Source organism: Lolium rigidum, chromosome 6, assembly GCF_022539505.1.
Source record: "Lolium rigidum isolate FL_2022 chromosome 6, APGP_CSIRO_Lrig_0.1, whole genome shotgun sequence".
Lineage (NCBI taxonomy): Eukaryota > Viridiplantae > Streptophyta > Magnoliopsida > Poales > Poaceae > Lolium > Lolium rigidum.
The window spans coordinates 237,813,275-237,885,363 of NC_061513.1; the positions used below are offsets into that span (position 1 = coordinate 237,813,275).

At 45.5% G+C, this 72,089-nt stretch overlaps 2 protein-coding genes and 1 pseudogene across 3 annotated transcripts; all 3 read right to left on the reverse strand.

Annotated features, from left to right (window-relative positions):
- Positions 1-11,644: 11,644 nt before the first annotated feature.
- Positions 11,645-16,187, reverse strand: LOC124666050. Its single transcript, XM_047203397.1, has 7 exons — positions 16,096-16,187; positions 15,873-15,965; positions 15,596-15,695; positions 15,436-15,489; positions 15,140-15,227; positions 14,953-15,045; positions 11,645-14,504 (listed from the first exon to the last, which is right to left on the reverse strand). Exons 2-7 carry the CDS (start codon positions 15,937-15,939, stop codon positions 14,493-14,495), a joined length of 414 nt encoding a protein of 137 aa, XP_047059353.1. The 5' UTR covers positions 15,940-15,965; positions 16,096-16,187; the 3' UTR covers positions 11,645-14,492.
- A 16,765-nt stretch (positions 16,188-32,952) lies between these two features.
- LOC124665848 lies at positions 32,953-36,228 on the reverse strand (annotated as a pseudogene).
- A 6,404-nt stretch (positions 36,229-42,632) lies between these two features.
- LOC124660777 lies at positions 42,633-57,814 on the reverse strand. Of its 2 annotated transcripts, XM_047198606.1 has the most exons (20): positions 57,676-57,814; positions 57,496-57,588; positions 57,197-57,294; positions 57,021-57,072; positions 56,730-56,872; positions 55,761-55,939; positions 55,517-55,662; positions 54,137-54,412; positions 53,548-53,688; positions 53,025-53,279; positions 52,700-52,837; positions 52,326-52,622; positions 52,028-52,201; positions 50,207-51,179; positions 50,041-50,129; positions 49,270-49,374; positions 48,063-49,193; positions 45,559-46,863; positions 45,259-45,457; positions 42,633-43,266 (listed from the first exon to the last, which is right to left on the reverse strand). In XM_047198606.1, the coding sequence occupies exons 2-20, from the start codon at positions 57,586-57,588 to the stop codon at positions 42,821-42,823; spliced, it is 6,240 nt and encodes a 2,079-aa protein (XP_047054562.1). In that variant the 5' UTR covers positions 57,676-57,814; the 3' UTR covers positions 42,633-42,820. The 2 variants fall into 2 exon arrangements, with proteins under 2 accessions (XP_047054562.1, XP_047054563.1); XM_047198607.1 differs by lacking the exons at positions 42,633-43,266; positions 54,137-54,412; positions 55,517-55,662; ... (4 more) ...; positions 57,496-57,588; positions 57,676-57,814 and adding an exon at positions 43,992-44,827 and having other exon boundaries at positions 53,025-53,128; positions 53,548-53,657.
- Between the last annotated feature and the right edge of the window lie 14,275 nt (positions 57,815-72,089).

Below are 72,089 nucleotides of genomic sequence, written 5' to 3' on the forward strand. Positions count from 1 at the left end.
AGTGCCCCGGAAGGCTTCTCCATCGACACCGCTGCCATCTCCACCGCCATCTTCATCACCGCTGCTGCTCCCATGAGGAGGGAGTAGTTCTCCATCGAGGCTCGGGGCTGTACCGGTAGCTATGTGGTTAATCTCTCTCCTATGTGCTTCAATACAATAATCTCATGAGCTGCCTTACATGATTGAGATTCATATGATGATGCTTGTAATCTAGATGTCATTATGCTAGTCAAGAGAGTTTTACTTATGTGATCTCCGGAGACTCCTTGTCCCACGTGTGTAAAGGTGACGAGTGTGTGCACCGTGTGGGTCTCTTAGGCTATATTTCACAGAATACTTACTCACTCGTTATGAATGGCGTAGTGAAGTGCTTATTTATATCTCTTTATGATTGCAATGTATTTTGTATCACAATTTATCTATGTGCTACTCTAGCAATGTTATTAAAGTAGTTTTATTCCTCCCGCACGGTGTAATGGTGACAGTGTGTGCATCCGTGTTAGTACTTGGTTTATGCTATGATTATGATCTCTTGTAGATTATGAAGTTAACTATTGCTATGATAGTATTGATGTGTATTATTCCTCCTACATAGCATGAAGGTGACGAGTGTGCATGCTATGTTAGTACTTGGTTTAGTCGAATTGATCTTTCTTGCACTCTAAGGTTATTTAAATATGAACATTGAATTGTGGAGCTTGTTAACTCCGGCATTGAGGGTTCGTGTAATCCTACGCAATGTGTTCATCATCCAACAAGAGTGTAGAGTATGCATTTATCTATTCTGTTATGTGATCAACGTTGAGAGTGTCCACTAGTGAAAGTCTAATCCTAGGCCTTGTTCCTAAATACTGCTATCGCTGCTTGTTTACTGTTTCTATCGCGTTACTACTGCTGTGTTACTACTGCTTGTTTACCGTCCCGGGCGAAGCACTTTTCTCGGTGCCGTTGCTACTACTTATTCATACCACCTGTATTTCACTATCTCTTCGCCGAACTGTTGCACCTATTAGGTGTGTTGGGGACACAAGAGACTTCTTGCTTTGTGGTTGCAGGGTTGCATGAGAGGGATATCTTTGACCTCTTCCTCCCTGAGATCGATAAACCTTGGGTGATCCACTTAAGGGAAACTTGCTGCTGTTCTACAAACCTCTGCTCTTGGAGGCCCAACACTGTCTACAAGAATAGAAGCACCCGTAGACATCAGTAGCCTCCAAACCTTCACAATCTTGTCAGCAGCAAATCCACAACCCGGATGCTTCCAGACTTATTTTGCCCACCTAGGGTTTCCAAGGAACCCTAGAGAGCAAGTATCTCGATGAATACAAGGGGGGACAAGATTTGGCTCGGTAGAACTGTAGATCAAGGCCTCCTCTATCTTTTCCCTGGAGGGATTTGAGTTTGGGTGGAGGAGGAGGGAGATCTGAGGCTTTTGGTGTTTATATCAATGGAGTATGAGAGAGAGAGCTCAAGAACAGTTTGTAATGTAGTGCCTAACTGTTCAGAGGTAGGAGAAGAGGTATTTATAGTGTCACTTCAAATATGGCCGCTGCAACTCGTCCACCTCAGCATTTCTTCGAGAAACCCGATCGACCGGGCCTGGGGCCGGGCCACCCGGCGCAGGCCACAGGCCGGACCATCCGGTCCAGGCACCGGGCCGTGACCGGGGCTGGAAATCTCGCGCAGTACTTGGCATGCGGATGTCACCGGAGCAGGAGCCGGTTGGCGCCGGGGCGTCCGGTCCACAGCCCGGTCGGACCGGGCGACAGACCGGACCAGTCCGGTCCAAACCGGGCGCCTGGTCGGACCACCGCCGGGTGAAGGGGAAAAGTTCCCTGGATCGTGCACGGTGTGCACCGGTCCAGGGGCCGGTCGGCGCCGGGCCAGCCGGTGCCACGGCCGGTCTGACCGGGCCAAAGACCGGCCAGTTGCTGAGCAGCCCTTCTTCATTTCTATCGAAGTGAGGGGTCTCCCTTTACCTTCTTGTTCCATTGATACACCATTATGCTTATTTGGCTAATACCTGGGAATAATCTCATAGACATGTATTAGACCAAATACTCTAGCAACGGTGTCATTGTTACCAAAATAATGAATAAATGTAAAATACCCTTATACAGCTGCTAACTGCTGCCTCTAGGTTAGCCACTCTTCCTCTTCTACAAGTACTTTATTGACCAGCAACAACGTTTATGGGGTGCTTGAGACTGACTTTTCAGGTGTTTGTTTCAGTGGCTAGAGATGAGGCATGTCGTTTATATGTACCAAGTTTGACAACCTGTGGTGGTAAGATTAAAATTGATGTGCCCTTTGTGTTCCAGGAAATAATTTGGACTTGTTCTGGCCTCGGAAATCTGTTGGCTGTTGCGGGATCGTCATATAAGGTGGCTTATAAAAGCTTTATATGTGGCGAGATGGCTGTTGTCTAGCACTGCCACTGCCTCAGAATACCCATTTATCTTATTTTTAGTGTTGATGGATGTTTTCTGGCAGACCGTCCCTGCTATGCTTATCAGGGCTGGACATTCCCATGGCATTCTTCAGTGCTGGGCATCAGCTTCCAGCTTCATGTCTTTCCCATGATTAGATTTAGATGTGCGCCTTGGCGCACGATCCCGTGGAACTCGTGCCGATGTTTAGTTTGCATAATGGTGATGAAAATTAAATTTTAATATGATAATATATTTTATAGGCTTTACAAAGTAACTTCTATGAACTATAGTATCTTATAGTAATTTGATGCGTCCTTAAAATAAAAACATGCACCAAGTCGATGGGGCACCGAGGAGTTTGTCATTTCAACCAAAGTCCCTTCTGGAGGGAAGGAATAATATCTCCAACATATAAGCAAAAGGCCAAAATCATTGGTCAAGTTTACTTGGTTTCAAGCTGAATAAAAAAATCACGTGTCTTTGCAATATCAAATAAAGAACCCTACTAAACATAGTTCTCCTGTTACACGGGAGATTATATTAGAGAATAATACATTTTTCTCTTCTAATCAATTTCAACACAATCAATGAATGGAAAATTGACCACATAGTATATCAAGCACTAACACCTATAGATAACCTAAGAAATAAATAATCAAACACTTTAAAGAACAATTATTAGCTTTACCGTTAATTGGTCACATCGAGAAGAAAACGTAACTTAATTCTTATCTACTACCTTCAGGCTTCCATGGCGGAGGAACATTGGGCATGTATATCTACCAAGCAACTGTAACAGCACACTAGGCAGCTAAAAGGAGAGGAGACGAGCAGGGTGTGGGACACCAGCAAGCATATGCGACGGCAACAGGGGAGCAGGCAAGCTGCTACAGCGCCTCCTCTCTAAAGTATTGAAGTTATACCTCAGTCTGCAATGTCTCTGCTAGAGAATCAGGTGCGAATGAGCATATCATCGTAAATTCTGATGTAAAGCCGTGGTATTTGACATGGTCGTGTGAATTGGCTGCTGTAATTTGTGAATGTCCATGAGACAAAAAAAAATTGAATACATGGCATGTTTGCTGAGTACATCGTCTCGCCTCTGAATTTGGCAAGCTCTTTTCCTGTATTAAAAGTGAGAGCAATAGAGCATGATTGCTTCAGTATTTTACATATTTGCTTTCAGAAACTGGTACGATGCATGGTACAAAACAGAGTTGACATATTGATAGACACTGTTTTGGGCTTTATGCATCTTGCAAAGACATTGTTCTGGGCTTCAGGCATCTTGCAAAAACCTGGAACAAAACAAAATGCATATCTTACTTAATTGTTTGGCAAGAGAGACGTGTCAGTGTAAATTATTTACTGAAATTTTAAAGAATTGTAAAAGAATGCCAATTGTTCACTGCCGACTGAGCCGTCCATAATTTGGAATGGAGGATATGGGAAGGCCTTGGGAAAGAAATGTCCATGCTGGATCTGGAACAATGGCAACCAAATTGCCATCACAAAGTTCACCACAACATTCGTTGGTTGCTTGTATAGACTGGTATCGCACAAGGAACATTATACCTAGATTGAGATAAATGCTCATGCGAGAAAAAAATGGAAAAGGGAATGTACATTCATAGACCATAGATGAGAGACATGCCTAGGTCCTACCGAGGACAACCCCAACAGAAGCAAATGTTCTGAGAGCTCAAGAGGAAAAAATGAAGAAATCTTCTCCTAGCCTAAATTACGCACCAACAACAATGGCATGTATATGAGTGTATTTCATGATTTGACAGTAGCACCACCATACCTGATGCTCAAATACACAATGCTAAGCTATTTGAGTATCCAGAAGATACAAAAGAAATCATCACTCTGATTGTTAGTATGATTTAATTGTCAGACTTGAGAAATATTGACTGAACACACATTGCTTGATCACCTTTGATCTGAACCACCATCCTTTGATCCTGGTATTGGGAAATTCTCTTCAGAAGCCACTAATGCACAAACCAAAAGCAGATACTACTACAGTACACATAATTATAGCTGATCTGAAATAAAACAATTTATAACTAATATAACTTGTAAGACGCTCTTTGGGTCTAAATATAATTTACAACTAATATAGATTAAGGATTGCTTCGAATCACCAAACTGGGCATAAGTATTCTCTACTCTTGATTCTTTTTTTTCTTATCTTAGGAAATAATCTTGCTTCCTCTTTGAGAGGTACATATACCAACAATAAACTTACAAGGAATAAAGCAAGTATGCATGAATTCATTTTCGTGTACAGAAATATCAATAGGATGATTTGTCAGAAACAATGTTCAGGTCCAAATATCCAGTTACAACACCATCAATAATTGCATTTTAAAATAAGGTAGTCCTCATGAATCGGAAATTCCTAATATGATGAATACTTACATTCTGAAATAATCAAAATAATTGTGTGCAACATCTAATGTAAGCTAGTCTTCATGAATCGGAAATTCCTAATATGATGAATCAATACAGTAGGTACTAACCATTTCTGGTGTAATATTCAATATATTAAATGAACACTGCATAACTGAAACAATTTGACTTGTAACATCATATTTCAAAGTGCAAGCACTGTACACATGGTCTAATTATTAGCACTTTGTTGCAGCTTGAGAAAACGGGAAAAGGACTAGGCAAAATAATTTCTCAACCTTCCTATAGCCATCTGTCTTCCATCAATATGTTCATATTATTCCAATATATGCACTTACAAAACCAAACTCCGTCAATGAGAACTTCAACAACACAATAATTTTCATAGATCTAATTCTACAAAAGCTAGCGAAGTAGCATAGCACAATAATTCATACCACTTCATTTTGGCTAGAAAATTGTTTTACACACAAGAACATGATAAATTGATTTATATTTGCTAATACTTGCATCAATGATAGAGCTTGGCCCTTAAAAATCATGGAGACTTTGAACATCAATGTAGTGATAAAATATATGAACATTAGGTCATACCTTCTACGAATTGCATGATATCAAACATCAGGCTAGCAAGCCTGTGTACAGGCATGATTGTGTACGACGTTTCATTAGTGATGCGGCCTAAGGCCACGTGGGTTGCCCGATCTCACGAATTGACCGAGGGAAAGGCGGGGGAGAGGAAGAACACGAAGAACACGGCGATGAACACGATGAACACACGCAAACACACACCAACCCGATACAATTCGGTTTACTCCCGATAGCCCGAACCACTATCCCGATAGAATCTCTCAAGAGAGAGACACGCGGTAGAATCCCCGAGAGGAAGATCGGTATACGATCGGTAGAATCACACGAGTGAGAGGCCGGTGGTTGAATCACAAGTGTGAGAGACTAATCATATAAGGAGTGCCTTGTACAATAGATTTGGGTAAATCTAAGGAGGGGGTTTCCCAAATCCCAAAGGGATGGTGGAGGCATAAGCCAAGTTCTCACTCAAGTTATGTCTTACCTAATGAAGGGGGAGGTGGGAGCCTATATATAGGGAGCCACCAAAGGAGGGGTAGTTTAGGCATACAAAGGGATAAAGGGTTCAGATTTGATGCTCTTTGCAGTGGGGCGTCAGGGCCAGCACAGGTAGGGCGATAGGGCCGGCGCAGGTAGGGCGGCAGTGCCGTCGTCCTCATGCATAGTGGCGGTGCGGCAGTGCCGGTCTTCCTGGCGCGTCTCCTTATCCTCGACGTTCTCTTCCATGCTTCCATGACCTCGTCCTTGAGTCCTCGAGCCTCCATGGTGTCGTCCACTTCCTTCGTACTTGGCGATGTGTTCCTATCATGGTCATATGAAGGAGGATGAAGTAGCATACCATTCATGAGAGACAATTGCAGGCACGCATAAAGGAGAAGATTCACCTTTGCGTGACGTGTCGGCGTTGACGCACATGATGCGGTGGAGACCGAAGGTCGCCCCGTATCATCTCCCCCCACTTGAAAAAGAGTCGTCCTCGACGATAGCTCTTCATGAACGTGTATAGGAGGTAGATGACAACCACGCTTGAATGTCGCTTCACTTGTCAAGAGCCCTATCAATAGCACAAGAAAAGCCAAGCAACACTCAAAGCATAGCCAATGTTCCACGGGTTTAGCAAAAGAGCGCAAGTAGAAGGAGGTCACCTTAGCAAGATGTCGATGTGCTCTCATGGAGAGATCTTGTGTAGTCGAAGTGTGGGGTTGAACCCATTCGTTGACGCTCATCCACAAGTCACTTGTACCTTCACACAACAAAGACCAAGCAAAGTATGTTTGTGTGTGATATTGGAGCACATCATCGATGACATGTCCTTTCATGTTCACAACACCGTTAGCACAACACAAATTTATCAAGAATAATGCATGTGCAAGGTCAATGTGTAAGAACTCCATTTCAACATCTTCCAAATACGGAAACGCAAAAACTCCAAATTGTGAGACGACTATGATGTCCATCTCATGTAGAAACTCATGTGCATTATTGCATTCAAGGCATCGGAAAGAGAAATTGTTCAACATCCTTGAAGCACTAAGTGGAGAAGTTGGCAAAAACACATACGGAAGAGTGTCCAAAATATCATCAACATGTGTGCACACAAACCATTGGAAAGAGAAATTGGTCCTCATATTTGTTGCAACACACAACATATCATCCAAAAAGTTCATCAAGTAAAAATTTGCACAACCATGCGTGCCAACAAACCAAATGAAAGAGAAATTGGTCAACTTGTTTGAGGCAACACCAACGGTAAGAATCACATCATCATGCTTGCAAAAGAACCATAAGAAAGAGAAATTGTTTGGCATGTTCAATGCAAAGCATGGGAAAGGTATTAGAGCCGGGTTCGATCTTGTACTTACTTGTATTATGCTCTCAAGAGCTCTCTTTGTCAACTCGTGCTCAATCGAGGTTGACATTGGCATTCTTGTACCTACACACACAATAGGCAAAGCAAAGAACGTGTGTGCATGGTATATGAACACATCATCCATCATGATGGTCCATTTCTTTTGCACATCACCATTAGCGTTAAGCAAAGCATCATAGTAGATATGGTGAATATGCGGGGTAAACACATGAACATGCTCATCATGGACATAGGAAAAGTCTCCAAAATTTGAGAGAGCTATGGGGGCAATCTCATTTACAAGCATATTAACATCATTGCAAACCAAGCATTGGAAAGAGAAAGTATTCAACATTTTTGTTGCATTAATGGGAGAGTATTGTAAGCATTTGGCACAAAACATGTTCAAGGTTTGATCATTATTGTTGACAAACTTATGGAAAGAGCAATTGTTCATCAAAGTTGTCACAACACAAGCATTATCATCATCATTGCAAGCAACACATGGGAAAGAGAAATTGTTCGACATATTGCAAGCAATAGGATAGAAATCGAAACACTCATAGCATGGCATGGTCAATGTGTCACAAGCAACTACTTCCACATGATCAAGAATGGCACAACTATCGCAAGGGAAAGTGAAAGAAGCATATGACATAGCAATAGGATCATCCAACTCATGCAAGCACTCACAAATCATCATGTCCACTAGTGGGATCATGGCATCATCAACACCCATATGTGTACCTTTGTAGTCCCGCTCATATGAGGTAGGTGTTGTGGAAGAGGTAGGCTCGATGTGGCCTCCAAGTTCATCTTCAATCAAGCATGGTGTGATAGCATCATCTTCATGCACCATGTACATCTTCTCCATGATCGGCGTCTCGTGATCCATGGGACCTAATGAGACACAAGGAAACACACTAGAAGTAGAGGGTAACTTGTTAGAGTTTGAAATGGCCTCACATGACCTATCAACTACCACTCTCATCTCACTTGGTGTATCACTCATGCTCTCGAAGTGGAGGCACTCATCAAGCTCACATATAGTGGAGTCGCTCATCTCACATATAGTGGAGTCGCTCATCTCACATATAGTGGAGTCCCTCATCTCCATGGCAATGGCGTCGTCGATGTCCGAGCAACCTAGCAAAGAGGAAGACAACACAAGCGGAGTAGAGGTTAAGTTGTTAGAAATCGAAACATCCTCACTCGACTCGTGGGGTGTATTACTCTTGCTCTCAAGGTGTTTGAAGTAGGATTTGCACTCGGCTTTGTCTTGGAGGGTCATTTTGGCCTCTCGAGCATCTAGCTCGGCGAAGTATGCTCTCATCTCGGCTTGCTCTTGTGGGGTCATCATGTGTATATCTCACTAGGAAGGTGTATATGTATGTGGTGGAAGGAAAGCTACACAAGTATCTCACCTATCAAGAAAGTATCGGAAAAATGGTTCAAGTCAAGAGCAAAGTCGAAATGTATCGGGGTTACTCACACACACACTCAAAGCACACGCAAAAGGCTAAGAAACACTATATGTGGTGGGTAAGGGGTGGATAGCAAACGAAAAGATCAACGGAAAAGTCTATTGTCAAATGTGGGTAAGATCCAAAGTCAAATGTCAAAAGTGGTGATCTATGTCAAGGAAACACGGAAACACACACAAGAAGAACAATGGGGTTAGCGCGACCAAAGAAGTGAGCAAGTAACAAGGATGGTCCTAACGAAGACTATAAGCTCGGTGTCACGCCAACACAAGAGAGACCGTAGCTTGGTTGCACAAGAAAGAAGCAACAAGATTTGCACAAATGCCACTCTTCTCTTATCTCTCTTAGTGCTCACAAGCTTTGCACTTCTCGGTATCGGTGGACACACACTCTTTTCTATTTCTTTTTTTTTCTCTTTTTTTCACTTTTTTTTCTATGCTTAGAAGCTTTCTTTTTCTCTATGTATATGTCACACTTTTTCTTCTTTTGTGTATCTTTCTCACCGAGCTTGCTTCGGAGCTTTGCTCAACACAACGCACACACACCCTCTCACGGTCGTGACACTTGTGCAATGCTTCGCAACGCTCGGAAAGCCACTCTCAATGGGATAGGTACGCAAAGGAAGAAAAGGCTACAAGGGGTAGGGGAGGCAAGTTATACCTATTGACGTTAGGCGGTGTCAAGCACACGAACTTGCGATGGCGAAGTGGTGGTGTCGAAGTGGCGAAGATGCGCCGGAATCCGGGGTGCCGATGCCGTTGTCGCGGTGTTGATGTAGGCGCGGAAGCGGTTCTCACGGACCAAAGGCACTCCAAAACGGAAACCGGGCAAATTAAGTCAATGCCCGAAAAGTTGGGTCGAAACGAGCGGTCAAAAAATATGTTCCAAAAATCGTCAAAAATTGAGGGTAGACTATGTGGAGTATTTGGGGGATGCTGTTAAAATTTGGAGTCAAACGGGCTCCGAAAAGTTGTCAAAATTTGGGGCAAAAAGTGGAGTCAAAATTGGACGAAACTGGTCCAGAACCCGGTCAACCGGATTCCTGGCCGGACCATCCGGTTGCCGCCCGGTTTCGCTCCGGTCCGAGCAGTTTTTTCCGGTTGCTACCCGGTCTGGCTCCGGTTGGTGATTTTTCTTGCGATTCTTGGGAGATGTGAGCAGCCAGGTGACTGTATTGAGGAGCAGCGAGGTGAATGGATTGAGGAGTGCGTGGAGTGCTGCTGCTGCGTGCGCGGATGGAGCTGCTGTGCTGGTGATGCGGCCGAGCGGGGCCAGCGGCGGTGGCTTGGCTGGGGAGCTGCGCTGCGGCTCTGCGCGTGCGGGCTGCAGGCGAGCAAGCAGCTGCACTGATGCGGTGGAGCAGGCGGCGTAGCGTGGCGGGTGGTCAGGAGGAATCAAGGGGCGGCGCTGGTACTGGTGGTGGCCAGCCGGTCGAGCGGGGATGAGCAAGGGCGGGAGCGGCGGCCGGCGGGAAGGTGAGGCCAGCGGCGGCGCGACGGCTGATTGGAGGCGCACGCGGGCGAATGCTGCTGGGCGGGCGCGCGTGGGGTGGAGCTCGAGCTTGGGCAGCGCCCGCTTGATGGCCTGCTGGCGGCGCTTGGAGCGAGAAGTGGTGGGGTGCGGGGCGGATCGAGCGGAGCCAGGGGGCCTTGGCCAGGCGAGCGGCGTGGTAGCTGGTGGCGCGTGCGAGCGCTAGCAGCGAGCGGGAGATGGGCACGGCGGCGGCGGGGTGGGCCCCAGGGGCGGTGGAGTTAAGCTGCTCGGGAGGATGATGAACTTCTCCTCCTGTTCTTCACGAAACCCACACGGAAATTGCTCAAATTCGAGCTAGACTTGATGGAATCGAAGGGGAAAAGTAGGGGAAACAATAGATCAACACAAATAACATCAAAACAGTGGATCAAAACCACAAGAAACGCAACAAATTCGCAGATCCAATTTCGAGCTATTTTTTGGGGCAAAATTTTTTGGGGAAATTTTTTGGGCGAAATTGGTGAAATTGGAGGGTCAAATTCGTGGCAACCTTTGCTCTGATACCATATGATGCGACCTAAGGCCACGTGGGTTGCCCGATCTCACGAATTGACCGAGGGAAAGGCGGGGGAGAGGAAGAACACGAAGAACACGGCGATGAACACGATGAACACACGCAATCACACACCAACCCGATACAATTCGGTTTACTCCCGATAGACCACTATCCCGATAGAATCTCTCAAGAGAGAGACACGCGGTAGAATCCCCGAGAGGAAGATCGGTATACGATCGGTAGAATCACACGAGTGAGAGACCGGTGGTTGAATCACGAGTGTGAGAGACTAATCATATAAGGAGTGCCTTGTACAATAGATTTGGGTAAATCTAAGGAGGGGGTTTCCCAAATCCCAAAGGGATGGTGGAGGCATAAGTCAAGTTCTCACTCAAGTTATGTCTTACCTAATGAAGGGGAGGTGGGAGCCTATATATAGGGAGCCACCAAAGGAGGGGTAGTTTAGGCATACAAAGGGATAAAGGGTTCAGATTTGATGCTCTTTGCAGTGGGGCGTCAGGGCCAGCACAGGTAGGGCGATAGGGTCGGCGCAGGTAGGGCGGCAGTGCCGTCGTCCTCATGCATAGTGGCGGTGCGGCAGTGCCGGTCTTCCTGGGTCGGCGCAGGTAGGGCGGCAGTGCCGTCGTCCTCATGCATAGTGGCGGTGCGGCAGTGCCGGTCTTCCTGGCGCGTCTCCTTATCCTCGACGTTCTCTTCCATGCTTCCATGACCTCGGCCTTGAGTCCTCGAGCCTCCATGGTGTCGTCCACTTCCTCCGTACTTGGCGATGTGTTCCTATCATGGTCATATGAAGGAGGATGAAGTAGCATACCATTCATGAGAGACAATTGTAGGCACGCATAAAGGAGAAGATTCACCTTTGCGTGACGTGTCGGCGTTGACGCACATGATGCGGTGGAGACCGAAGGTCGCCCCGTATCAATTAGTCTCCTAGCTGAAATGAAAGTTGGCATTTGTATAAAATTCAAGTTGCTGCTTAACATGGAGCATCCTGATGGGCGAAGTGGCAAAAGCAAGTGGTAAAAACTATTATATTTTGTATATTTTCTTATTAAAGCCATCAGATAAGAATTAACACAACTCTATTTTTTTGGTAATACAAAAGCTCCAAAATTTCAAAACAACCTAGTAAGCACATGAATCTATGCTATACATACTGTTTCTTATACAAGAAGACCATAAAGATGCAAGTCTAAGTTTCTTTCCCAATGCACTTTTAAATGTTAGGTAGCTTCTACTGATCCATGCACCAAAATGTAGAAACAAAGAGAAGACATTCAGCTGTAGGTTTCAGAAATCACACTTGCTAACTCAAAATACAAAAAATCAAAGAGAAATAAAGGGAAGAGAAGATTAATAGTACCAGTTGGTCAATGGCAATGACATATACATTATGTCTTGATCATTGTTCTCACAGACTCGTGAAACACACACAATATTATTCCATTGAGATCCCCAAGATGACAGATCTTTCACCAAGGCTTTTTTGCGTTGCTGCTCTGTTATATTTTTTTTCTTTTACCAGATGCTCAGTTTTATTTCTAGCAAGATAGTATCTTGAATAAGCACTGGTAGACACGAACAACTGTAAAACTTAGAGTTCAAAGAGTGCATGGATTAGGTGTGAATAGACAAATCAGAATGACTACTGCAAGAAGGATTAACTTAAATCAATGCGAAGAACACAGGGGCGAAAAAATAACTTGCAGAACTATGTACGAATTTCCCTAGCAAAGCACATCCTCTACTACCAATCCTTTTCCGTCTAAATCTCCTGCTGCAACAAAGCATAAAGCCAAATGTTAAAGTCTGCAACTCAGTTAAATATGTACCCACAAATCTGTATAACCAAAAAATCATTGAACTATGGAACTATCTCAAAACTGAAAGGAAACCAAGGAGAAAAGTCTCGACATCCTCTTTTGTTATTGGTTCGAAAGATATCAAAAATTGAAGCATTCATAAAGTTTACATTGGTAATAACAAACCCAAAGTACTTGCCGAAAGGAAAAGAATATGATGCTACTCCAGAAATAGAGAACAGCAGACGTAATTCAAGACGATGCGTTCATCCCCTTTCTTGAGAAAATCTACATTTTCTTGTATAAAACATAAGGTGTTATGCAACTAAGAATTAAGTGAAATAGGTGCTTCATTACATCACTGGTACAAACCACACACAAAAAGCTCAAATGCCAACTTGCAGCATTCTAAAATGTGCTACCTCAAATAAATGGAAGTCTTTCTTTCCCTGAACAAAGAAACCCAAATGGCAGCTACATGTGTCTTTTATTCTTTCTGAAGTTATTGAGTAAAGGAAGATAATAAATAAAAAAACGACAACATGTTGTCATCCACAGTCCTAAATGACGACAATTTGGAGTTCCTGAAGAAGCGTTTATGTGTTTTGTGTAATATATACGCACAACTTTAGAACTTGAAGAAATAGTTGGTCTCCTGCTTGTGAGGCCGAATGCTTTAAACTAAAGTGCAAAGGCCGGAAGAATTAAGCCTCTACTGTTGCATTGCTAAATCGCAATACATGACTACCCTTTACCCCTGTTTTTCTTACAGAAGCAAAACATCGTTATATGAAATAGAAAACATTATGTAAGCTAGTAAAGTGGCAAAGACATATTTATATTTGTTATTCATGATCAAAAAGTAGGCCCAGCATTTCCTGAGACGAAGACGGCATCAACACCTAATCCCCTATTAGAATTACCAGTTGTAGATAAAATAATACTCATGGGTTACTACTGCAAAGGAAAAGAAGATATCTAATAATTTATACTTAAGTGATCATATGCTCATTGAGACTACAGGGGAAATTAAAATTATCACGTTATAATTTACACTTATTTGGTCATATGCTCATTCAAGACTATATAGAAAACTTAACGCTCAATCAATCATTTAGTACTCACCTTCTATTGTGTGGCAGAAAATTTTTCCAGACGCTTCATTTGGCATCCACAATTAGGTGGCTCTCCCATAATTCAACAGCACAGAATACCAAAATTATCAGCTATCCTCTCTCCCTGATGACAGAAGCTGCAAATCCTGAGCCAAAAACAATGGCATAACCACTCTAGTGCTGAAATAACCTACTGTGGATAAATATCAGTAAGCTTGTCCTCAAACTCCAAAAGTATTCTGCAAAAGAAAATGACAAGTCCTCAAGGTATGCAATCTGGATGATTCACAGGTATATGCATGTCTATATATCATTGTGACTAATTACTAAGTTTCCTTTTGGGGAGACACATCACATTAATATTTTACTACAGTTAAGTTACTGAATTAACTATTATTAAGATGGAAACACAAATAAATATGTATGTATCGGAAGAAATATTCTCCAACTAATTTCTGGATAGAGAAGGCAGTGAATATTACCGATTTCAACAAATCTATCACACATAGGTGAATAGAGAGACAAAGGTGGAAATTTCTGGCATTTACTTAGTACACAACCTAGTGGTACATGCGATTATCCATCTTGAATGTGAAAGCAAAGAGAAATAGGAGAGAATTAATGACTTGCAAGAACAATGTGTTACCCCCTTTTCGTTAAATTGATGTTTATCAGTCACTCATCATCCGGTGCATTGTAATCTAGTTGTCATCGGGTACCACTGTAACATTCCCAAGCCTTGGTTGATTCTCCTTTAACAGAATATCTGATCAACAATCTTGGTTAAAGCAACAATTTCAACAATTCTTTATTTGTTGGCAAGCATATCAATCTGATTTTTTTCTTAAAAATACAACATGTCAAAAGCAGAACACATGACTTGATATTACAACATGCAATAGAACATCTAAATTGTCAAGACCAGACACATGGTATATATTGTTTATCATAATAATACTTCAGCGGACATACAAACACAAAACAAATAACTATGGATCTGCATGTACCATCCATCCATCCAAGTAACAGAGTCTAGACAAACTGTAACAAAAGCTTGAATTATAAAGCTTTCCTTGGTATATGGGACCTACAAAAAATCATATGAACAATACATGCTATTTAAGGGCATATTATCATGCAAGGCTGTTGAACGTATCCTCGATGCAACTCTAGAAAGAGCAAGCATATCAGAGGATGTTTCACAATTCACCCACCTTGGAAAGTTTCTCACGGGCTTCAAGCGGTAGATTTTTCATTGAGTAGTAATCTAAGTCTTCCGGAAGTTTCCCGTATTCCTCGTCTATAATCTAAAGAGGAAAACCCAATTAGGGTCAGCTGATTTTTACTAATTAACATTTACCGTATGCTAATAAAATGCGATGCTTCAAGGGTTGATACTACCTTTGAACTGCCCGCCACCATCGTGGAGCAGCTGCACCAGCATTGTCGCGCCGACTTCTCACCATGGAGACTGTCTCCTTTCAGCATACTTAATAACATACATATGAAAAAATTCAAATCATATTAAACAACTGCATGACGATTGGGTGTGTGGAAAGAGACATGGTCCTAAGTTTAAAAAAAAAAGACGTAATCCTCAATCTAGATATATTAGCTCAGGTGACCGTAAAAGCAAATGAAAGTAACATATTTTAGGTAAATTTCAGAAAATAATGTGTGAGTAGAATGAATATTACATAGACCAATCTTCTTCTACAGACCACAACTCGCTTGTCTTTTCATGGAACAACCTGTAGGTATAAATAAAAAGAATTTGAACAAACAAATATGAAATATTAGAGGATTAAACCAAAAGGGAGCAGCGAAAGAGAAAAAGTTTTACGAAAAATTGCACACCTAACTCCTGGGCTTCCTGGCAAGGTGCTTCCCAAGTGGACACGGCCAATGGTAGAGTCAAATATGTGCAAAATCAACACCTTCCCCGGTATCTCCCTTCCTGACCAATCAGTCATACAACAAACATTGCCAAATTTGATCATCAGGAAGAAGAAGAAGAGGAGGAGGAGAGAGGGAGGGGGAGAGAGCTCTGTCTGCATCGTGAAATCCCTCCTTCTACCGCAATACCCACAAAGATGAGTCAGGGAGGAGGGGCATAGCCCAGTCGGCCACCTACCACCGCGACAAACGAAGATAAGTCGCTGCTCCCGGCGATCCACATCAAGCTCCGCCTCCTCATCCATGGCGGGATGCTTCCCTTTGCCTCTCCCTACTCTAGCCATGGGAAAAACCAAAGGATGAAAAGGGATTGGAGGAGAGATGGAGAGGAATGGAGAAGAGATGGAGGCGTGGATTGGGGGAGAGATGGAGGTAGGGATTGGGGAGAGAAGCAGGCTTACGACTGGCTGCAGCAATAGGCCGCTGTGTCCACGGGTGGCGCCGCTCCCGCTCCCGCTCAGCTCGCTCGATGTCGTCGCTACACCGGCACGCTGCTCCCACAGCGCCGCGCTCCATTACCGGTGCCTCTCCTACGCGCTCGACCGGCGCGCCGCTCCCGCGCGCTGCGCTCCACCAGCGGCGCCTCTCCCGCGCCTCGTCGCTCCATCGGCGGCGCCGGGCCGAGCTCATGCCGTGGTGGCCGCGCGGGGGGCGAGCAGGGGAGAAAGAAATTGTGAGCCAGGCTGCGGGGAGAGGATTGGATAGGGTTTGGATGGTTTGGTCGTGGCCTTTTTCCCCTTCCTATTATTTTTTCCCCTGAGCTTTGCCAATAACAGTGTGACACCTGGCCCAATCGCTGGAAAAAAATGAGGCAAAACTGCCCAGGCCTTGTGCGGCAAGTGGCCTACCGTGGATGGCCTCTCCATGCCCCATGAGGGTGCAACAATTATACCTTTAGATGCCCCCAACAAGGTTGTAAGGGCATCTCCAACCCAAAGACCCAAACGGACTGTCCTTCTTATCCGTTTGGGTCGTCCGGCGGACACGCGGACGTTGCGCGGATGTCCACAGATGACCGGCTCAAATTTTAATCCCCAACGCACACGCATGACCCAAAACGGACAAGTGAAGAGGAACGCGCGTATGACGCCCGGGCAGGCATGCGCCATGACGCCGGCGTCGAGGGTGGCGAGGAGCATGGCTGCCGGCGTCGCGCCGCAGCGCCAGCCCATGCTCGCGGCGGCGTGGCGAGGTGCGGCCGGCGCCCGTGCCCGCTGCGGGCTCGCGGAGCGAAGCGGAGACGGAGATGAGCCTGAGCGCGTCGAGCGCCGCGGCGGTGTGGTCGGGCGCGTGGCGCGGCAGGTAGACGCCGGCGTTGGCGCAGAGCAGCAGCAGGTCGAGCGGGCGCGCGCGGCGACGAGGTGCTTTTTTGCCCGCGCGCGGCGACGAAGTGCGGGCGCGAGCGGCGACGAGGTGCGGGCGCGGGCGTGGAGCTGGTCGAGCGGCACGGCGCGGGCGGAGCTGGTCGAGCGGGCGGGCGCGGAGCGGCCGGCTCGCAGCGCCCGAAGGATGCACGGACGCGCGCGTGGCGGCCAGCAAGGGCGCTCGCGGCCCGGAGCATGGCGACGCCTGCGCCGGAGACCCCCGACCCGGCTGCGCGGGAGGTGCCGCGCGGCCCGGGCGAAGATGCAGCGCGCGGCGTGCGCGGAGCTGCAGCGGCGTGGGGCCGCCCCGCTCGTGCCCGTGCCCCCGCCCGTGCTCGCGGCGAGCTCCGCCTCCTGCCCGCGCGGCGGCGGCGTGGCGAGGCGCGGCCGGCCCCGTGCCCGCGCGACGGCGGCGTGGCGTGGCGAGGCGCGGCTAGCCCCGTGCCGGCGGCGGCGTGGTGAGGCGTGGCCGGCCCCGTGCCGCGCGGCGGCGAGGCGAGGCGCGGCCCGCCCTGTGCCCGCGCGGCCGGCGCCCGCGGCAGCGTGGCGAGGCCGGGCTCGTGCCCGTCGCGGCGGTGGCGAGGCGAGGCGCGGGCAGAGTCCATGGCGCGGTGGTCGTCGTCTTGCTCGTCGGCGTCGAGGCCGGCAGCGCGGAGCTCGTTTTGTCTCCGGCGAGTTCCAGCAGGGATGAAAAAAAGAGGACTATCCAGCATCGGGAGCTTCCAGGCGAGGGCGACGACGAACTTGGCTAGGCGAGCTCCACTCCGGCGAGCTCCAATCCATGGCAAAAAGTAAATAGAGGGGGCAGAGGAGAGAGAAGATATGGAGCCTTGCGGTTGTATTTTCTGTCACCGCCAAGCCGGGCCACGAACGGACATGTGCGGATGGAAAAGCACGTCCGCGCTAGTCCGGCTCGCCCCAAAAGCCACGTAAATTTGGTCCGGTTTTAGGTCGTTCCGGACGCGGCAGCTGTCCGTTTTTAATTTGGGTCGGCCCGTTGGGAGCAGTTTTTACCCAAACGGACCGATTCAACGTCCGTTTTGCGTTTGGGGTGCCCGCGTTGGAGATGCCCTAAGCATGCATGTGTTGGGGCAAATATTTTGCCTCCGGTCAAGAAAAAGAAAGAAAATTTGATTACGAGCAAGCCAACATTTTCTTGGTAGGGCTGCCTTTAGGAGGATCACTACTACTGTGGGTCATCATATTTTTGCACTAAGAATGGCTCACCACATCAGAGGGCACTGCCATGCAACAATATTCATAGACTTGTGTCATAATCATTGCCTTTCAATTGATTGCAGTCAAACTCAGTTTACACAGGCATGACCATAAACTACGTACTGATTATACCAACTAGATTTAGATGTGCGCCTTGGCGCACGACCCCGTGAAACTCATACCAATGCACACTTTGTATAACACTACCAAAAATGGACACTCTGTATAACACTGCCAAAAATTAGGTAGAACTGATAATTCGTTTCTTAGGTTTTAGAAAGCAAAGTCAATAGGATGATTTTAAGATAAAGCACATGAAATTATAAACGGAGTATAAAATATTTAAGTACAACCATAAGAACAGAGGAATATATTATAGTATGAAACACTCAGATGGCCATGTCAAGAGCAACAGAAGGAAGGCATAACAAAAACAACGTCTATATTTGTTGGGCCATCAACAAAAGAAATAATTGTGATGTTGTTTAGTAAAATCAAGTTAATGAAATCTGCAAGAGCAATGCCATCGGGACCCTTCTCCCATGTTCGATTTGGATTTCCATCTATGGATCCTTCTCCCATGTTCAATCTGGGATTTCCATCTGCTTCAGAGATATCATTATAGCTAGTGAATGTATATACCTGCAATACTAATCATGCGCATTGTTGGCCGAAAAGAGAGATTAGCATATATTTCCATGGAAAATCAAGAGATTAAGCAGTCAAGTCCTACCCTATATCAGTTCAGCTACTCCTTTCCCAACAGACTTTGCAGCCTCCCATAATTACTGTCAAGAATGCGCCCTAAATTGAAGATGACAGATTCCAAGACTGGCTCAGTCTTTACAAAAGAAGACCAGAAATCCAGAAAATGGATAGAGATGACCAGAAAATGGAGATAGATTAGAATCTTGATACTTGATTCGCTCAATCTCCAGTTATAGGAGGAACAAGCGAGGAAGAGGGAGAAAGGAAGGCACGTGACTGCGGCTAAGGTTTTCACCGCGCTAGCTCATTATACGATGCGGTGAAAAAATAGACAGCCAAGATGCACCAAATGAACCCGATATGATGGCGCCCACGACCTAAAATCACTGTGGAGGCACCATAAGGGTGCACTAAAAATGGATTTCTTTGCTATCTGCAGTAGTATATCCATATAAATAGGAGAACACGCAACCAATACCCAACATTACGACAACAAAACAATACTATACAGAAATCCAAAGTGACAACGAACAAAATATATTGTTGCAAGAAGATATGGATAAAAAGCGAGAAGTTCTAGCAAAGCTAACAGGTAATTTCATAATATCACTTCATACAAACTACAACAATCATCTTTCTTTTATTACAGTTTAGAATGAGCTTCAAACTATGAGGCGAAGTTCAATATGGAAAGCTACATACATATATAACTCCATGATTAGTTTCATGATGTACTACTAAATTTGATATTTGTAGAGAAACCTATCGATGTGCTCCCATATAATGGAGGTAGCTCAAACAGAGAACAACGTATACCTTTTTCTTTTACCTCTGTGACTACCCCACACCCATAGGTAAAGAAGAAAGCAGATGCCCAGGGATGAATCACATCCAGATACTCAGGGACGAACATCATCCGACATCATGGGCTGCATAAACCAAAGACAGACTGAAACAAAACATTAAGCACCTAGAGAATAATGTACCGGAAAGAACAACCTCACATTGAACAGGAAACAGGCTAGTATATCTAGAGGAGCCAACACTGGCCGTTTCACCGTTTTAAGTCAATTGATCTCCTCTTTCATGATTATTCTGAATTTCAATCCGGAACATAGCTTGAGGTGGTCAGGTTTCCAATAAAATATTGTGGTCTTACTTAGTTGAGCTCAAATTCGCAAAAAAAAAAAAAAATTGAGCTCAGGCCCTTTATCGTACAGGCTTGTACCAGCCGACCAGATCGCATGATTACATAACTTTGCAATATTTATATACTATATACCAGATGCATTCATTTTTGAAAAATTATTTTGAACCACTGGTAGTACTAAAATCTTCATTTCCTCTTTGGATAACCAATTTTTGTATGTGTATTCTTGTGTTTTCTCTTGCTGAGGGATGTTGGTTGTCCAAAACTGATGTTTATAGGGCATATCAGATTAAAGGTCATGTTTTCCATTGAAATATAGAGCAAGGAAGTTGTCATTTAGCATTTTAATTTAAATCCTGACATTCACATTTAGCAGATCTGCATAGTGTTACATGTTATAAAATGACCAAAAATGATTGTCCTCATCAATATAGAGCAAGAATGATGCCATTTAGATGTAAGCCTTGGCGCACCATCCATGGAGCTCGCGTCAATTTTTTTTTTGTATAACAATAAAAAAAATAGCTGCCACTGTGATAATATATTTCTAAGATTTTACAAAAGTATGCTTTGAGATATAACTTTAGGTTATGGTTTAGCCTTTTGATTGAGTTTTAATATTGTTGTGTCATATTTAACTAAGGAAACAAAAATCACATCCACTTAGTGTATACATAACACGGTACTGACTCCTGACCTCTCGTCCTCTCACGCTAGGGCCAGAACCACGCCAGCACACCAAAGAGTTGGACACATCCGACTACTGCCACCACTTGGCGTCCTCTCAGTCTGATCCCTTTTTACTTTCTCTCCCGTGACACTACTGCCACCAGCCCACCACCTCTAGTCCTCTGAGTCCGATCCCCTTTTTTATTTCTCTCCCGGGACACTACTGCCACCACCTCTCCTCAATTCCAGCCACATGAGTATCAATCGATGCAGGGGAGCACACTGCAATGCTCTTCATGGCATGCACCGCCGATTCTTCTTCTTCACCACCGGCATGTCCCGCCGATGCCCATCTGCCTTTGCTCATGCTCGGTCGAGCCACGAAGCACCAGAAGATGAGGATTACCCGCCTGCAGAAATGAATCTCCAAAACTCGAGCTGGATGTGCCACCACGCCATTTTTGAGGACAGTAGCTGCAACCCTGCCCGTCCAGTTGCTGCTCAAAAAAGGTCCACCCGTTGATGTGCTACCTCTCTAATAACATCGGAATTAATGTTTCTTTCTTTACTTGTACCTATCTCACTCTCTAATTCTGCATATCTACAGGAATTGATGCCCAGTTTCTTCTATATTCTCTGTGTGATTTGTTCACTCTCATCACTGAGCTGCTGAGACCTGAAAAACAATCACTTCAACATGATCATGCAGCCAGCAGCGCAAAGGAATCAATGTAAAGAATCCCATGTATATATGCTAGCTCATTCTTTTACTCTTCATGATTTTCATTAACTTGTTATCAGTTGAACATGCCATTCATACACAACATTTATTAAAAGACGTATGCCATGAGGATGCAAAATTCCACTCTTTTAACCAGATTCTGCATGTGAACACGACAATATAACAGAGCACCAAGGGAAGCAAATGTTAGGTCTGCAGGTTCAAAGATGGTAGTAGAACACAAAGCTTAAACAAAGCTATGTATGTAATAAACATATATGCTTGCAAAGATCATTTCTTTTAATTTTACCTTCAACAAAGCTTAAACTATGACCGGAAATAAGTCGAGTTCAAGAAATTATTCAGAGAAATTGTTTCTTGATTAGATAGGCATTTAACTTACAGAGGAAGCAAAAAAAAATATTTGTGTATCTTGATTCCGCAAAACTGTATAATCTTCATTTGCAAAGTTTGTTTAGACTTTCTCAAAAAATAAAGCTTATAATTCTGGCAAAGCCAGTGTAGAATGCCAGCTAACTTACTGACCTATGTTGTTGGCAGCTAGCTGCTCTGTTGAGCGCCAGAGAACTGGTGAGGCGGTGGCTGCAGGAACACCAATCAAAAGCAGAAGAAGAGAAGCCCCGCCGCTCGAAAAGAAAAACTATCGGCGGGCACCAGGAGACATGAGAGAAGCTCCACCTGAAAATGGTAATTCATGATAAAGTTCAAGTGTACACCAACAATTGCCCATTAACACACATACAGGTACTTGTATTTTCAGTCTTAAGATGATACTACTTCATTACTCAGGTAGTTAGCATATTGCCTGATCCTTCTGCTTGAATTAAGAGTAAGAACTTTCCAGTAGCAGTGCCAAAATTCCAATTAAGAGTAAGAAGTGTAGGAAACTATGACTAACATGGTCCTAGGAGGAAAGCAAGTACCATTTCCAGTAGCAGTGTCAAATATTCATATATAACATATAATAGCCAGATCCATTGATTCATAAATATGATATCGGTGCACTAAATGATCTTTGACATAGGAAGCTACCCAAATTCAAGGAACCTACAACTTGAAGTGCTTGAGAAATAGTCACGCAGATTTTACATCGACATATACGTGTGTCCACAAATAAAACTGCAACAACTCATCACCATATAGTAAAAATACTATGAGACTACATACCTCGAAGAGAATAAAAATGTGGAAGACTATCAAAGAACAAATACCCTAAAGTCATAGCTTGGTGATTTAGAACAGAACACTTTATATATGTTCATGCTTTTATGCGCTGGGGCGTCTCCAGAGTAAAACAATGTTAATGTAACTCTCCTACTTTTCTTCTCAATGAACGTGTCAGGTTCTTTACTATCCAGCCAAAAGGTAACACTTGATCCCAACAACTACCAACACAATTAATGAAGTACATGTTCTTGTTGTTTCTGATCTAAAGTTAATACTGAACGTTCCTTTGAGAGCTGCCTAGCAACCAATTGATTGAACTGAATACTACACAACAACCATGGCAATGAATTGATCAAACAAAATACTGGCTCAGCCATAACTGAATTCTGAGTTGTAAACTACTACTACTGAAAATAATATTGTCTATTGTGGTACTGACTACACCTTTTTAGTAGACAATAAGTAACCATATTTCTGGATGAAATTAATCTGGAAATACAAAAGAACATACCATTAGAGTATTACCTTGCCGATGCCCATGGTAGCCTCACAGTTCATCATCACCGTCAGTCTAGGAACCTACGCCACACCTTCACTCAGCCTGTAGTGTAGTTACGAAAAAGCAGGTGACATAGAAAACAAGTAGAATCATATCATAGACTCATCAATAAAATAACTTATCGTAGATGAACCATATAAACAACCAATATGCAGATAAGGATATGTGCAATATTTGTTGAACCAAAATTGTACCCAAAGCCACAACAATATTGGCATACCTTTGCAATGGCATCAACAACAAATCTTGCCACCATTTTAGCATATTCAAGAAGACGACGGTACTGCTTTTTCCAAGGACAATGTTGGATGGCTGAACAGCGAGTGGGGATGGAGTGAAGATTGGGGGAAACAGGCAGAAGAATAAAACATCACATCAATCTGTAAGAAGCTTCCTCCGATGGCATGGCTTTCATCCTTGGGGAACTAAAAGGATAACTTTTTGAACATTGCTTCCAAAATGATGGCGGGAGGGATTTTGATGGTCTCCATGAACCTGAAGCCATGGAAGAAAGAAATATTATCCTACAGGATCTAAGGAGATGAAAACATAATAAATAGTTAGCTTTGGCATTAACCATTCTATATATTTGTTTTCAATTACTGTATATACGAGCAAATCCAATGGCAGGTTCTGTGCTTGTAAGAATACATGCATAGCACCTTACTCAAAGTAATCAAAAGCAAGGACGAATATTAGCACATAGAGCTAGGACAACTAAAAAATGAAATAGGAATACATTTTATGTAAGGATCATTTTTCCACTTCTAAAAGACAAAATGAATGAAGCATTATATTAGAAAATAAACAGAGTTAGAACAACAATATCTAAGTACATCGCTTTACTTCCCACTAAAATGAAATACAGAAACACTAAAAACAAAATAAAAGAATTTGTAATCATGTGATTTTTCCGTTTAAGAATGTACATCAAAATAAGATACATATTGCACATAACTGAAGCAAGGAAAAGTTACTGGTAAAACTATCATATAAGAAGACCCATGCTTTAATATTTTAGCATAAAATTCGAACATGCAGCAATGAACCAACCACTGATCAATCATGAATACAACCGAAACAAATATGGTGCCACACGCTCTGAACTAATCTATTGCACACTGATGCACTCTTACCAGAAACAAGGGCAGCAGACACAAAGGTGGAGAAATGGTGTTTTACCTGAACCATGAGCAACACTTGAACATACAAAATAACCGGCCTGTACGGTCTTTCTGATAGCAAAACCACACCTAGAAAGATGCGGTAAAACATAAAGTTGAGAGTTAGACAAAAAACTTCATGAATAATAGAAATTGCCCACATGTTTTCAAACAAAGTCAAGGTACTGGACAAAGTAGAATGAAATGGAGGCACACATTTAAATCTGGGTACTCAGCAACGATTCACACCTGGATCTGGACTAATTAAGAAGACAAGAAGCTCACTTGAGGTGTTGTACATTCCATCTATTCATAGGTACGCCAAGCATGGAAATTTTGTCAAATGGATGTTCTGTACATATAGCTTATACTTGCCATTCTTATCTTCATAAATTTCCAATGTATGTGAATTGTTTTGGTCCGCCAAAAACTTATATCGGAACTCAGAAATAATAAAAGAAGATAATACAAAACGTTCTTACTAATACAGAAGTTCTAAGGATCAAGCCCCATGAATAAGTGAACTATGCTCCCCATTGTATTAAATAAAAGCATGGACTCCAGTAGGTTGTACAAAGATATTTTAGGAAGGTGTCAGGTTAAAATTCAAAATTTAAGATCATAATAAGTGGACTAACATGGCAGATTAGTTAATCTCTGGGGTATAATCTTATACGACATGTCTCATTCTTATTCATCATATACAGTTATATCAACATTTCTCCATCGACAAATGGTTGATATGAGATGATGCATCAAATATTTAAATGTATTCACAAGCCCTGTTCTTCCGCACAATCAGCTACACATCATACAAAAGAAATATTTAATCATACAGTTACCTCGAGAAAATGATCTAGTTTTGTATTAAGAAATGGCCAGATATGTTTTACACCGTGAAGACACAAATGCTATTACCCAGCTCCCAAGCTTTCATGGTATACAAGACTTGCAATAAGATCCTATATGTTGCTTCTCTCGTTTGTTGACCCTAATTTTTTAAAGTCCCCCACATGTTTAGTCCAATAGTATATGAACAATTCTTATACCTCTCTCCCCTTTTAATTTGTTCATGTGTGGTAAGCATTCTCCCTAGAAACCTGAAGAATTTACTGTAGATTTTAAGTTAGGTTCTCCGAGTATCTATAAAGTAACTTAAACTCTTATAGAAAGTTGACGTTTACATTTGCTATAATACTTTCCGTCTTTCTTCTCTACATATTATTCTTGGAGCAAAAGCACATAACGTTGCAAGAACTGAGGACAAAAGCAACATAAGGTACCTTAATGGCATGGGAAGGCGAGTAAGAAGACCATGAGCCGCATTGCTGGCTGACCTCCTCCATGAGTATGACGAACCAGAGTGAAAATGATTCCGCAGTAGGACGCACAAGGCGAAGCAGGTCAACCAGGCAAAGGGCATGTCAACCTATAAATAGCACATGAGGCTCCTAACAAACCTAGTAACACATCAAAAATGCTGCTTAGAAAGGCACGACATCTACTGTTGTGTACCTGCATGAGGAGAGCAAAACGTTAAAATCAAGAAATGTAGTAGATTCTGAAGCACTCTAGTATGCACGGGTACACAAACAAATTGTTTTCCCAACTCGAGGCACAAACTATGAATACCAACCAAAAAAACAACAGGGAGTAAGTAATTTAACCTGTAGATCCATCAACGGAGAAATAGAAGCCCACCAGATTTTATAGTTGCAACTATTTCCAAAAAGAGTGACGCACAATTAAACATGACAATAAAACTGGTTTCTAGTAACAGCAAGCCGTGTAACAACATTGTACCTCTTAATCTATAAAAGAGTACACACATTTAGTTTAATAAATCAGGGATCCATCTCTTTTGCCATCAGAATGAACATACCGTGCTCCTTGTTGACCTAGTCACCAAACAAGCAGAGAACACATAACACATGAAAGGGTCAACTCACATCTTGATCACACCTATGAATTGAGTTCAAAGATGAATGAAGGGATGGGAGAAAGAACAACCTGGACATGGCAAGCCTCATTGTCGCCTCATGTATCTAGTCACTATATAGCCTCCATGGCCAGAGCTCCATGTATCTATACCCATAGCCACCAACCAGAGAAGATAAAAAGGCCGGTTCGAGTGGCTACCCACACAACTTCCGCTGAGACATAGAAAGGAGGTCGTGGCAGCACAGAGGACCATCAGTGGGTTTGGGTCCTAAGCCAACATCTTCGACATACTCCTCAAAATTATATAGAACCTCAGTTCTTCTAACTCAGAAGTGTTCTAGTACATTCTGAGTTACCTGCCAATAATACACTGATCATAGAGTAATAGGTCAATACTCTATTATTTCAGTAATACTACCTAGACCAGTGTAAGGATTGACTTAGAATACGAAAGAATTTGTACAAAGAGAAAGTGTATAAAGAAAAAACATGTATCAACTAAATTTATCAGCAGCACGAGAATGCAACAACAACAAGAATTGCTGTTTATTGACCTAAGTACGGAAAGAATACACCACTTACCTATTTAATAATTTGGAGTTAGATAGTCAATATGTGAAGGAAACAACATCTGTGTGGCACAGGTGGCCCCTGAACCTGCAAAATGTGTGGGAGTCATCAAATAAATCAAATGTTGCATAACACGACAAACTGTAGGTTGCTATCTGAATAATTCATCATTCATACATCCACAATTTCTTCATACTAAGGTCACACTGTCGAAGATCACACAAGTTACTGACAAACTGTGCATCACATCTAGTTTGATCACAATTCGGAGCTCTTCAACACTTCAGAGCTCTTTTGCTGCTAAAGCTATAACAGAGATATGAACCTCTACTATCAGGCTATGGTGGTAGAGCGCAATGAGAAATTCTCCAGCTAGTTGAAGTACAAGCTGAGGTGTCATAAAATGATGCGGTTTTGGGCTCTACTTGGTTAAGTACAAATTGATCCACCTACAATTAGCGGGGATGAAACCTGACCACCTTCCATATCATTAGAGAGACAAAATAAACCTCAATTCAAGCACTAGGTGCAATCAAAGCAATAGTTCTCCATATAAAAAATATCATGTGTAGAATGAATTTCATACAAATCCACCGCAAGAACATATCATTTTTACTACTGCTGCTGAACAGCACGAGGTAGAAAAATGAATAAGAAACTTCATTTGTTCAACAAAGTGATATATCAAAGGAAGATTTAATGTGGCCGTTGTCATGGATGCACCGGCAACAGGCATGTTGATGATGCAACTAACAAACAGAGCTAACGAGAGGATGAACCATCTCATATAAAATGATGTGTTTATGTCTAACAGATTGGTTAGCAACCCAGGTCCGATATGTAAAAAAGAGACATGATTTTTCCAACATAAAGCCATCAAAGATGAAGATACCGCAATTGCAAAACAAAATGAGGAAAAACAACATAAGAGAAGCCGTGAGAATGTAACTCACCTGGATGCCTTTACATCTTCCTCCTGCAATTTGTAATATATATTACACCAGAATACCTATGTTTGTCAACGGACGAGAATATCCAATGAGCAAAACAGATCCATTGTCAAAAATTTGGCGCAAGTGGGATGAGGAATCATGCACAAAATTCACTATGAGCAGCTGAAGAAAAATTTAAGAGATGAAGCGAGAATGCGGACTGTCCTACCACCTGGATCTGCTGAAGGAGTCCATGCCGTTGAAGTGGGAGCCTCCTTGGCCACCTCCAATAGCGCCTCCATGGCAGAGACAGCCCGCCCCTTCCTCTTCTTTGCCATCAGCAGGACCGGCGGCCGCCTCCACAAATCTTCTGTCCCGCTTGTGCCGGACACGGGGCTCGCGTCGAAGGCCGGCGTCGCGCTCGTGCTGCACGCAGCTCGCGCCAAGGCCGACGCCCCGCTCGTGTTGCCTCGCGCCCAGGCCCGCGTTGCTCTCGACCGGCCACGACGATGACGGGAAATCGGCCGGAGGGTGATTCGTGGAGGAGAGAGCACGTGAACGAGCGGGAGAGGGGAGGCAGGAGAGAGTCGCCGCCATAGCTGTGGGGCCGTGGATGGCGGCGGCCGGCGGCCTCCCTCTCTCCTCCCCACTGGCCGTCCAGAAAGGGGAGCTGCTGGATGGAGCTCGGGCGCCCCCTGCACCTGCGCAGCGGATGCAGCCGTACAGCGCAAGGGCGCCGCTGGCCACCGTTGCTGCTTAGCTGACGCGGTGGAGGCAGAGGGGTGGTGGCGGGGATGGCGTGGGTGGCCGCCGCACGCGCAAGGGAGAGGGAGGGGTGGAGACGGGGAAAGGCAGCGGAGAGGGAGGATGCGCGGCGATTGGGGGCCGGCGGCTAGGGTTCCCTTTGCAGATCTTTTCCATGCGCTAATGCCACGCCTGACCAAACCAACTCCCAGCCGCAGCGACCGACGAGCGGGCCCGGCCAAAGGTGGGACCTACGAGCAGTCTCGGGCGGGTAAAACAGGGCTGTTTCTTGGCTTTATCTAGTAGGAGGACCAACCAGCACCCTTGCTTTCAGCTCAGAATGAACGGACCAGATGTATTCAATGAGAAGATCCAATGGCTGAGAAGGTCAAAGCGCTGTGAAGACACAAATGATCTAGTTACCTCGAGATATGTTTAATCATACAGTTACCTCGAGAAAATGATCTAGTTTTGTATTAAGAAATGGCCAGATATGTTTTACACCGTGAAGACACAAATGCTATTACCCAGCTCCCAAGCTTTCATGGTATACAAGACTTGCAATAAGATCCTATATGTTGCTTCTCTGTTTGTTGACCCTAATTTTTTAAAGTCCCCCACATGTTTAGTCCAATAGTATATGAACAATTCTTATACCTCTCTCCCCTTTTAATTTGTTCATGTGTGGTAAGCATTCTCCCTAGAAACCTGAAGAATTTACTGTAGATTTTAAGTTAGGTTCTCCAGTATCTATAAAGTAACTTAAACTCTTATAGAAAGTTGACGTTTACATTTGCTATAATACTTTCCGTCTTTCTTCTCTACATATTATTCTTGGAGCAAAAGCACATAACGTTGCAAGAACTGAGGACAAAAGCAACATAAGGTACCTTAATGGCATGGGAAGGCGAGTAAGAAGACCATGAGCCGCATTGCTGGCTGACCTCCTCCATGAGTATGACGAACCAGAGTGAAAATGATTCCGCAGTAGGACGCACAAGGCGAAGCAGGTCAACCAGGCAAAGGGCATGTCAACCTATAAATAGCACATGAGGCTCCTAACAAACCTAGTAACACATCAAAAATGCTGCTTAGAAAGGCACGACATCTACTGTTGTGTACCTGCATGAGGAGAGCAAAACGTTAAAATCAAGAAATGTAGTAGATTCTGAAGCACTCTAGTATGCACGGGTACACAAACAAATTGTTTTCCCAACTCGAGGCACAAACTATGAATACCAACCAAAAAAACAACAGGGGAGTAAGTAATTTAACCTGTAGATCCATCAACGGAGAAATAGAAGCCCACCAGATTTTATAGTTGCAACTATTTCCAAAAAGAGTGACGCACAATTAAACATGACAATAAAACTGGTTTCTAGTAACAGCAAGCCGTGTAACAACATTGTACCTCTTAATCTATAAAAGAGTACACACATTTAGTTTAATAAATCAGGGATCCATCTCTTTTGCCATCAGAATGAACATACCGTGCTCCTTGTTGACCTAGTCACCAATCACCAAACAAGCAGAGAACACATAACACATGAAAGGGTCAACTCACATCTTGATCACACCTATGAATTGAGTTCAAAGATGAATGAAGGGATGGGAGAAAGAACAACCTGGACATGGCAAGCCTCATTGTCGCCTCATGTATCTAGTCACTATATAGCCTCCATGGCCAGAGCTCCATGTATCTATACCCATAGCCACCAACCAGAGAAGATAAAAAGGCCGGTTCGAGTGGCTACCCACACAACTTCCGCTGAGACATAGAAAGGAGGTCGTGGCAGCACAGAGGATCATCAGTGGGTTTGGGTCCTAAGCCAACATCTTCGACATACTCCTCAAAATTATATAGAACCTCAGTTCTTCTAACTCACAAGTGTTCTAGTACATTCTGAGTTACCTGCCAATAATACACTGATCATAGAGTAATAGGTCAATACTCTATTATTTCAGTAATACTACCTAGACCAGTGTAAGGATTGACTTAGAATACGAAAGAATTTGTACAAAGAGAAAGTGTATAAAGAAAAAACATGTATCAACTAAATTTATCAGCAGCACAGAATGCAACAACAACAAGAATTGCTGTTTATTGACCTAAGTACAGAAAGAATACACCACTTACCTATTTAATAATTTGGAGTTAGATAGTCAATATGTGAAGGAAACAACATCTGTGTGGCACAGGTGGCCCCTGAACCTGCAAAATGTGTGGGAGTCATCAAATAAATCAAATGTTGCATAACACGACAAACTGTAGGTTGCTATCTGAATAATTCATCATTCATACATCCACAATTTCTTCATACTAAGGTCACACTGTCGAAGATCACACAAGTTACTGACAAACTGTGCATCACATCTAGTTTGATCACAATTCGGAGCTCTTCAACACTTCAGAGCTCTTTTGCTGCTAAAGCTATAACAGAGATATGAACCTCTACTATCAGGCTATGGTGGTAGAGCGCAATGAGAAATTCTCCAGCTAGTTGAAGTACAAGCTGAGGTGTCATAAAATGATGCGGTTTTGGGCTCTACTTGGTTAAGTACAAATTGATCCACCTACAATTAGCGGGGATGAAACCTGACCACCTTCCATATCATTAGAGAGACAAAATAAACCTCAATTCAAGCACTAGGTGCAATCAAAGCAATAGTTCTCCATATAAAAAATATCATGTGTAGAATGAATTTCATACAAATCCACCGCAAGAACATATCATTTTTACTACTGCTGCTGAACAGCACGAGGTAGAAAAATGAATAAGAAACTTCATTTGTTCAACAAAGTGATATATCAAAGGAAGATTTAATGTGGCCGTTGTCATGGATGCACCGGCAACAGGCATGTTGATGATGCAACTAACAAACAGAGCTAACAGAGGATGAACCATCTCATATAAAATGATGTGTTTATGTCTAACAGATTGGTTAGCAACCCAGGTCCGATATGTAAAAAAGAGACATGATTTTTCCAACATAAAGCCATCAAAGATGAAGATACTGCAATTGCAAAACAAAATGAGGAAAAACAACATAAGAGAAGCCGTGAGAATGTAACTCACCTGGATGCCTTTACATCTTCCTCCTGCAATTTGTAATATATATTACACCAGAATACCTATGTTTGTCAACGGACAGAATATCCAATGAGCAAAACAGATCCATTGTCAAAAATTTGGCGCAAGTGGGATGAGGAATCATGCACAAAATTCACTATGAGCAGCTGAAGAAAAATTTAAGAGATGAAGCAGAATGCGGACTGTCCTACCACTGGATCTGCTGAAGGAGTCCATGCCGTTGAAGTGGGAGCCTCCTTGGCCACCTCCAATAGCGCCTCCATGGCAGAGACAGCCCGCCCCTTCCTCTTCTTTGCCATCAGCAGGACCGGCGGCCGCCTCCACAAATCTTCTGTCCCGCTTGTGCCGGACACGGGGCTCGCGTCGAAGGCCGGCGTCGCGCTCGTGCTGCACGCAGCTCGCGCCAAGGCCGACGCCCCGCTCGTGTTGCCTCGCGCCCAGGCCCGCGTTGCTCTCGACCGGCCACGACGATGACGGGAAATCGGCCGGAGGGTGATTCGTGGAGGAGAGAGCACGTGAACGAGCGGGGGAGGGGAGGCAGGAGAGAGTCGCCGCCATAGCTGTGGGGCCGTGGATGGAGGCGGCCGGCGGCCTCCCTCTCTCCTCCCCACTGGCCGTCCAGAAAGGGGAGCTGCTGGATGGAGCTCGGGCGCCCCGCACTCGCGCGGCGGATGCGGCCGTACGGCGCAAGGGCGCCGCCGGCCACCGTTGTCGCTTAGGCCGACGCGGTGGAGGCAGAGGGGTGGTGGCGGGGATGGCGTGGGTGGCCGCCGCACGCGCAAGGGAGAGGGAGGGGTGGAGACGGGGAAAGGCGGCGGAGAGGGAGGATGCGCGGCGATTGGGGGCCGGCGGCTAGGGTTCCCTTTGCAGATCTTTTCCATGCGCTAATGCCACGCCTGACCAAACCAACTCCCAGCCGCAGCGACCGACGAGCGGGCCCGGCCAAAGGTGGGACCTACGAGCAGTCTCAGGCGGGTAAAACAGGGCTGTTTCTTGGCTTTATCTAGTAGGAGGACCAACCAGCACCCTTGCTTTCAGCTCAGAATGAACGGACCAGATGTATTCAATGAGAAGATCCAATGGCTGAGAAGGTCAAAGCGCTGTGAAGCCCCCTATGGGGGGCATCGTTTATACCTTTAGATACAGATAAGAGAATCAATGTTCTGTGGTTTCTCGTATATAATTGGTATGTAACATCTGGAGCATTGGTTGTTGCTCCCGTATACTGCAGCGAGCGGATCAGGCGCTGTACCCAAGAACCAGTGGGCTCCACTTCGCCGAGTTGAAACCTCCGCAGGCGCCGATGCTTGCTTCCTTCATCTCGGCCTCGGAGACACCGTTGTTGCATAGGTTTCATGCCGTACTGAGTAAGTGATCCACAGTGGGACTCGAAGACGCGCACCTGACAAATGGGCATCAGTACAGAGTTCCAACCTGAAAGAACGTGGGATGTACAAGCAACAGCAGAAACTCTATGGGATTTAAAATAGAAACTACAACACTTTACACTTACCATCCTCTTCAAACAGTCCCAGTCGTCGACTACTGGTTGGCCAGAGCTTCTAGGAGCTTCAAGTATTGAAGGTCCCTTTTCAAATCCAAAGACAAGTTTCCCGATGAAATCGATACTGCTGTCAAGATGCACCCTGTGTGCCACGGTTTCTTTGATCTCCTTGAGAACCCTCAGCTTATCTTCCGATCCCCCATTTAGCTGCTCATACTGAAAGCAAGAGGATACATTACCAGACAAATTTGCCAAAACAGAACACATGGCAGAGTAAAAAAAAAATTGCATGAAAAAATGTAACACAGAAAGATGCATTGTTTAGGGAAGGAAGGCCTGGTTCTACATGTAGCAACCACAGAAGTGGAGGCCCAAGGTGATTGGCTAATACCAGTAACAGAGAATATTCATGAAATAACTGGGCTAACTGAGACTGAAGAATACAACTGGAGTTTTACCCTCTTCCACATGAAAATAATATCCGCATCCCTTTGATTGACTGCACCCTCCAGGCCGGGCAAAGGCACCCTGTTTGTGTTGTTGGCATTTGCAGGATCAAAACCTTGATAAAGGAAAAGCTTGTCATCCTTGAATGTCTTGTCACCATACTCCATGACATGAGAACCAGTTATGTAATCTGAGTTTGCGGTTCTGTTTTTAACCTGCCCAATAAAGAAGTGAATTGATGCCACTAACCAGAATGAAGAAATTGTACTCGAGACTTACCACCTCGTACTGATCCTTGATTGTTTCCTTCTTTAGATTGTGAGTTTCACTGCAGAGTAGGATGAAATGTTTCAGAACAGCAACCATCATGGTTATAGAACAGAAGAACATCGATGGATACTTCGAAACTCCTATCTACCCACTCCTCACCTTTTATATTTGCACATATTTGTTACTACCATTTGCGACTGCGGTGTCTCATGATTTATTTTATGTATTAGTCAGGTTGCCAATGACCGTACTAAGTAGTAGCACGCACTCATGTTGTGCCTTCTAGCCTTCTAGGTGATAATACTTCCTTAACCACAAACAAATATGAAATCATGTCTTGTATAGCGTGATGAAGTAGGAATTAACTTTTGAATAGGGTCTGAAAATGACGTTGTGTATACGAATTTTCAGTACACATACAAGATCTGAGCAAGATAAAATATAGCGGGTTAACAATGGCAAAACAGTTTCAACATGGGCAACCTCCCAAACATAACCATTACCAAATATTGCTAATGTTAATCATGCAAGTAAATCACATTCCAGAGCATACCAAAAACTCAAATATATAAGCCATATAGGCATACTTGTGACAAATGTATACATAGGTTTTATGAGATAACTGAAAACAAATCTGGTGCAGACTATAGAGCATAATGTATTTGAGACGATGCTTACCTGTTTTCCATCCAAGACACACTGTAGAGGTCACCTAAACAGGTAACGTATTCGTGAGGAGGTGATGGATTCAGCCCAGGGCAGTAAGTTCCCCAACTACTTTCAACTGCGTTTGCTGCTGTTGTAACATAAATATTAAGATCCTGAGGCATTATACCCTCAAACATACTGCCACTTTTGAATAACCTGCCAAGGTTATAATTTAAATTACATATAAGACTCCAATTAAGAGTACAGTTTCATACTATTTAAAAGATATACTATTTTCCTAGGAAAAAAAACAGTATACCATTTTTGAATAGCTCTTGGAAGCATGCTTTTCTCGTAACACCTTAATGAAGTCGCCAGCATAAAGCCATGGCAAGTTTGGCATACCTACAAAAACTTGGTAAAGTTAGCCAAGTTTGACAAGTGAATCAGCTAATTAATACACCCTCCGTCCTAAACATAAGACGTTTTGGGAGTTCAAATCATCTTATATTTAGGAAAAGAGGTACTAGTAGTAACATTTATGTGGGATGGAGTTATGCACCAAGAGAACCAGGAGACCCATGGTCCGTGTAATAGATGAAGATGTGATCATTCGGTTTGCTGTTTATTACTTTCCTACTCCCTCCAGTAACCGCGGTTTTGTTGCCCAAGAGGACCGCGAAGAAGTTTTTAGTAGTGACCTGGTCACCAGTGTAGTCCTGCAATGCATGTTAGGATGGTCAGACGTCTAATAGGAATACAAGTATACAACACCATGAATTCTGAAGTACATCAAATAAAACAACACAAAGCTACCAGCCATTCTCCGACTAAAAAGTAGTACTACTACAATCTATGTTAAGGTGTGGAATTAGAATTCCGTGCACACTCTTGTTTGAAACTAGAATTAAATGGAACACGGCCAGATATATAGTACAGTAATACCTTGGGAACACCAGCGTAAACATCTGTGCCGTTAGGATGGTTGATGATGACTCCACGCCTTGGGTTGAGAGGGTTATTGGCGATGTCGTCGTACATAAACACCACGATGTTCTCCTCCTTGAGTCCTCCCCTCTTCAGAATCTGGTAGGCGTGGCACACATCGGCCTGCAGTCGTGCATCAAGAACACCACAACGTTGAGCAAGCACCCATGCATAGAGTTGTTCAGTGATCGAATTTTGACCATGCACATGCCATCGATCGAGTTTTCATATACAGAGAGAGCAGCATTGAGTTGTTATGAATTAAATTTCTTTTTTCCAGTTAACTGTCTCGCACTACGTACATTATTATGTCATTATATTAGACAGAGCCCATCTCCTGATTTGATAGCTAGGAAAAACCCCAAAGCCCGACGAGCACGCGTACGTCAAAGAACCGAGAAGATTAACTGGAGCAAACCCAAAGCCGCGTGCCGACGGAGTGGTCTCACCTGGTGACGGTAGTTGACGTAGCCGGAGGAGCCCGCAACGAGCACGGCCCATCTCGTGGCCCCTTCCTCCGCCGACGGGGCAGGGGCGAGAGCCGCGTCGCCATGCTCATTCTGCTGCGTCGGCAGCCGAATCAGCGGCTCCGCATTCCCCTCCGCGGCAGCGGCCACCGCCAGGAGCGAGAGGAGTCCACGCACCCACCAGCGAGCCATCGCGCGCCGCCAGCCCTCGGGAACAAGTACTGTTGTGCACTTGTGCTAGCTAGCTAGCTACAGAGATCGGGGAAGAATTGGAGAAATTAAGCAGAGAGCTAGCCAAGTGTGATGATGCCGGTGGTGGACGACTGGAGCCGCATTTTATAGCGGCAGCGGCCGGCGTTCTCCACGGCGACGCGTAATCGGATTTGCGTTGTTGCGTGGCTGAAACTCCAAATCATGGCTTGCGAATGCACGCCTAAACTTGCTAAAAAAAAGTGCCGCGGTTCCTAGCTACCGGATTTCGGCCGTGGCCACGTCGCACTCGGCGCCGGCGGTGGCGGTTGGCGTCATGAATTAGCCGACGACATGGCTCCGTAGTTTCCGCAGCCTCCCAGGCCCAGCTCTATCGCCACAGAAGAGGAAACCAGACGAAACTGACGCAAACTCGATGCGCGGAGAAAGAGGAGTACTGAGGCTGCTCCAAAACTAGAGCATGCAGAGTAGTCTGCCTTCCCACGCTATTATCTCCTCTCAGCCTCTGGAACAAACCAACATTTTTACGTACACCATAATTAGCCGACTTTGGCCGCTGAGCTGCTACGGTGGTGGAAGCCAGGAAGGAGAACACGATCTAGTCACGCCTGACGGCGACGCATGATGTGAACCGTCTTTGTTTGTAGAGAAAACATAGAATGTTCCACGATTTTAGACGAACAACTTAACATACGCACTTGTGTGCGGCATTGGAAACGTACGTGAAGACTTGAGAGGAACAATGTACTCCATCCACTCCAATGAACACGATCTAGTCACGCCTGACGGCGACGCATGATGTGAACCGTCTTTGTTTGTAGAGAAAACATACAATGTTCCACGATTTTGGAGGAACAACTTGACGTACGCACTTGTGTGCGGCATTGGAAACGTACGTGAAGACTTGAGAGGAAGAATGTACTCCATCCACTCCAATGAACACGATCTAGTCACGCCTGACGGCGACGCATGATGTGAACCGTCTTTTTTTGTAGAGAAAACATAGAACGTTCCACGATTTTGGAGGAACAACGTACGCGTGTGCGGCATTGGAAACGTGAAGACTTGAGAGCATCTCCAACCGTCTCCCCGACGAGACCACCAAGACGTCTTTATTTCATCCGGATGGACGAAAATGACCCAGTTGCGCCCCCGGTTCCTCCTTTTCTCCCGGATATGGGCTTTCATCCATCCGGAGAGCCCAGGTCATCCCCGGCCCCCCGAGGAGCGCTTGGGGACTCCGGACGAAATGAAATCGCGGGAATCGTCTGGTGGCCCAAACTTGTCGGCTGCATAGGCCGATCTTCGTCCTCCTCGCATCGTCTTCCCGAGATACGGCGCGCGTGTGATTTGGGGGAAGTTTTTAATTTAATAGATAGAAGAAATTTGTAGGTGGGCACAAATTACATATAAATACTTCGGAAAAACATAAAGAAGACATATAAAAACTTTGAAAAAAAAACTACTTCTTCCATGATGGACCCGCGTCATCGTCCTCACGCTGGCGATTCCGGCTCGTCACCTCCTCCGAAGAGGCGGTGTCGGTCGACGCGTCGGAGGAACTCCTGTCCTCCTCATCGTCGAAGGTGCACGCCGGCTGCGCCTTCCCCTTCGCCTTCGCGTCCGCGTCCGCCTTCGCCCGAGCAGCCGCTTCCTCCTCCTCCTCCTCAGCCTCTTCCTCCTCCTCCTCCTCCTCCTCCTCCTCCTCAGCCTCTTCCTCGTCATGCTCTTCAGTCTCTTCCTCGTTCTCGCTGTCCGACAGCAGGTTGTCCGACGACAGGGAATCATCGTTGTCCGACGGCAGGGAATCGTCGCTTTCCAGCGGCGGGGAATCGTTGCTGCTAGACGTTGCAGCTCGGTCCCACCAATGGCGCCATCCAGGCGATTTCCCCTCGATGTCTGTGTCTGATGGCAAAGAGAGACTGCTCATGCTGAAGTATCCGACGACAGAGGATGGTGAAGAGATGAATGGCGTCGCCCGGTAGATCGTTTATGTAGTGGTCTGTCGACGAAGAGAGCGGCTGTTGCTCTTCGGCGGAGTTACTGCTCCGGCGGTTCGCGCCTCGAGGCCACTTCACGGTCCATTACGACGGTTCAATACGACGATGGACGCGGTTACCACCGGATGGTTCCCCTTCCCGGCGACTGCACCGTCGCTTTTTACGGGGTGGTTGAGCGTCAGCACGCGACCATGGGCTTGCCGCTGGGAAAATGGGCCTCCCCAGACCAAAAGTTACATCCATCTGGTGCTAAATAGCGCCGGATTTCGGCTTGGGGAACCCCAATGGTTGGAGATACTCTGAGAGAGGAACACTGTACTCCATCCACTCCAATGAATAAGCCGTTCTTGTTTTCCATGTTTTTTATTGGACCAAAAATTACTTCAGGTACTCCCTCCGATGCAAATTAGTTGACTCAACTTTGTCTAGATAATTGACTAGGTACATTTGTATATCTAGAGAAAGTTAAGTCAATTAATATAAACTGGAGGGAGTATATAAAAATTGCCGTTATAAAATTGGCATCATTAGAATGTATTTTTCAATACAAATCCAACGATACTAATTAAATATAATATAATCAAGATTATGTTGCTCAATTTTTTTGATCAATGTTCGTCCTGAGATATGTGTACGACTTATTTATCGAAGCGAGAGGTAGTATCCACATACGTGCTGCAGCTTTTTTTTCGCGAAAACACAAACTATAAAGTGATTGTTTCAGATTACGCATGTAAATGCATGCTAACAGGGTTTTCATTCAGTTCTGAATGGTGTACGTGGTTCTTTTCTTCCCCAAGCTTTTCAACGCTTTGCTGCGTCATATCCAAGTAGCAAAAGGAAGAAGATTGGGACGGACTTGTGGGAGGAACAGCCACGGCGCAGCTCGCTCAAATGGGCGGTTGCTCGATCGCACAACGATCTTTCTTCAGTTACTCCATTTCACAGCTCAGGAACTGAACTGTTGCTAGAGATCGACTAACATTGTTGTTTTGTTCACCAAAAATCGAGAGATGTAACAAATACCACCAAGAAAGACCATGGATCCATTAAAAGAAAGGCCATGGGAAATGTCAGTTCATGCCTATCATTTTTTTCCAAACAGGTACAGTGGCAGAAAATTGAGCGGTGACAAGTGATCTCTTAATGACATGACATGCAATTCTGCATGTTCATGAAAAAAAAAAGAGTGATGGCAAGTGAGAACTATCAAAGTGACGGAACAAACAGAATTGACCAATACCACCACCAAGGAAATTCCATGGAAAATATTACTAGAACAAACAGAATTTACCAAAGTACTGGAACAAAACAGAAATATGAGCAGCGGTCACGGGTCCATTTAGAAACATGAGCAAAGCAGAGAAAGAGATTCAAAAGCAACACCCTTGCATGATGATACTTTTTTTTCGAGAATACGTCCAAGTATCAATCACATAGAAGAAGAGGCCGATGGCCAATACAACTCCACACACACCCAAGACGAAACATAGCCAAGCGGCTTACAACACCCCGCTACAAACGACCCGATGAGAGCTACCCGCCCCCAACATCCTACCAAAAGAGGTGAGGATATGGAGCATGGAGCCACCGAACCGCGTCACGAACCAAGCGAGACACCACCATAGCACGCTCGCGACTCCAAGGCAACCCGGACCAACGTACCTCCCCTCATGAGCCTAGAAGAGTCGGCGAGGAGAAGGCAGGATCCTTCGGAATTGGAGAAGCAGCAGACTTGGTTGCATCCACCACGTCGTACATAGCGCCTCAACGCCCCATGCCCTGGCCAGCAGCCAACACCAGCAGCGCATCACAATGCCCAGCCTCCAAATACGCATCGGCCTCTCCCCATGAAGCCTCGACAACGTCTTCAAGAAGAAAAAGACGTCGTGGCGCCACCGCCGCCTTGCCCGAAGGACCGGACATAGGGTTTCCCCTGGTACCAAGAGGAGAGGGAAGGCACGGTTGGAACCAAAGATCACGCCTTCAGGAAGGAAGCGGCGCCCTCAGGCGTCGCCGTGATCCGCACCGGAAGCACCGGGCAGGGCTTTCACCCTGGTCCTTCACCGTACCCTCGATGTCGCCAGCGGCAAACTTGAGACGCTGGACGGAGATGCAGCCGCCGGCTTGGACCACCACCAGAAAGGCAAGAAGCCACACCGGCCTCACCGTCGCCGAAGAGGAGTGCCGGCCACCACCGGCCTCACCTGTGGCCAGCAAGAGCCCGAGGGAGGAGGCCACCCTTGCTGGCCAACCACCACTGCAGCCGCGCCCACGCAGCACGCCGGAGACAGAGCTCCACGCGCCGCCACCACGCCCCGAAGCCGCGGCCCACATCGGCCCGCACAGGCCCAGATCGAGCCCGGCCGCCATGCACCACCACGGCCACCACGCGCGGCTGCAGCGACCACTGCCGCCTCCAAGTGCGAGAGGACGCCCCTGACGCAGCTCGCCGGCCGCCGCCGCGCCAAGCCCCGCCGACCTCCGCCGAGAAGCACCGTCGCTGTGGAGCAGCGCCGCCCCGCACGGCCCGCCACACGCCGGGTAAGGGAAGGCCCGCCGCCGCCGGCACCGCGCAGGCTTTGCCCGGCGGCACACGCCGGCGGCGGCAGGGGAGGGAGGGGAGAGGGGGAGCGGGAGGATGGGGCTAGATTTTCTCCCCTTCGGCCGCCGCGGGGGACGACCAGGGGCTGTATGATGACACTTACACAGCTGAAATAAGGGTACCACATGTAAAAGAATACTCTGGATTCGATTCAAACATATGAATAATACGTGTTACACCCTTGGTGTATGAAACATTTGAATCCGATCCAAACGTATGTAAAAGAATAGCTGTTGTCACAACTTAACTGTGGTTCTCGTCTATTACGTTGACGGATCCACTTATAATTATAGCTGGACCAAAGGTGTACAACAAGTGAACAAGCATATATATAGAAAACTTACATGCCGCCCAAGGGCACTAGGTTGCTGATGCTGAATGCTCATGATATCGCAGCATTTGGTCTGCTAATTTAGACCATGAACTTTTCTTTCCTGTAAATGGAGACTGGTCGCATTTGCACGAGTCATGGAGCACATATTGCTGCTTAATTTGATGGTTTGATCCAAACTAGGATTTACTGTTCTATCAGTTTCATGGTGGTGAACCATTGCTCCAAAATCCCCCCCCCCAAAATGTACTGTTTCAATAAAAAAACAATGTAAAGTTGATGCAATTGGCGAGCAATTTTCGAAGTGTCGTACAATTTCATCGATGTGCCGCCTCTGTTACCGCATTATATGAGACGCTTAAGATTGTCCAACTGGTATCAACATCTAAAGTCGCTTGCTCCATTCAAAATTAATTGATGTTTTGTTATATTTCCCATTTTCAAATGGGGGCAATGTTGTTAGCAATAATAAGAGCATCCCCACTCGTTGGCGCTCCCCACGCCCAAATCCGGCGAAATTTTCGTCCGGATTGGAGGAAGATTTGGCGTGGGGAGTAGTAGTTTCCCAGCCGCGTGCCCAGGCGAAGTCGACGATGCGAATTTAAAAAGCGGAAACTTGACAAACTACGGCTAAATTCGGGTGAATATAGACTAAATTTAATGATACTTAGACTAAAACGGGAGGAGTTCATACATAGAGGCCGAATTCGACTATATTTCGAATTCGGCTAGGGGAATGCAAACGCTAATTTTAAAACACGGCGCTCTACATGCCGAAATGGCGGTAGAACACCGTGTAGTCGCCGTCGCCGTCGTCGTCGGAGCCGTCGTCGTTGGCCTTCGGCTGCGCGGCCCGGGCTGCCGCTGCCTCGGCCGGCGTCTCCCCACCCCGGGGATGGCTTGTACCCGGTCGTCGTCGGAGGACTCGAGGTCGACGACGGGGACAGCGACGCCGGATGGAGGTGTCGCGGGACGGCGGTACCGCGCGAAGTCGTCGTTGGCGGTTGGAGTGGCGCGGGCGGCGAGTTGGCGTGCGGCGGCCAGGTCCAGCAGCCGCCGCTGCTGCTCCTCCTCCTGGCGCTCCCAGTCGACATTAACTCGCCGCGTGGCCGGCGAATGCAGACCGGCGGCAGGCTTTTACAGCGCGCGGAAGACGATGCGATGAGGACGACGATCGGCTTCTCTCGCCGACAAGTTGGGGCCACCAGACGCGCGGGAAGTTTCCTCGCCGTTTCGCGCGCTTTCGTTTCGTCCGGAGTCCCGAGCGCTCCCGGGGGCCGGGGATGTCGTGGGATCGCCGGATGGATTTAGGCCCAAATCCGGACGAAAACGAGGAACCGGGGGCGCGACTGGGCCGAATTTCGCCGTCCGGATGGAAAAAACGCTCGCCGGGGGCCTGTTCGGGGGGACGAGTGGAGATGCTCTAACTGCCATGGACTCACCGATGATATAAAGGAACCAACTCGGTTTCTTTGGCATTCAATATAGAAAGGGTTACAATACTTCCGGATGGCATGCAGACACATCCAGAATAAACAGGAAATACATTCTAGACTTGCCAAATGTGCCAGTGCCCAGTAGTAGTCATAAGAAAGCCAAGATTTCAGGAAAGCTCATGCACATATTGGAAACTTATAACTAGGGACTAGGGTGGCAAGGGTCATCAAGAGTTGAAGACTGGTCAGAGAAACAGGGCTCCTCTGAACACAGGGCTCCTGCCTGCTTCAGGACCGGCACGAGCTCGCCGGCGATGTGCATGGCCATGAGCCGGTCGAGCCCACCCACCAGCTTGCCCCCGATGAACACCACCGGGAACGCCGCCGCCAAGCCGCATGCATCAACAACGACGTCCACGACGCCTTTAGTAGTGATGTCCTTGGACTGGAGCGCGGCGATGAGGGTCGCCGGGTCGGTGCCATCGCCAACCTCGAGCACAGCCGGGTTCCCACCCTGTCCGAGGAGTAGGCGTCGGGCCAGGTGCACCATGCAGCAACCCCGCTGCCCCACCACCACTACCGGCTTCTGCTCCACCACCCTCCGCACGTCTCCAGTACTCATTGGCGGACACAGATGCTTCCGAAAGCCTGGGCAAACATGTCTAAGACGTCATTTTTTTCTCTTGCGAACTCGATATACAAAGTCGTAAAATGCAAGGCATCATGTACCAGCAAGCCTAGGCGGATGCCCAGGCTAAAGGGGTGGTATATCTGCCCTTGGCAAAACTATTTCTTAGTCTGACCCCTCGCCAAGTAGGATGAGGCCGAAGTTGTGCAGGTTGGCGCCAAGCCACATGCCACCAAGTGCAATAGTGACGTACTACCAAGATTGCTTGCTGCTTTTTTCTTCGCCCCAACCTGCATAACTTCGGCTTCATCCTACTTGGTGAGGAACACAGGGGTCATACTCCGAAATAATTTTGCCGGGGTCAGATGAGGCATTAGTTTTGGCAAGGGGTCAGATTTGTCAAAAAATACCCTGGTTTCATAGGATTATTTTCCCATTTCTCTATGACAGCAGCCAGTACACGTCAAGGTCAGCTCAGCTTGTTTCATTTCAAGTGAAACAAACCATCCTCATATGCCATTCGAAGAATAGAACATAGGCAATATAATAAGCAAAATCAAAGAAAAAGCTGACAGATACATGCAACTGTAGTTGCCGAAGTTATAAATGCACCTTGATTCTTTTGGCTTTCAAGTAAGATAGATATATATTAAGATTGTCATCAGAAATTAGCAGAACATGTACAGGCCCAGCTCTGGCATCGAGTAGACCATCGAGTAGACCAGAGCCAAGACCAATCTCAAGCTAACAAAGGGCCAGCTAGTTAGATTCACATAGAAATCCATAAAGGGTCAGGCATTCGCTATATTAACTGGCGCTACACAAAATTTGGTAAAAAGACCAGTACTACGTCAGCCCCTACCATTTCTCAACAGGTGCAATGTTCTCTTCAATTTGCAACTGCACATCTCTTCGCTAAAAGGATGATGCTAGAGGAGTTTGATCGGCTTCTTAGTCAACAAGACATATGGCTGCCACAGGAGGCCAGTAGTAACGTCCTACAAGTCGAACTGGGACTGCATTGCTACGGTTCGTCGTCGGACAGGCACACAACTTCTGGGCTGGCCCCTGCGCCTGCAGGACTGCTACTGCTACCAATGCCAAACCTAGCTGGTATATACACACTCAGCGATGCCAATTCAGAGCTGGATTGATTGTGATTGACAGCGGCAATTTGAGCACCAGTACGCTGGCTTCCTGGCGCTGCATTCAGCGGACCTGAGGTGCTGCCCAAGACCATGTTTGGATATGATGACTGTTGGTGGGCTGACATGAAGATGGGGTTTGAACTAGATGACTGCAAGATATTAGCCATGGACTCTGGGTGTCCACCAGATGGCAGCAAGGACGCTCGGCAAGGTGGGTGTGAGCTTGATGTCGTTCCATGGAGATTGCCAGGTAGGATTGTCTGTGGCTGCGTATTCCATGATGGCTGAGCCACATACGAAGGTCGGACATAAGATACTGGTGGATTAGGCACTGGTGGTCTGATGGCTGATGACGAGATAACTGGTGATGCTGTGGTTTGAGCAGCTGAAGAAGACTCAAATGGCTGCTCCATTACAGGGCTCGCTGATCTCCCTGCATTGCACAAGGGAAAAACTAACCATTACTCGCATGATCTATGGATTAAGGAGAGCCTGACTAAGCAGCAGATCCTGGATCTAGACTGCCCTTCGTAATTTGAAGATCAATGTAATGCAACCACGTAACATGGCATTACTGGAAAAGAAGCCAGAAACAGCAGAAGACTGACACTGCTAACCGATCACAATATAATATGTCCACCATACAAAATGACTGAATATAAACAAGATGCTTGTAGATGAATCATGTAAGAATAACATGCTCCACCTTATAAGCCGACCAAACAAAACAAAAAAGATGGAGTTTCAAAAATATGCATTAAACAAAAATATCACAGCAAGCGAAGCTAAATGCTGAAAGACTAGTTATTACCAGAATACTGCTTTGGAAACAATGAGATATGCTAGCAATGTTTAGTTGGATACCTGGAGCTGTAGATGATGGTGTGGATGCCCCTCGAAAATTCTCAGCTAGTGATTTTTTGACATGAACTTTGCTACTATAGATATCAGCAAGCTCCCTCTGGGTCTGAAGATGAGAAGACTCCTCGTTTTGAAGTAATGAGTCATACTTTCTTTTTATCTTCTCTATTTCTTGGTTGCACTCTATTAGAAGTAGTGATTTCTGTTGAAAAATAGATGTGCAGCCAAGGAAAAATGAAAAATTGATGTAGCATAGACAATTTACCGTAAAACAGTAACATACATAATAAAGAAAAAGCAAACCTTATGCTCATGCTCTTTACTAAGCAAATTTTTGCAACGCATTAACCTGCCCAACTCATTTTTCAGCGGCTTGTCACTAAGTATTGGATTATTAAACACAAGTATTCGTTCAAATGGAACATCCTGCGTTGAGGTTGATGATTGCATTTCAGGCTGCAAATCCTCAGTTGATATGGCACCCAAGGTACCTGCTCGCTCTTCCTCTGTAGGTTCATCCTCTACCTCAGGTACCTCGGGGTCATCATCTGCCTCAGGTTCATCCTCGGCCTCTACAGGTTCATCCTGCAATGAGGTTGATGGTTGCAATTCGGTCTGCAAATCGCAGGCTGGCTCTGTGCCAAATACATCTGCCTGTTTCCCTTCTGCTGGTGGATGTTGTGACGCTGCTAAACTTTGTTGGGCAGGCAGACCTGTACTTTGTCCAGCAGGCACTGAGGCTGATGGCTGTATTTCGGCCTGGAGATCATGAGCTGTCACCATGCCCACTACCTCAGGCTCATCCTCTGCCTCAGGTTCATCCTCTACCTCTGCGGGTTCATCCTGCATTGAGGTTGATAGTTGCACTTCGGGCTGCAAATCCCAAGCTGTTTCTGTGCACAATATACTTGACGGTTCTGCTTCAGCTGGTAGATGATGCGAAATTGCCAAACTCTGTGGGGTAGGTGGACTTGTACTTTGTTTTGCAGCTATACTTGGTTCACAAATCTGGGATTCAACTTCCCCAGACACAGGTAGGGGAACTAGGCCATCTGCAGGGTAAGTTGGAGATGCTGGAAGCACTGGATCAGCAGCTACATTGCCATCATATTTTTCCTGGACTTGCATTCTGACATCACCTAAATGCTGAGAAATTGCTGCGCCTCCCTGCGACAGTCCAGTTACTCTATCTTCTTGACAACCTGTTTGGCTCCTGTCATCAGGGTGCGTGTTTTGAGGTGGAGCATCCAAAAGTAAGATTGATGGTTGCATTTCAGTCTGCAAAACATGAACCACCTGTGTGTCCGACAAACCTGTCTGTTCTGCTTCGGCAGGTGGACACCCTGAAGGTGCTACATTTTGTTGAGCTGGCAGATCTGTGCTTTGCTGGGGAGACATGCATGATAGAACAGCTTGAGTTCCAACCAAGGCTACAAGGCTTTGTGAGGCAGCCAAATTTGTTGACTCCAAGTGGACTCCATCTGTGTCAAGAATGTCATCATTCTTTACACTAACAAGAGAAGTTGCACCTCCCAGCAACATATTTGGCTTAGCAATATTGTCTATCTCCATCTGGTCAGCATTTCTACACTCACTGGTTGGGGATTCCTGATACAAAATAAAGGTATTTGAGATCATTCTCTGGCATCACCAAAGCATATATAGTGACAATGAACACATAAATAAGCCAACTATAATAGTACGAGGAAACAAAAAAATACGAAGCATGATGCAGTAGTATTTTATGAACAATGGAAAAAATGACTAACAATGTGCCAAGCTCTGAAATCTACTATTCCCTCCTATCCAAATTAATTGTCGCAGATTTAGGCAAAGTGTTGCCTAAATGTCTAGGTTCACTGAACCAGTATCAACTAATTTGTATCAGAGGTAGTAAATAAATATTAGCTATGTCAACTGGCACAACTTTGAAGTGCTTTCCATCAAACGAAAGAGATAATTTCCCCGAGGAATATAGTGGCAAGGCAAGCGAGTGCACACCCAGCCCACCCAGGTTCAAATCTCCATCTCGCGGTAATTTCGCAGGGAGGGACGAACTTTAATCGGGTTATCATCCTAGCGTCCATCCGCGGGAAGAGTCTCATCCTACCTAACAACGTATAGCCAAGGGAGGGATCATTCCCCATTGGTCAACGTTTAATTTCCCCAGAGGAATATTATGAAGGTATAACATATTTCACTCTCAAGTCTAGCCTAGATAGAGCACAGGCTGGAAAAACTATGATAGACTGCATAATCTGGACAAGCTATCTTGCTGCAGTTCTCACCATCTAATACTTTTCAGCTCAGAGTGAAACAAGTTGCTCTATTACTTTTCAGCTCATGGAGACCCATCACATAGTTATAGCAGGTCATATGCTTGAAGGCCTGGTGGTGCCTTGCTCAACATAGTTCTTGGGGAATGAGAATTCTATTATTTGCTCAACCGGAAAGTAGTCTTTCCATCTTCCTAAACAGTGGTAGGCCTGACAAACTTGCCTAGAGATAAAATGGAAACAAACTAAAGGTAATTGACTAAAATTCCACAATCCTTTCTGGGCAAACCATAAGTTGCTGCCTCGTACACTACGACGATAGCCCCACCTTGGTGGTGTATCATGTGTGTTGATGACATGTATAGCCCAATGGTGCGAAATATAGCAGCTCCAGGTTAACTCTATTGGAAAGTCAGGATTGAAGCACAAGTAGAACAGAGTCCTCATGTGTAAGTCAAGAACAAAGAAGCTTATACACGCATATCCGCATACGACAAGCATAACACGTTTTGAAAATATGCAACATAATACCTGACCGGTAGAATCATCATTTGTAGGAATGCTACTTGATGAACAGCCAGCTCTTTGTACACCAATGCCATCAGAACTACAGCGGATGCTGTTTTCTGGAAAATCAGCAGCTTCTGATGCTGGTCCTCTGCCAGAGCCCACAGAAGTCTCAACTGGCTCATTTTCCATTGCCTGTATAGATGTGGGCTCTGACAGAACTTCATTTCGTACTAATGTAAATTCCATCGCCAATGCGTCATTTGATGAATGCTGACAAGACACAGAACTTTCAGCAATACGATGCTCATCATTCTGTTCCTTAAAATGGATGAATTCTTCCATAACAAAGTTCGAGTCAGGTAGAGCAATATACCGGTCAAAGTATCGATCTAATTGGCCTGATTTTGCTACCTGGTTGAGCTTTTCCTTCAATTGTCGCTCTGAAGACCATGTATCAGACTGCAGTCCCTCAAGCTTGTCATGCTGGAGTTTCATGTGCTCCAAATATGCATACATAAGCATAGTGAACCACTGAGTAGTCAGATTTATTTTCTTACTCCTGGTCATTTCATCAATATGACTTCTATGAATATGTTCCAGAACTAGACTGCATACTTTTTTCAGTCTGATAACATTGTTCTGCCTGTGTGTCACTAAACCTGATATCTCAAGCTGTTGTTTGCAAAGGATATTCTTTTCTCTTAAGGAGAAAACATTGTCAACTAAACATATACATTTCTCCACAATCATGTTAGGAAGCTCATCATGTGGCACGTGACATTCTCTGCGAGTTTCTTGAACAGGTTCCTGCCTCTCTGAGATCATCTGCTCAGCAACAGTAGAGACCTCATAAGATGCACCATTTGTGAACTTACCATGAAGATCCATTTCCTTTTCTTGGAACATGTGGTCCTTTTCCAAGTTATTAGAGGTCTCTTGGCATGAAAGTTGGGTGTCTTCTACTGACACTGATTGACCCTTGATGCTTGTTTCATCTGCTATATTTGGGATTTTTTTCACTAGGGTCCTTAATTTTCTACACATCAATGCCACAAGCTCTTCATTGCACTCACACTTCAAGTTTTTTTCAGCAAGGGCAAGCAACTCTCTGAGATCTACCTTACAATTAAGAAGAGAAGCAGCACGCCAACACTGAAAAAATATTAATATGGACATTAGCATATTTGATAAATATAACATAACAATATTGCGTGGGTGTCCTCCTTACCAAGGCTATAATGAACGCACGCAATATGCCCACTGGCTCGATAACAACTTGATGATTGTTCAGAAAATAATCAAATAGCTGTTCTGACATAAGTCTTACATTATCCTGCATTTATATTTATAAAAATGCATGTTAGATTGGGTAAGCAGAAAAAAGCAGTATGAGAGCAAAGCAACAAAAAATGAATGGTAAGAATTAGGCATAATAAATTGCAGAAAGTGCAGACAGCCAAACACATTTAACAGCAACTTCTACTTGAGGTTGCCTTTTTCCTACTCAGGCATATTTAAAAGCTTTTGAAGATGTACCGAAATTGGGGTGTCAATTATTAACGCTCTCTTACAATGAGGTGGGAAACATAAAGCTTAAATTGGCTCTTGAGTTGTCCTTACTAAGACTTGAAGGTTAGTGTTTATTTGTAACCTAGCTGACATATTAGATCTGGTTGCTAGTTACTACTTACTCTATCTGTCCATGAATAAGTGCACTTCTAAGATTTTGACATGGCTTTACTTCCGCTATGTAGTTGTGGGGGCTTACTAACAGCTAATTTAAGCATTACCGAATAGAATTTTCACTGAGGTTCAAGGCTAGATTAAATTTAGGGATATTTTGTTTTTACATACAGATAAGGATTTTGTGCACTTCGCGTAAATCTGTGTCCATTAGCCAAATAAATTCTAAGCATAAACATATGTTATAATGTATTTTTTTCAATAGCATGTCATAATGGAAACAAAGAGAAAGTGGAAGAACAAAGAAAATGCATACCTGCAGTTCTAGCACCTTGATTAGCTTTGACAGTTCTTTCTTAAGTTGAACGTGAAGATTCTTGGGTGTGCTCATCAGTTTTTTCACCCCTTCAGAACAAAATTATATCAGAACCATGTAATATGCATATCTGCAGCAGAATGTAATCTTGACACAAATGTGATACCTTCTTTTTCTTGTGTTTTATCAAGTTGTTGAAGAGGGGGCCTCAATGTAGTACAATTTTTAGGTAACATATCACCATGACTGTTGTCAGATGAACGCTTAGAAGATGGAACTGTGATTCTGTCAAGCTTTCTACGCTTCCTTCTGGCTTCATCAGCTTCTTCAGCAGGAACTTTGACAGGTTCTTCTATGTTATGTAACATTCTATGGCTTGATTGTGGTGACTCAGATATATTGTTCCAACAAGGGGATCTCCCATTCAGTAAATTTAACCAGAAATTTGATGGATCTCCATCCAAGGCAGGCATTGCCACATTTTCGCCTATTAGAGTAATGCTTCTTGAATAAAATTCCCCACACATATTAGCTTCAGCTTTCGATATGGATGTGCAATTGATTTTGGTGCTGTCTACAACATTTTTGGCTAACTTTCTTAAGAACTTCAACTTTACTTTGTCCATAAATTGTCTATCCCTTCCGAAGTTTTTACTTGAATTATCATGCTGAAGCTCATCAAGTTTGGTGAAAAGAACTGATGCACCCCAACTGATCAAGGAATGGCCTAAACTACCTGTCATATCCTTGTAGTTATCAATAGGCACACCATGTTTAGCAAGCATGAGCTGCTTCTCCTCCACTGTGAAAGGACTGTATAAACGGAAAATGCCCTGATACTTAAGTTGTGACTCTATTTGTATTCTTTGAAGAGCCTTCAGATCATTTAGTGGGTTACAGTCACTATTGTATATGATAAAGGCATCGGCAGATGACAGCTTAATACTTGGGAGGCATGCACGACTTTCAATCAGAAAAACAAACCTCCCCTTAGTCTTGTCATTGAACATATTTACTGCTGCCTCTTTCCTTGACAATGGTGCGCCACTTTCAACACGCTCATACGAATCAGGGCCAAATCTGTCAAACACAACATCTTCCAATATATCACCCGTTGCGTTTCCACCTGCTACACTAGACTGCCATAGCACCGGAAAAAAAAACTGCTAAATTAGAAAATTAAGAAAATTTAAGGAAAACTGTCAAAGGGACAAATTCCATAGAAGAGCACAAAGGGTTCAAAAAGGAATGATAACATTGATGAGTACTTAAGGGAACACACTCAGAACAATATGTTGGAACACGTTAGGAACAATATGTGAAATGGGGGCTTATATGTCAGACGAGGAAATTGCCATACATAATTTATTTGCATTGTTGATCACTTGTTATAAGAAAATACTTCTGCAAGGCACCATGTTCATTCATGTAAATATCTGCTGACATAAACGGCATATTGAATATTGGCACTTTATGGAGCACCATGACATTGGAACCAAGGCAAGATGCAAACAGCATAGCTAATGAGCATATTCTAGTAATGTAGAGAATAGTATTAGGGACTATTTACAATTATTCACAGTTTAGATGATAATTATATCAATCCAGCTTCTATGAAATTTATATGCAGAAGTGTTCTCAAAAAAGAGATCATATGGTATAAAAAAGGAACAGGTGCATCTACATGTTACCGTATAATCACGGGCTAGGCCCCATAACTGGACAAGTTAGGGCCACACAATCACTACTAGGTGTCTAGGTGTATGAGTGTATTACTGAACGAATATAGGCCCCTTAGATGTTACCATATAATCACCGGTTAGGCCCCATAACTGGAGCAGTTGGGGCCACCTAATCACTACTAGGTGTCTAGCTGTATGACTGAACAAATACTGAATAACAATATTTAGAACCTTGATTGGTTACTTTAGTACATCGTGCCACACATATGTACTAAGGAAAGAGGGTAATGCGATGAGTGCCTCACTTGAAAAAGAATAATGACTCTCAGCCTCTTGTTCCTTATTTCTTTAAGCATTTCATGAAGAAGCAGTAGCTTGCCACACGCTTGCACTCTGGTATCTAGAGTATCAGTATAATTGTGAATGTTGACAGTCGAATTTTGCAGGAACTCATCAACAAGGTAAGGATGATCACAGCACTATAACATAAGGACAAGAATAGATCAAGGGCAATAGCAGTGTTAGTAACTTTGCAAAAGAAGAAAAGAAGCACATTACTGATTACTTGTTATCATGCAAGCTGTAAATTTGTTTTCAAAGCACCTTTGAGAGAGACATAATAATGTCGCAAAGAGAGCTACCACTTTTCATCTTCGACTGGAGAACAGATGAATTTGAAAGCAGTATGGAACAATATATCCCTAGCTGCAGTTGTGACATGTAAGCAGGAACCCAATGCTCCAATAGTTTTGAAGAATCTGCTCGGCGCTCATATGCAATATGATTTTTGAAGTTTACTTTCGCCGTCACAAGGGCATCAGCAGTATCAGCGCAATTGCCATTTTCTTGCTCTCTGGAATCAAGGAAACCTAAAAGTTTCATGTACTCAGGAAGATTATCCTGCAAAATAACAAGATTCAGCATGGCTTATTTGTGGCACAGAAGCAGTAATACAGGCCAGAGCTATTGATAGGCACCTTAATTGGGGAGCTCACAAGCAACATTCTAAAATCAGTGGAAAGTTGCTTCAGTTGTTCGAGATACTGTAGGGTTGATTTTTGATAATAATCAACTATGACCGCCTCCCAACCAATGTGGGCTATAGGTTCGATATCCTGTGCCATGGCAGAGAGATTGCAATTACATGAAAAGCATAAGCTTAACAGAGCTAGGGGTGTAGTAACTAGTAACGACGACACCCAATACGATCTAGGTGGATCGGTGCAATTTATGTGCTCTTGATTGGTGAGCACCATTTGCTAGCTAAGACTAGAAAGTAGATACTTAGCAGTTGGCAATTACCTCTAAGATAGCATCAGCATGGGATAAGAGAACCTGTAACATAACAGAGCTTCCGCTATCATAAAATTCCAAATCTTGAATTAATTTGAGCTTGTCTTTCCCTCCTTCATACACAACAACATTGATAAATGGTGCCAAGTTATTGAACTGAACCTCCCATAAGGATAGAGAAGCAGGAGTTGTGACAATTAGGATGGGTTGGCTGGAGTCAGGTAACACAGACATTGTGAATAAGATGGTCTTTATTACAAACTCCTGCATGATGGTTAAACACAGAGTCCTTTTTATTCAGATGGGAGTTTAAAAATAGCCAAGTACAACTGCAAGAGATGTACAATCTTACATCCTTGTAAGGAAGCACAACCTTACATCCTTGTAAGTAAGCACTAGAACATATGACCATGCCAGTGGTCATAACTACTACAAACAATTATATGGGTGGAAAACTAGAATAGAAGGATAAAGTCTTGTTTCTTGACCATTTTTTAAGACTAATGCAGCTAAGCTACTTGCATAATCCTACCTTATCATCAACAAGAACAGCGCCAAAAGATTTGTACCAGAACTCTCGGAGGTAATTGATAGAACACAAGTGATCACTGTCAAAATCAGGATGACACCCATCTGGTAATCTCTGAAGTTTCTGAAATGAGCTTTTCTTAACCTGTAACACAAGTAATAATTACAGTATTGCACAGAAGAAGAAAATTAGCAGTTTCATGAATATGTATAGGTTTTAAGCACAGATATAACTAAACATGTGACAAAGAGGACAGAGGTAATATAATATCAATGATGTGATAGTTTAATACAGCTGGGCAAAAATAAAGATAATATAGTGTGGTTCATATGCACTTAAACTTTTTTATGGAATTAGCAGACCAGTTAACCCAGCTTTCAGTTTTCAATTTATTGGTTGTTAGTTTATCGATCAACTTAAACAGCAAAAATCTTAATAGTATATATAACCTAATAAATGATGTTACGTTTCTACAAAGTTTATCATTCTCAAAGTAGCCAGGCTATTCCCTATCAGACTTGTATCATGAATGAATTACAAATACTACTAGGAGCACCAAGATAAAGCATTAAAATTAGTTTTCCCACCACACCTTTGCTTTTATAGATGATTGTTTTGCAGCCTCATGGCGGTTCTCATAGTTCTTTTTAAGTTGGTCAGCCTCGGGCGTAAGCAAACAGGGTAGAGTCTCTAATTCCCATGTTGCATGATCATAGCCAAGACACCTCCATTTCACTAACCATTCAAGAGTACAATATGAATATTTAACATCACATGAGGAAAAGAAATCATCAGCTAATTTTGGTGCCAAGAGCAGTCTCTTCCTTAACAGGCGGTGTGGCTTAGTCCATTCCTCCTTCCAAATTGCCTGGAAAACCATTAAAAGAAAAGGAGTAAAATACACACCATGAGTCCTAAAACTATTCTACGGGTGCCAAGTTAGTCCTACTATTATGACAATGCAGATTTAGGTCCTAAAAGTTCGTAAAATATGTCACCGTCGATCCTATCCGTGCTGCAACAGCTTTGGCTTGCACGCGTAGCAGGTTAACCACTGTCATGTGGCAAATTTTTGCACGAAGCCAGCTACAAAATTATCTCTTCAACTTTCTTGCCCTTCCATGTCTTCCTGTCCACCTCTGTCTCCACCGGTTGCTGTCTCGTGGTCAACCCAATCAAAATTCGCGGTGATGAATTTTAATACTTTCTTGCTCTAGAAGGGACAGCACGTCAAGCAGAGGGCGAGCTGTCGCGACGGCAGGAGCTGGAACCATGTCTGTGGTGGCGCGGGAGGTAGGAGGGCCCTGGCGATGCGGTATGTTAGGGAGGCCAGTAGGGGAGAGGCGGAGGCCAGCTGGGAGCTTCAAGGTGGGCAGCAAACACGAGACGAGGATGGCGTTGGGGAACCCAGGATGGAGGCACAGGAGCAGGGCAGGCAAGGAGTTCCGCTCACCAATAATGAGGAAGAGGATCGAGATCATGAGGGTTTTTTTTTTTTTGACAGCTCAGGATCGTGATGGGTGGGGTGCGGGTTTTCCGGCATCGGGAGGTCACGGGGAGAACAGGGCGGGCCACAGACTCGCCACCCACGGCATGACGCCGCTAGCTCGAGATCATCCTCAGCCTCTCCCCTGTGTCCTTCCCGGTTCTCAGCTTCTACATCTTGTAGAAGGGACACGAAATTGGAAGAGAAGAATCTTCAAGGGGTTTTTCGCAAAAAATTGCCACATGGCAGTGGTCAACTTGCCATGCTTGCAAGTCAAAGCTGATGCAGCACGAGTAGGACCACCGGTGACACACTTAACAATCTTTTAGGGCTCGGATCTGCATTTTCATAATTGTAGGACTAACTTGGTACCCTAGGACTTGTGATGTATTTTACTCAAAGAATAACATCAGCACGGTTCTTTTGCAAAGCCTGAACCATCTCTCATATGCATAATAAAATAAAGATCGCCAAAAAAGTAATCACCTTTTCAGTATGATTCCTCTTGTTAAACAAGGAAAGAAGATCAGGACCTCCAGGCGTGACATTGATATCACCTTCTGGAACCCACCGATTATGGACATGCGCCAGATTCTTATACTTAACAAAGTAATGCTTGCTATTTTGCATTCCTATAAACACAGATCCGATAAATAGAAGTAATAAATTTGGAAACAGAAGAACTGCTATAATAGATTTTGTCTCACGTCAGAAGAAAGATTGTACTTACCCTCAGCATCCTTGACGTCCCACACAGACTCTATTCCATCAACGATAGAATGTATGCCAAGCTGGAACCTCTTATTCGTGCAGCTGGTACAGAACCAAATTCCAGGAGACAAATATTCCAGGGAAGGATACAAACAAGAGATGTGGTATCTACTTTGGCAACCTTTTCCATCACAGGACCTATTATCAATTGAATATATACATGAGAACATGAAGTGAACATTGTGCATGACGGACCAAAGTGTATGCAGAACATCCATAATATACACAGATCAGATGGCAAGTTTTAATAGTGTCTTCTCTTATCATGGTAGACAGTACAAGAGAACAAGGGATTTACATGTGCACTTAGAAATTGGTAATCATAAAACAGGTTATCTGATTCTGGGACATTTCAGATAACTCACTCACAAACTAAGCAAGATTTCTTGTAGGTTCTACTAACCTAGTGTTCGGCTGAGATTATACCACAGGGTTTGATTATCGATAAAGCTATTAATATGGGTGACTTATTATGATAACTCACCTAATAAAAAATGTAAAAAAGCAGATGAACACAGAGACTGGAGATGTGGCAAGTAAAACTGTGAAGAAGGCAAAATCATGTCCAGCACTCAGACGTTCCTCAACGCACGACCATCACACAGCATGTCATTCCTCCATTCACCATGATGGAACAAGGAAAAGTATACACACTGGATTTAATATGCATAAATGCATATATATCCTTTGGGTGCATTAAGAATTGGAACATACTTCAGGATAAGAATTTATTAAGATTTGGCATCATAAAAGCCAAAACAGAATTCAGTAACACGGTAGCTCACCAAGGGTAGGTGACATTTGTTTCCCCTTTATAGATCACAATAATCTGTTCCTATACAAATCCTATAGAAATGGCTTCATTTGCACGACTGTTTTATTAATACATTATTAAAACTGATGTTGATACAAAAATGAATCAACTTACCTAAGAGTTCCTGGGGTTCCACAAGCAACGCATATGTTGGAGTTACCATCTGTTTCATCAGATGACATCACCTTGACATGTCCTGAAGCTGAATCTTCTTTTTGAAAGCTAATGGATTCGCTGTCTCCAAGTGGGTTCTTCATCTAACACAATGTCAAAGAGCCAATGCTCAACCCCAAAGCCGTTGATGCATAAAATCAGAAAGCGCACAATGCACGGGACAAGAGAATTCAGGCATAAAAACACGTTACTGAAAGAATCAAATTATTTTTGAGTTTGGAGAGGGGTAACCTTTTCATGATGAGATAGTGGCACACTTTGAAATGATGATAGAAAGCTTTGTCTGCAAAATGAAAGGTTGACACAGAATCAACATGGATTCAGAATGCATAACCCAACTGCCTACTATCGTATAAGCCGCAAAGGCTGAGCTGAGAATAGCAATTCTTGCAATGAGAACTAAGCACCTTGCAGGGGCAGTGGGTCGATCTCTAGCCTTCACTGGAAGGCTGCTTTCAGCCGCTATATTTTGCCGACACACATCAGTAGGTTTACACGGCTGTACCTACAGCAATTGACGATAAAAGGTTAGAGAATCTCCACTAGAATCCCTAAATTTTGAGAGCCTAAAAGCGAAGAGAGAAGGTTTTTTGCTTTTCAAAATGCTCGTGTCCAGCAGACCCCCTAAAACAGACTCCCTAAATTTTCTGTGCTAGGTAGACCTATATACACAATCTACAATCGAACATATAAGACAATTACAAACATTGGCCTGCATCTCGATCAACGACTCCACCGCCATCTCCTCGTCAGCATCCGAGGGCGAGTCATCGAAAACAGCGCGCACAAGCAAATTCATCTGTGCAAATTAGTTACACAAATTTACATCAATACTCAATGCACCCGTACAAAGAAAACGAACAAATAAGAAAAAATAGAAAAATACCTTGGGGGACTTCGGTCGAACACGTTTGAAGCAGGGTGGCCGGTGGTGGGCGCCGCGGTCAACAGGACGACGCGGGTGGTCGCGGGACGCAGGGGAGAAGCTGGACGAGGTCCTTATCGCCGTGTGCGAAGCCGGAGGAGGTCGGGGCTGCGCGGCTCGGAGCCAACGGCGGGGCGGCGGCGGAGATCGAGCCGAGGTGCTCGTGCTCGGTCCGGTGCTCGCGGGGGCCTAACGGGACGGCGGAGAGAGGTCCTGGAAGGAGGGAGGATCTCGCCGGAGTCTGGGGACGACGTGGGAGGCGGCGGTGGCAGCGCTCTCCCGACGGATTTGGGGGGTAGAGGAGGTGCAGCAGGGGTGCGGGAGGGCGGGCGGGGCCGGCACAGCGGCGGCCGGGCTTAGCCGCGGCGGTGGTGGTGGCGACGAAATTTCAGTTCCGCCGGTTGAGCTTTACAGCGGGTGCTTTTTCACTTTGGGGAGGACCAAAAGGGATGAGAATGGATTTTTTTTCTTTTTTTTGCTCGGGCTACACGGAGGCTGTTTTTTAACCTCTGAAAATTCGAATTTAAGTATTTCAAAAAAAATAAAAAATATATACTACAATGTAGAAAATTTGTAAGCTACCATTTTGAACGAAATATGTTGTATTTTGGACTGAGCAAAAGTTATAAATCTAGATTTTGTGGTTAGTGAACAATCAATAACGGACAGTACGAGAACCAACATGTGGCTGGATGGTTAGGAGAGCAGTGGCACCTCCAGGCCACCAGAGTTCAAATCTCAGATTTGACACTGGGGTGTCTCATAAAGGCAGAATATTCTTCAGTGGGAGACGATGTTCCTGTCAACAGCGAGACGCCTGTGGTGACTTCGTCAATCTCAAGACCAGATCATTTCTTCATCGCAGTCTCTTAGAGGTGCTAATAGGGGTAGGGTGTGCGTGTGTGTGTTCATAGGGGTGAGTATGTGCGCGTATATATGAGCGTCTTTGATTGTATTGTGTATCTCAAAAAAAACGGAGAGTACAATGATATCTCGATTTTGCCATTTTTATAAGATTGTTCATTTTTTACTAAGGACCAAATACAATCTACTTTCATTCTGAAAATTTATACAACATTTTTTTTGGAGTAAACGGCAGGTTTTCATTAAGAACAGAAAAAATGACCAATTTATAAGGAAAACTTGCCAAACACCGAACAACACAACGCAACATACCGGTCCCGAGACCGTGCACACGAGCCGACGAATCTACCGCCCTAGCGGCAAAGGCGACACCCTATAGCAAGACAACTATACCGGAGCCGCTGCTCCGACATCCAACCTCTGCAACACACACCGGTTCCAAGGCCGCGCCCCAACGAGGCCGAAGACACTGCCACCCAAGCGGCTAGTATCAACACCTAAGAACATCGACGAAGGCCCCACAAGCAACAACGTCGAGGTCTGGAGCCACCGCGCCGGCATCCACGCTGATCCCGAGATTGCGTCCCAACGAGGTCGAAGACACTTCCACCCAAGCATCCAGTATCAACACCTGAGCACGTCGACGAAGGCTCCGCAAGCAGCACAACGCCAAAGTCCGGAGCCGCCGCTCCAGCGTCCACGCTGATCCCGAGACCACGCACACGCCTGGCCGATGAAGAAGCTGCCAAACAAGGCAAAGAATGCAGTCAGGTGGAGTACCGGGACTCCAAGGCGACGCCCCCAAGGGGAAGCAACGATGACACCGCCAACGCCCGCTCCGACAAGAGTCAAAGCTAAGGTTTTCACCTGGAGAAACCGAGACTCGAAACGACGAGGTAGGTGAAGGAGCTGCTCGACAATGCCTCCAACGAGGGAAGCGACGTCCAAAGACGTCAACATTGCCGGCCTCGGCCGAGGTCGATGCAGTGCTTTCGCGCGGAGTTCACCATGCCCATGTCGTGGAAGCTTGTCCGCCTAAGTCACTGAAGCCATGCCCGCCTTGCAGCTTCCCGTTGCCGGAGGAAGCCCACCATGGCACCATGCCCATGACTCGTCCACCCCGCAGCACATGCAGATGCCGGCCCCGCCGCCGACACGGCCCGAGGCAGGAAGCACCACCACGCACCCGGAGCCACCGCTCCGGCATCTCCACGAGGCAGGAACGCCAAGCCCAGGCCAGGTCGCCACCGCACATAGACCGGGGAAGCCGCCCCGGCCATCCCGCGACCTGACTGGCACACCCATGTTGCCAGGACCAAACACCGCGTCCAGCCGCACGGCTGTCGACACTGCCCCGAGCAGCCGACTGCCGCGCCAGCCCGCCGCGGCCCAGATCGGGCCTAGGACGGCCCGCACCGACCGTCACCCGTGCTACAACGCCACACCCACGCCACCGCAAGCCACAACGCCAAGCCGCGTGTCACCTCCGCCGCCGCAGCAGACGGAGCTCCAAGGTTGCCGCCCTGGCTCCCACTTCCCTGCCGGCGATGCCCCACACGGGCCGGCTGGGGGAGGCCGAGCGAGCACGGGATCCTCGAACCTCCTTCGGGGATGAGGCTCGCCGCCACCGCGGTAGTGGCCAGCGGCGGCAGAGGGGCGACGCAGGAGAGCCTCTGGCGGCGGCGGCGCGAGGGTAGCTCCCAGCGTCGCCTGGGGAGCGACGCGAGGAACAGGCTTCCTTCCTGGAGCTTGTGTTTTAGAGTACAACATTATCATTGAAGTATTTTTTAGAATTTTATGAAACTTTGAAACCAAAAGTTTTTTAAGTCTCAAAAAAAGAAAATAAGTCCGGGAGATTAGATCGGTATCCAAATCCAAAGCACAGGTGTCCAACGGTTACCCACTTCAACGTGCTATTATCCATGTTCAGTCCACGCTTTCTTGGTTAGTGTCCAAATCCACCCAGTCCAAAGTAACTACTCATATATCATTGGATATCCTCAATTTTCTTGGTTAGACTGCATCCCATTGCCTAGTATCGGGCCAGCAATTTTCGATCTATTTGGTTACCTGGGCTGAACCGTGTTGTTGCAGGAACCGCTTATTAAAGCAGTGTCGGGTCAGGCCCTGGAGGAACGTCCGGTTCGGCAGTTTCCAGCGGTGCAGGCAAATCTCCACGCCCGCTGATGCAAAGTGGAATCTTCGGTGCACGGGCGGAGACGAGAATGAAGATGGCGGGAGCTACGGCGAGCATCGGCGAAAAGCGAAAAGGGGGCGGGAAGGATTCCGTCACCTCCCGCCGCTCGCCATGGCCTATTTCTACCCCCTCCTCCACCGCCCCCCCCCCCAAATTTCGAGCTCCTCCTCCCGTCGGTAAGCAGGTAAGAGGCGCAAGCATCTCCGGTCGGCGACGGCGGCGGCGAGTACATCTGGGCTACTTCCTGGTCCAGGGCATCTTCACCTCTGGCCATGACTGTAAGCCATCCCTTATCCCCGTACCACGGTGATGTTTAGATCTAGGTTACGAGTAGTCAGATCTTGCCTAGGGTTAGGTCTTGTAGCAGGGGTTAGTTCGGATTGTAGTGAGCTATCATGATCTAGCTAGGATTCGACATTTCCGTATGCTATTGCCATGATCTTGCCTAGGGTTTGTTCTTGTAGCAGGGGTTAGTCCAAAATGTACTCACCTGCCATGATCTTCCAGGGGTTTGTGCTATTCATCGTTGCAATGAACTGCTTGTCTGATTTAGGATGATTGCTGGTATGGTTTGTGCTATTCACCGTTGCAATGAACTGCTTGTCTGATTTAGGATGATTGCTGGTATGGCTTGTCTGATTTAGGTTGTACTACGATGTCTGTAGGACTCTTTCTGCGATGACTTTAGCTAGGCGCTTGTCTGCGTTGGGGACTCTCAGATCCCTTCCCAAGTTCCGGATTCGCAGCCCACGTATGATTCCAAGGTCACCCCTCTGCATGTGTCTGACCTGGTGGCTCATGTAGCAGCAGAGGTGGCGACTAGGCTGGCCACCTCTAAGAAGAACAAGAACCGTAGGGAAGTGGAGAGGACCTTGAAGACCGGGCAGGAAAGGAATGCCACCATGAAATGGCTTCCATTCATGTCCAGATTCATGTTGGAAAAGATGTGCGGCTTGATCCAGAGCGGAGTGAGAACTGACAAAGTCTTCAAGGAAGTCCATCTCAATACTGTGGCGAAGGGCCTAGCTGAGCACTGTGGTGTGACCGTCTACTCCACTCAGGTGTACAACCACCTGAGGAAGTGGAGCCAGAGGTGGCTCACCATTAGCAGGCTCTAAGCGGTGATCAGTGGTGCGAGGACACCAAATGCATCGTCCTTGAGGGCGAGCACTACTGCGGGCACATCGCGGTGAGCACCTCACTAACTCAGTCCTCCTCACTAACATTCTTGATCAACCACGAGAAGAACTAACATGATTTGTCCCTTCGTATCGTAGGATCACCCAAAGGACGCGGAGTTCCTGAATGTGCCCATCGCCAACTACAACGAGATGCATACCATCTTCTCATTCGGCCTCGCCACCGGCAAGTACGCCATGGGATCCAGTGAGCCCCTGGGCTCGGCTGCACCATCTTCTGCACCTGAGGATGCTGACACCCAGGAGTCCGACACGATCAACCTCGATGTTGACAAGCCCGCCGACACGCCTAAGAAGCCGACCGCCGGCAAGAGGAAGAGAGGTGCCTTCGCGGACGATGAGCTGGTGGCCTTCACCAACATGAATGTTGTTGTGAAGGAGGTCGCACAGGCCATCAGGGCGAACAAGCCCACAGACATGCACCCTGACCTGTACAATGCGGTCATGGACATGCTTGGCTTCACCGAGGATGATCTGATGGTCGCCCTCAGCCACCTCGTCGACCACAAGGCCCAGGGATCCAGCTTCGTCGGCATGATCGAGCCACACCGCGTCCTCTGGCTGAGGAACTGATGTCTACGGGTGCTTCTATTCTTGTAGACACTGTTGGGCCTCCAAGAGCAGAGGTTTGTAGAACAGCAGCAAGTTTCCCTTAAGTGGATCACCCAAGGTTTATCGAACTCAGGGAGGAAGAGGTCAAAGATATCCCTCTCATGCAACCCTGCAACCACAAAGCAAGAAGTCTCTTGTGTCCCCAACACACCTAATAGGTGCACTAGTTCGGCGAAGAGATAGTGAAATACAGCTGGTATGAATAAGTATGAGCAGTAGTAACGGCACCAGAAAAGTGCTTGCTGGCGTGTAGTTGATGGTGGTAATATTGCGGACAATACAGATGCAGTAGAACAGTAAACAAGCAGCGATAGCCGGAAATTCAATTCGGCTCCCGGGTGCGTATGCACCCTCTACTAAAAAATCATATTTCAAAATGTCGAAAAAATTTAACAAAATTTTTTACATGTACATCTTCATAATATATGTTCGTTCGTCAAGTTTCACGAAAAATTAATATTTTTTGTGGTCTATATAAAAAAGAGAAAACTTATCTTGTGAAAAGCATTATTTTTAGCACTGAGTTTTGTCTTTTTTACACACGTCACATGATAAGTCGATTTTTTATGATACAACTTTGTAAGCGTGTAGCACGAGAAGATTTACATGCGAATTTTTGGTTTCAATTTTTTTGAAATTCAAAATATGTGTAAGATGCATTTCAAAATAGAGGGAGCATATGCTCCCATGTTCCAAAACACCACTCCCCAGCGATAGCAGTATTTAGGAACAAGGCCTAGGGATCATACTTTCACTAGTGGACACTCTCAACTTTGATCACATAACAGAATAAATAGATAAATGCTAGACTCTACACTCTCTTGTTGGATGATGAACACCACTAAGCGTGTAGGATTACACGAACCCTCAATGCCGGAGTTAACAAGCTCCACAATATTCGATGTTCATGTTTAAATAACCTTAGAGTGCATGACAGATCAACATAACCAAACCAAGTACTAACATAGCATGCACACTGTCACCTTCACGCTACGAAAGGAGGCATAGATCACATCAATACCATCATAGCAATAGTTAACTTCATAATCTACAAGAGATCACAATCATAGTCTACGCCAAGTACTACACGATGCACACACTGTCACCATTACACCGTGCAGGAGGAATAAACTACTTTAATAACATCACTAGAGTAGCACACATATAAATTGTGATATAAAACACATTGCAATCATAAAGGGATATAAATAAGCACTTCACTATGCCATTCATAACAGTGAATAAGTATTACGTGAAATATAGCCTAAGAGACCCACACGGTGCACACCTTGTCACCTTTACACACGTGGGACAAGGAGTCTCCGGAGATCACATAAGTAAAACCCACTTGACTAGCATAATGACATCTAGATTACAAGCATCATCATATGAATCTCAATCATGTAAGGCAGCTCATGAGATTATTGTATTGAAGTACATAGGAGAGAGATTAACCACATAGCTACCGGTACAGCCCCGAGCCTCGATGGAGAACTACTCCCTCCTCATGGGAGACAGCAGCGTTGATGAAGATGGCGGTGGTGTCGATGGAGGAGCCTTCCGGGGGCACTTCCCCGTCCCGGCGGCGTGCCGGAACAGAGACTCCTGTCCCCCAGATCTTGGCTTCACGATGGCGGCGGCTCTGGAAGGTTTTCGTACCATGGCTTTTCCGTATCGAGGTTTTAGGTCAGGGACCTTTTTATAGGCGAAGAGGCGGAGTCGGAGGGTCGACGAGGCGGTGACACACTAGGGGGGCGCGGCCAAGGCCTGGGCCGCGCCACCCTGGCATCTGGTGGCCCAGTGGCCCCCCTCTGGCCTCTCTCGGGTGTTCTGGAAGCTTCGAGTGATCCTAAGATGCTTGGGCGTTGATTTCGTCCGATTCCGAGAATATTTCCTTACTAGGATTTCCGAAACCAAAAACAGCAGAAAACGACAAGCGGCCCTTCGGCATCTCGTCAATAGGTTAGTTCCGGAAAACGCATAAATATGACATAAAGTATGCATAAAACATGTAGATATCATCAGTAATGTGGCATGGAACATAAGAAATTATCGATACGTCGGAGACGTATCAGGAACTACCTTGGCAAGTACCACGGCAAGGTGTAGTGGTGCCCTTGAGGGGGTGGTTCAGGGTTGCATGCATGGAGATGGTGATGATGATGATCATGATGATGATGTATATTCTGGTAGTAGCTAGGATGAAAAATATTTGGCCCCCTTTTGTAAGTATGATGAGGTGGTATATACTAACCCCTCAGGTGATGGTGACCTTTTGCGGTGTTAGGATGAGACACCCACTTTTGTTGTGGTGGTAGGACGACACCATGGTAGTGTAGGATAAACTTTTGATTGACTTTTGGAATGATATGCATGCCCCTGTTAGTTTCAGATTTGCTATCAACATTGTCTTGTTCTATTGCTCATTTCTGAATTGCTTCATTGTTGTGATTGCTAACTTCTTCTTTTGCCATGCTAGTGGTATGTGGTGTTTCGCGGGCGGGTTCGGGGAATCTACAGCTCATGGAGAGTCTGTCAAGATCATGTCAATGGCTACTCCAACAACAACTACCGAGGATATGCAACATTGGAGGAGGCACATCAAGAGTACCTCAGCTTCCTGGGAGAGGAGCTGCAGGAAGATCATGCCATCGATGAGTCAGTGCGATTAGCATAGCTGCCGCCGGAGGAAGTGCATGCTCTACAAGGAGCACCACTGGAGGTACGTCCCAGCGGGGTGAAAGATTACATCATCGCCTTCCTCATCGTGGTGATCGTGAAGATCTTATTCTTCTGAGTGGTCTCTGATCGTATGTAAGATGCCATGGCATTGTAATCTCACCCTATTTGAATTGTAGTAAGGATATGGAACTGTGATTTGAGCAACCAAACAACAGATTCTTGTTTTCCTGCGTGCAAAATGGGCTGGAAACGGACAACCAAACGATGGGGCCTGGGTTCCTTCTCCGGCGCGCAAAAGGTCGCACAGGCTACCAAACGACCCGCCAAAATTGGCCCATGGCCCGTTCGCGACGCGCAATGCCTCCCATCTCGTTGGCGCAGGCATGCAGGAATTCGGCCCAGGCAACCAAACGCACCCGAAGTGACGCATCCGGACTCGTTCTAGGCATCGTGATTTGTGCGCTCCCGATGAAGGAATCATCCCTGATGTCTCCAGCGTCTCTGATTCCCCAGCTCCAGCGCCGCTTCGATAGGCTAATAGCATCACCACTCGTTGGTCCTCATCCTCGGATGGATGTAATTTTCTGTCCTGGAAGGGGGAGATTTTCAGCGGCGAACACACGGCCGATCTCTAGACCGGGCGAAATCGGCCAAAAATATGCTAGTTTTCGGCTAATTTTTGGCACAATTTTAAAATACAGCATAAAATATAAAAATTTATGAAATTGTTCGCCGAGATTTCGCATTATTTCAACAAAGCAAATAGTTCAACAAACACAACATGACAACAACACAACAAACACAACAAATTTTGGTGCGGCAGCTCTTGCTACACCCTTTCGAGCCCAGTGGTGGACGACCAGATTGTCCTGCAGCTGTTGATGCACATGTGAGTCCGAATCTCCTGGCGCATAGCTAGGAAGGAAGCTCATGATGCTGACACCGAATCATCAAGCTCAGCAAAAGGACCTTGTCGGTGATATGACTGCAGCAACTCGACCTCAGGAACTGGATGTTTCCGCTCATTCTCTATGATCATGTTGTGCAATACTACCTCTGTCCCAAGGCTTAAGTCCTATATTTTTTCAGAAAATCAAACTATGTTAAGTTTGACTAAGTTTTTATCAAAAATTATTAACATGGAAAGTACAAAATCAATATCATTAGATAGATAATGAAATATATTTTCATATGGTACCTACAAAATATCATATTTATTCATAAATTCTTCTAAAGGTTTGGTCAAACTTTACTTTGTTTAACTTCTGAAAAAAATAGGCCTTAAGCCTTGGGATGGAGGTAGTATCACACAACAGTTCATCACCTTCGACATCTGATCTTGTGACCAAGTCATACCTGGTAACCAGACAACTGCAAATCTAGGATACCAAATACTCGCTCGACGTCCTTCCTAGCAGCTTCTTACTCTTTGGCAAACCACGCTTCTTTTGGCAGCTTTGGGCTTGACATCGTCTTCACAAATGTTGACCATGTAAGATAGTTGACATCTAGAAGGTAGTATCCCTTGTTATAGTGGCGCCCATTGATCTCATAGTTTACCAGGAAAATACAGGCGAACACTACAAGATGTTGATGTCGTTGTTTGAGCCTGCCATTTCAAAGAAAGAGTGTCAAATCCAGGTATTATTTTTAGCCACTGCCTCAAGTACCAGACTACATTCTTCTTTGTGGCCCTTGTACATGCTCTGCCAAGCTATTGAACAGTTATTCCGCTTTCAATGCAGGCAGTCGATGTTTACAAGCATCCTAGAAAATTCTCTTGTTGCATTGGTTGCAAGTATCTGCTCAATATCTTGTGCAGTGGGTTATCTCAAGTATAGTTCCCCGAATACTGTTATGACTGCCCTGCAAAACTTGTATAAGAAATCAATGAAGGTGCTCTCGGCCATACGCAGATAGTCATCGGCACTATCACCCAGAGCTCCATATGCAACCAATCTCATATCAACCGTGCACTTCTGTAGCGAGGAAAACCCAATCATGCCGGTGCAGTCCGGTTTGCATCGGAAGTAGGGGTGCAAGTCTCGGATGGCATGCTCAATCTTCAGAAAGAGATACCGGCTCATACTGAACTGGCGTTAGAATATTGCCTCAGGGTGCAGCGGTTCATCGGCGAAGTAATCGGCATACAACATGATGTACCCCTCTAGGCGCTGCCTCGCCTTGGCCTTCCGGCGACCCGGCGCAGAGCCACCATGCCGCGGCTTTGAGTTACGTTCGGCGTATAGGGTGGCCAGAGACGTCAGGATCATCATGTGCTTTTCATCTTCGGTGGCAGCGGCGTTCTCCTCCAACTGCGAAACAAACATTTGCTTGTCCTCGTCCTCGAAGTCCATGGCCGAGCAATCAAAACGCCGAACACCTCACGGTCGGGCATGGTGCTATAGAGGTCGGCACAGGGATCGGCACGGGGATTGGCAACGAAACGTCGGTGAGATGGTGAACGGCGGCGAGCTCAGCAGTAGCTAGGGAGTGGCTGCGTCCTTTCTACTGGCGTATGCGCGATAGTAGAGGGTGGGGGTGGTGGCGGCGGCGAGGTGGCTGCGACGAGGTGGTTTGGGCAGCGCGAGTGGAGTGGGGGGATCTTTGTGGGTGTGACACCGATAGACCTGGCCCACACACTTTTTCTCTTCATCCGGCGCTCGTAGGCGCACCCCGTGGTGTTGGGTTCGGCCGATCGCCGGATGAAAAATAGGCTCAATTTGGCGAAAATTGGGCCCCCAGGGGCGCGGCTGGGGAATTTCCGTCCATCCGGCGATAAATTTCAGCATGTGGAGGGGGTGCAGGGGAGCCGAGTGGAGATGCTCTAACCCTCTACCGATTCAAAGACACAAAACCCCTTAAACTCCGCCCTCACCGCAACCCTAGATGCCCAAGATACAACAAGCGACGTTGTGTGGTTCCCTCCTACGGTCGGTACTCCTGCTCCAGTCCCATCTTCGGTTGGTTGTCCTCCGGCGCCCCATCTCCAAGCCTCGCCTCTAGTGCTAGCCACAAGTAGATCGAGTTGCAGATAGTGCCAATGTGGACGATTTTTCTTATTTTCAAAGGGCTTATTTGTAAAGGGTATTTGTATAACCAACCGAACACTTTTTTCGTATAGGAGGGAGTACCAGCAATCCTAGCAAATTCCTATGTTTTTTTTCATTTCTCTATTTTGTAATCATGTGAATCATATAAGCTTTGAGAGTCTGGTCAATATAAAAATAGGAATGTTAGAAGCGTGTACTATTGGAAGGATTGATGGATCAAGGGTGTAGGTTTTCAGATTTCACCCGTTAGATCTCGCGAGGGGACACATAGTAGAGTGTGCCACAGTGCCGTGAGAGAAGAAGTCTACGATGCGGCCAAACGACCATTGTCTTTGATGTCACTAACCGGGTGTCGTCATAACGGTTCCATGAATATAAGAAGCCCACAGGATGCACTCGGCCATTGGCTGCTACTCCCTCCGGTCGGATTTAATCGACGCAGAGGGAGGTTTGCACATGCACATCCTTATGTTTTTGGTGCGTCAATTAATTAAGACCTGAGGTAGTACATATTTTGACTAAATGTACATTTGTCCAAACGGAACAGAAAACAAGATTGATCGTTTCCACAACACTAGTAAAACTGAGGCAGACCTCACACTTGAAAGGAGCATACGGATACACACCAACTGAACACTTGCTCGTGAGCATGCATCATGTACATCACACTCCCAACATATATTTCATCATCTATCAAGTACCGATGCATTCTAAAAGAAAAATATGGTGATGTAAGTATTGCAATCTGAAAAATTAGTGATCAGGTATTAACACCAACATGTCATCTCCACTACTTATAAAAGGGCAAAAATGGCAGGAACATTTGATCTCAGCCATCTATTTCACTAGATCTAACGGCCCAAAACTCTCTAATGACATTGCAAGTCATTCGCGTATTGCACGACCCCTAATTCCGGATCACGAGCATCAGTTATGGATTCACATGCAGCTAGGCATTTTATAGCCGGCGGGCAATTTCATCCCACATCTAACCTGCACGCAAAATTTGCCTTCCTACCAAGCTGAAAAAACGTATCGCTGATGGCTCCACGAATCGCGCAACAGGAATAAAAGACCTGGCTTCTCTGTCTACTACTCTACTGCTATCCGGCGTGGGTCGCCGCACTCCTCGCCGGCAACACCTCCACAGTCTTTGTCGTCCTTCTCAACACAACGCGACCCTCCCGCACTTGCCGCCGCCGTCTCGGGTCACTCCCGCACTTGTCGCCGCCGTGGAGAGAGCCCCAGATCCAAACGATATCAGGCCATGTGCATTCGGTTAGACGGCTGCCTCGCGTTGTCCCAAGCGCCGTCAAGAAGGATCGGGAGAGCGGGGACCAGTTTCCGCAGCCACCGTCAGCATCGCGCATGAGGACCAGGCGGCGGAGCACGAGGTGATGTCTGGGATGACGGCGAGCAGGGCGGAGCATACCTCGCCGGAGTTCCACTTTCGCGTGATGTTGCAGTACTCGACCAGGAGTGCCTCCACCTGGAGTCGTCCATGATGACACTACCACCGTTGGCGTTCGGTCGTTTGACCGCCTCCGGGCTCGGCTCGAGAAAGAAGCTGTCATCCATGGAACCATGGCCGCCGCCCCTGGAGGGCTGGAGTGGACTTAAAGGCCCAGCGGTATTCATCAATGTCCAGCTGGCTGCGCTGCCGTGGAACTGATTGAGGTTTGGATCGGTTGTTTAGTCTTCTTTTTTCTGTAAAATCTTATGTCCAGTAATGAGATAAGCGACTTGGGATTTTCATGGTGTTGATGTCATCATGAGAAAAAGAAGTGCATCTATGCCAATTTGGAATGACAAAAACTCATGGTTACTATTTCTGAGCCCTCTGACTAGCTGCATTCATGTCTCTTACTCCCTCTTACCTAAATGAATTGTTAGCAAGTTTCGGAAAAATATTTCCTACAATATGTCTAGGTTCACTGAACCGACTAACAAGTAATTTAGAAAAAAAGAGTATAAGATTGGCTTGCGGAAGACGGCGGCGGTACTTTTTGAGCATGTGCATGCGGTGCACGCTGAGGACATCCTGAGTTTCTCTGGTTTTAAATGATGTGCCGATACGGCGAAGATATGCCAAGTAATTTAGATGCAACTGAACATTTGTTTGTACCACAATTTCCATTTCCCTCACCAATTGCGAGTTCTATAATGAGAAGTGATGTTAACTTATTTTTAGTTGAAGTATCAGTGCTTATACACAAGGAATTATAAATACATATTTCTTATACATTTCCTCTAGCAGACTTTTTGAATTTGATTGAGTGTCTTTACTTATTTTGTTAATCAATGTTTAGGTTGTTGAATGATGAAGTTGTTCTCAAGTCATTTATTGGGATTATATACATTTGAGTTCATGGTGTAAGTGGAGAAGGTGAGCATGGGGTAGTGATGGCAATGCAACCCATGATAGAAGGATATAGACAGATGCCCCACTTTTCTTTTGATGAATGACATCCATATCAACAAAAAAATTCTGTTCATTTATGGTGAACCACCAAATTCACTAGGTTTACTTTATGACTCTATCACAGATACCATATTCAACCACCGGCGTGCTTTACCCGATGATCATTTGATCCATCGACAAGGTTGCAAGGTTACAATTTGACCTTAGTAGCCCAGCTATATGCTCCATAGCATAACACTCTAATAGGTAGCTACCTATGTATTGTAAACAGTTTAAAACCTATTTATTTCCAATGTAGATGTTCGTATGGTAGATTTCTACTGCTAGATGGATTTGGGTTGAGTAATGGTTTGTTGAAAGTGACAATAAGGAGGCATGTGTTTCAGTGAGAGTGACCTTGCTAAGGATGACATGGAAGAGAGCTCTAAGATGACAAACATGAGGAGAAACATGTACATAGTGGCTGGTGAAGTAGTACTTTTTGCACAAATCAATAACAAGTGTGTTTTAATGTTAATCTAGATGCTAAACGGTATTTTAAATATTAATATTTTTGATATTTTTTGGTCGAACTTTGAAGAGTTTGATTTTTGACTAAACCTAGAACATGAAGTAGATAAAAACAAATGGAATAATTAGTTATGATAATCTGTATTAGGAGTAAACCGCATGGGCGGTCCCAATTCTTTTCCGGTACCTTCAGTTTGGTCCCTATTCTTTAAAATTGCACATCTAAGTCCTAAATCTTTTGTAAGTGCTTCACGCGAGGTCCTAAATCAGTTTGACCCGTGTTGACTGGTGCCACGTCGACAGTAGGGCCCGACCAGACATGTAAATTTGTGAAAAAGCCCTCTAATTTACATTCCTTCCAAACCACAATCCTTTTTTGGGAGCAAGGCACCCGCCCTGCCCACTCGGGCCACTCTGGCCTGGCTCTGCCCTGCGTGAGTCCCGCGCGCCCACCTCCCTCTTACGAGCCGGCCGCATCTGCGTCGCCCCGGCCGCGCCACACACGCCCCCGGCCGACTCCGCCGCACACGCCCGCGCTTGGCCGCGTCCGCGCCGGTCCGTTCCGACTCCGCCCACCGCCACATGTGCCTCTGGATGTGCCCCTGCGCCCACCTCAGCCAGCTTCGGCGCCTGGCAAGGCCCCACCTCCCGCGCCCGCCCAGGCCGCCTCGGGCTCCGCCTCACGTGCCACCCGGCTCCGCCCCGGCTCCTCCGCTGCTCCGGCCGCTCCAGCTGCCCCCGGCCGTGTCAGCCCGACAGTGCAGAGAAGAAGAGAAAGGAAGATGACGGGCCGGCTGAAAAAAAAAAAGAGAAGATGGGTGTAAGGGGCTGCAACT

What these genes read in the sequence shown, in the direction of transcription:
- LOC124666050 (XM_047203397.1), bottom strand. Translation starts at nt 15,939, where the DNA reads ATGGATGAGGAGGCGGAGCTTGATGTGGATCGCCGGGAGCAGCGACTT. An exon ending in TATCTTCGTTTGTCGCGGTG is followed by an intron (nt 15,696 to 15,872) that starts GTAGGTGGCCGA and finishes CTGATTGGTCAG; the next exon opens with GAAGGGAGATACCGGGGAAG. An exon ending in GTAGAAGAAGATTGGTCTAT is followed by an intron (nt 15,228 to 15,435) that starts GTAATATTCATT and finishes TATGTTATTAAG; the next exon opens with TATGCTGAAAGGAGACAGTC.
- LOC124660777 (XM_047198606.1), bottom strand. Translation starts at nt 57,588, where the DNA reads ATGAATTTGCTTGTGCGCGCTGTTTTCGATGACTCGCCCTCGGATGCT. An exon ending in GGACGTCAAGGATGCTGAGG is followed by an intron (nt 55,663 to 55,760) that starts GTAAGTACAATC and finishes CTGTGTTTATAG; the next exon opens with GAATGCAAAATAGCAAGCAT. An exon ending in GTAAAGAGCATGAGCATAAG is followed by an intron (nt 45,458 to 45,558) that starts GTTTGCTTTTTC and finishes ATTTTTCAACAG; the next exon opens with AAATCACTACTTCTAATAGA.